Source organism: Budorcas taxicolor, chromosome 18, assembly GCF_023091745.1.
Source record: "Budorcas taxicolor isolate Tak-1 chromosome 18, Takin1.1, whole genome shotgun sequence".
NCBI lineage: Eukaryota > Metazoa > Chordata > Mammalia > Artiodactyla > Bovidae > Budorcas > Budorcas taxicolor.
The window spans coordinates 32,200,359-32,272,447 of NC_068927.1; positions in this window are offsets into that span (position 1 = coordinate 32,200,359).

Consider the following 72,089-nt stretch of genomic DNA (forward strand, 5'->3'; position numbering starts at 1 on the left):
CATCAACTAACCACCAGTAGCACCCCATGCAGGACACCTCATCTAAACAACAAACAAAACAAAAATGCAAACCCAATCATCAGCAGCCAGAGTACCACCTCACTCAGCCTTGTGCATCAGAGAAAAAACTCAGCACAAATCTCACCCTATATGAAACTCACAAACCACTGGACCAACATTTGGAGGGCAGAAACCAAAAGGAAGAAAGAATTCAACCTTCTTCAAGGAAAGAATTCAACTTTTCTTGAAGCCTGAGAAAGGAGACCTCAAACACAGTAACTTTAAAAAAATGAAAAGGCAGAGAAATACTGCACAAATGAGGGAGCAAACTGTAAACAAAGAAGTCCAAATAAATGAAGAAGAAATCGGAAAATTACCTGAAAAATAATTCAGAATAATGATAGTAAAGATGATCAAAAACTTTGAAAACAAAATGGAGAAATTCAAGAATCAATTAACAAAGACTCAGAAGAACTGAAGAATAAGCATACAGAGAGAAACAGCACAATTACTGAATTAAAAATACTCTAGAAGGAATCAAAAGCAAAATATCTGAAGCAGAATGAATCAGTGAGCTGGAAAATAAAATGGTGTAAATAACTTCTGAAGACCAGAATAAAGTAAAAAGAATGAAAACAGCTGAGGACAGTCTCAGAGACATCTGGGACCATATCAAATGCACCAACATTTGAATTATAGGGGTCTCAAAAGAAGAAGAGAGAAATAAAGGGTATGAGAAATTTTTTTGAAGAGATTATAGTTGAAAATTTCCCCAAAATGGAAAAGGAAATAGCCAATCAAGTCCAAGAGCCACAAAGAGTCCCATACATGATAAACCCAAGGAGAAACACACCAGTGTTAGTCATTCAGTCGGGTCTGACTCTTTGTGATCCCATGAACTGCAGCCCACCAGGCACCTCTGTCCATGAGATTCTCCAGGCGAGAATGCTGGAGTGGGTTGCCATTTCCTTCTCCAGGGGATCTTCCCCACCCAGGGATCAAACCTAGGTCTTCCACATTGCAGGCAGACTCCTTACCAACTGAGCCATCAGGAAAGCTTCCCTCGTGGCTCAGATGGTAAAAGCATCTGCTTGCAAAGAGTCAGACCCGACTGAGCGACTTCACTTCCCAGAAACACGCCAAGATACATACAAATCAAACTAACAAAGACTAAACACAAAAAAATAATACTAAAAGCAGCAAGGGAGAAGCAACAGATAACATGCAAGGGAAACCCCATATGCTTAACAGCTGATCTTGCAGCAGAAACTCTGCAGGACAGAAGAGAATGGCAGGATATATTTAAAGTATTGAAAGGGAAAAATCTACAACTAAGATTCCTGTGCCCGGCAAGAATCTCATTCAAAATTGGTGGAGAAATAAAAAGCTTTTCAGACTAGGAAAAGTTAAGAGAATTCAGTACCACCAAACCAGCTTTACAACAAATGTTAAACAGATTTATATAGTCAAGAAATACAACAGAAGAAGAAAGATCTGCAAAATCAATTCCAAACAATTAGAAGGTGGCAATAGGAACATATATATATATCAATAATTACTTTAAATGTAAATGGATTAAATGCTCCAACCAAAAGACACAGACTGCCTCAATGAATACAAAAACAAATCCCATATATATGCTGTCTATGAGAAACCTACTTCAGACCTCAAGACACTTATGAGTCCACCCTTCACATGAGGTGGCCAAAGTATTGGAGTTTCAGCTTCAACATCAGTCCTTCCAATGAATACCCAGGACTGATCTCATTTAGGATGGACTGATTGGATCTCCATGCAGTCCAAGGGACTCTCAAGAGTCTTCTCCAATACCACAGTTCAAAAGCATCAATTCTTCAGGGCTCAACTTTCTTTATAGTCCAACTCTCACATCCATACATGACCACTGGAAAAACCATAGCCTTGATTAGATGGACCTTTGATGGCAAAGTAATATCTCTGCTTGTTAATATGCTGTGTAGAGACTAGATATCAATTACAAGAAAAAAACTGTAACAAACCAAACAAATGGAGATTAAACAACACATTTCTAAATAACCAACAGGTTACTGAAGAAATCAAAAGGGAAATCAAAAAATTTCTAGAGACAAATGACAATGAGAACACAACTCAAAACCTATGGGATGTGGCAAAAGGAGTTCTAAGAGGGATGTTTATTGCAATACAATTCTATCACAATAAACAAGAAACACATCTAATAGACAACCTAACTTTGCACCTAAAGCAACTGGAAAAAGAAGAAGAAAAAATAAACCCAAAATTAGTAGAAGGAAAGAAATCATAAAGATCCAAGCAGAAATAAATGAAAAAGAAATGAAAGAAAGAATAGTAAAGATTGATAGAGCTAAAAGCTGGTTCTTTGAGAAGATAAACAAAATTGACAAACCCTTAGCCAGACTCATCAAGAGAAAAAGAGAGAATAATCAAATCAACAAATTTAGAAATGAAAAAGGAGAGGTTACAACAGACAATGCAGAAATACAAAGGATTATTATGAACAATTACATGGCAATGAAATGGATAACCTGGAAGAAATGGGCAGATTCTTACAAAAGTCTGATCTTCCAAGACTCAACCAGGGAGAAATAGAAATTTTGAATAATACAATTACAAGCACTGAAATTGAAGCTGTGATCAAATATCTCCCAAAAAACAAAAGCCCAAGACCAGATGGCTTCACAGGAAAAGTCTATCAAACATTTACAGAAGAGCTAATGCCTGTTCTTCCAAAACTCTTCCAAAAAATTGCAGAGGAAGGAATACCTCCAAATTCATTCTACAAGGCCACCATCACCTTAATACCAAAACCAGACAAAGACAACACACACAAAAAGAAAACTACAGGCCAATATCACTGATGAACACAGATGCAAAAATCCTCAACAAAATTTTAGCAAACAGAATTCAGCAACACATCAAAAAGCTCATACACCATGATTGAGTAGGGTTTATTCCAGGGATTCAAGGATTCTTTAGTATATGCAAATCAACCAATGTGATACACCATGTTAACAAACTGAAAGATAAAAACCATATGATAATCTCAATAGATGCAGAAAAAGCCTTTGCCAAAATTCAGCACCCATTTATGATTAAAGCTCTTCAAGAAATGGACATAGAAGGAACCTACCTCAACGTAGTAAAGGCCATATATGATAAGTCTATAGCAAACATTATTCTCAATCATGAAATACTGAAAACATTCCCCCTAAGATCAGGAACAAGACAAGGGTGCCCACTTTCCCCATTATTATTCAACATAGTTCTGGAAGTCAGCTACAGCAATCAGTGAAGAAAAAGAAATCCAGACTGGAAAAGAAGTGAAGCTCTCACTGTTTGCAGATGACATGATACTGTACATAGAAAACCCTAAAGATAGTATCAGAAAATTACTAGAGCCAATCAGTGAATTTAGCAAACTTACAGGATACAAAATCAATACACAGAAATCATTTGCATTTCTATATACTAACAATAAAAAATATGAAAGAGAAATTAAGGAATCAATCTCATTTACCATTGCAAGGAAAAGAATTAAATATCTAGGAATAAACTTATCTAAGGAGACGAAAGAACTGTACACAGAAAATTATAAGACACTAATGGAAGGACTGATGCTAAAGCTGAAACTCTGATACTTTGGCCACCTCAAGTGAAGAGTTGACTCATTGGAAAAGACCTTGATGCTGGGAGGGATTGGAAGCAGGAGAAGGGGATGACAGAGGATGAGATGGCTGGATGACATCACTGACTCGATGGGCATGAGTTTGAGTAAACTCCGGGAGTTGGTGATGGACAGGGAGGCCTGGCATGCTGTGATTCATGGGGTCACAAAGACTTGGACACGACTGAGCGACTGAATTGAACTGAATGAAAGAAATCAAAGATGACAAAACAGATGGAGAGATATTCCATATTCCTGGTAGGAAGTTCAAAATTGTAAAAATGAAATACTACCAAATGCAATCTATAGATTCAATGCGATCCCTATCAAATTACCAATGGCATTTTTCACAGAACTACAACAAGAGAATTCACAATTCATACAGAAACACCAAAGACCCCGAATAGCCAAAGCAGTCTTGAGAAAGAAGAATGGAGCTGGACGAATCAAGCTTCCTACTTCAGGTTATACTACAAAGCTACAGTCATCAAGATGCTATGTTACTGGAACAAAAACAGAAATATAGACCAATGGAACAAGACAAGAAGCCCAGAAATAAACCCATGCATCTATGGGTACCTTATTTTTGACAAAGGAGGCAAGAGTATACAATGGTCAAAGACAGCCTCTTCAATAAATAGTGCTGGGAAAACTGGACAGCAACATGTAAAAGAATGAAATTAGAACACTTCCTAACACCATACACAAAGATAAAGTCAAAATGGATTAAAGATCTAAATACAAGACCAGAAACTATAAAACTCTTAGAGGAAGACATAGGCAGAACATTCGATGACATAAATCAAAGCAAGATCCTCTATGACCCACCTCCTAGAGTAATGAAAATTAAAAAAAAAAAAAAGTAAACAAGTTGGACCTGACTAAACTTAAGAGCTTTTGCACAGCAAAGGAAACTATAAGCAAGGTGAAAAGACAACACTCAGAATGGGAGTAAATAATAGCAAATGAAACAACTGACAAATTAATAATTTACAAAATATACAAGCAGGTCAAACAACTCAATACCAGAAAACAAACAACCCAATCAAAAAGTGTGAAAGACCTAAACAGACATTTCTCCAAAGAAGACATACAGATGGCTAACACATGAAAAGATGCTCAACATCACTCATTATTAGAGAAATGCAAATCAAAACTACAATGAGATATCACCTCACACCAGTCAGAATAACCCTCACCAAAAAGTCTACAAACAATAAATGCTGGAGAGTGTGTGGAGAAAAGGGAACACTCTTGCACTTTGGGTGAGAAGGTAAATTGATACAGCCACTATGAAAGACGGTATGGAGATTCCTTCAAAAACTAGGAATAAAACCACCATATGACCCAGCAATGCCACTCCTAGGCATATCCCCCAAGGAAACGAAAATTGAAAGAGACACACGTATCCCATCGTTCATTGCAGCACTATTTACAATAGCTAGAACATGGAAGCAATCTAGATGTTCATCGACAGATGAATGGATAAAGAAGTTGTGGTATATATGCATGATGGAATATTACTCAGCCATAAAAAGGAACGATTTTGAGTCCGTTCTAATGAGGGGGATGAACCTAGAACTTATTATACAGGGTGAAGTGACTCAGAGAGTGAAAGATAAATACAATATTCTAACACATATATACAGAATGTAGAAATATGGTACTGAGAATTAATTTACAGGGCAACAATGGAGAAACAGATCCAGAGAGTAGACTTATGGACATGGAGAGATGGGGAGAGAGTGAGTTGTATGGAAAGAGTGACATGGAAACTACAATACCATATGTAAAATAAACAGCCAATGGGAATTTTCTGTACAGCTCAAGAAACTCAAACAGGGGCTCTGTATCCACCTAGAGGGGTGGGATGGGGAGGCAGATGGGAGGAAGTTTCTAAAGAGAGGGGATATATGCATACCTTTGGCTGATTCATGCTGAGGTTTGAGAGAAAAAAGCATAATTCTGTAAAGCAATTACCTTTCAATAAAAATAAATTAATTTTAAAAAAAAGCAAAGACATTACTTTGCCAACAAAGGTACATCTAGTGAAAGCTATGGTTTTTCCAGTAGTCATGTATGCATGTGGGAGTTGCACTAGAAAGAAAGCTGAGTGCTGAAGAACTGATGCTTTAAAACTGTGGTGTTGGAAAAAACTCTTGAGAGTCCCTTGGACTGCAAGGAGATCAAATTGGTCAATACTCAAGGAAATCAGTCCTGAATATTCATTGGAAGGACTGATGCTGAAACTGAAACTCCAATATTTTGGCCACCTGATGCAAAGAACTGACTCATTGAAAAATACCTTGATGCTGGGAAAGAGTGAAGGCAGGTGGAGAAGGGGATGACAGAGGGTGAGATGGTTTGATGGCATCACTGACTTGATGGACATGAATTTGAGCAAGTTCTGGGTGTTGGTGATGGACCGGGAAACCTGGTGTGCTGAAGTCCATGGGATTGCAAAGAGTCAGACACAATTGACTAACTGAACTTTAATCTTATTTAGATCTTTTGTTTTCTAGTTCAGTTCAGTTCAGTCGTTCCGTTCGACTCTTTGTGACCCCATGAACCACAGCATGCCAGGCTTCCCTGTCCATCACCAACTCCCGGAGTCCACCCAAACCCAGGTCTATCGAGTCGGTGATACCATCCAACCATCTCATTCTCTGTCGTCCCCTTCTCCTACTGCCCTCAATCTTTCCCAGCATCAGGGTCTTTTCCAATGAGTCAGCTATTCGCATCAGGTAGCCAAAGTATTGGATTTTCAGCTTCAGCATCAGTCCTTCCAAAGAACACCCAGGACTGATCTCCTTTAGGATGGACTGGTTGGATCTCCTTGCAGTCTAAGGGACTCTCAAGAGTCTTCTCCAACGCCACAGTTCAAAAGCATCAATTCTTCAGGGCTCAACTTTCTTCATAGTCCAACTCTCACATCCATACATGACCACTGGAAAAACCATAGCCTTGACTAGATGGACCTTTGTTGGCAAAGTAATGTCTCTACTTTTTAATATACTATATAGGTTGGTCATAACTTTCCTGCCAAGGAGTGTCTTTTAACTTCATGGCTGCAATCACCATCTGCAGTGATTTTGGAGCCCCCAAAAATAAAGTCTGACACTGTTTCCACTGTTTCCCCATCTATTTGCCATGAAGTGATGGGACTGGATGCTATGATCTTAGTTTTCTGAATGTTGAGCTTTAAGCCAAATTTTTCACTCTCCTCTTTCACTTTCATCAAGAGGCTCTTTACTTCTTCTCCACTCTCTGCCATAAGGGTGGTGTCATCTGCATATCTGAGGTTATTGATATTTCTCCTGGCAATCTTGATTCCAGCTTGTGTTTCCTCCAGCTTAGCATTTCTCATGATGTACTCTGCATAGAAGTTAAACAAGCAGGGTGACAATATATAGCCTTGACATCCTCCTTTTCCTATTTGGAACCAGTCTGTTGTTCCATGTCCAGTTCTAACTGTTGCTTCCTGACCTGCCTACAGATTTCTCAAGAGGCAGGTCAGGTGGTCTGGTATTCCCATCTCTTTCAGGATTTTCCACAGTTTATTGTGATCCACACAGTCAAAGGCTTTGGCATAGTCAATAAAGCAGAAATAGATGTTTCTCTGGAACTCTCTTGATTTTTCCATGATCCAGTGGATGCTGGCAATTTGATCTCTGGTTCCTCTGCCTTTTCTAAAACCAGCTTGGAAGTTCAGGGTTCACATATTGCTGAAGCCTGGCTTGGAGAATTTTGAGCATTACTTTACTAGCATGTGAGATGAGTGCAATTGCGCGGTAGTTTGAGCATTCTTTTGCATTGCCTTTCTTTGGGATTGGAATGAAAACTGACTTTTTCCAGTCCTGTGGCCACTGCTGAGTTTTCCAAATTTGCTGGCATATTGAGTGCAGCACAGCATCATCTTTCAGGATTTGAAATAGCTCAACTGGAATTCCAACACCTCCACTAGCTTGGTTCATAGTGATGCTTCCTAAGGCCCACTTGACTTCATATTCCTGGATGTCTGGCTCTAGGTGAGTGATCACACCATCTTGGTTACCTGGGTCTTGAAGATTTTTTTGCCACCTCTTCTTTATATCTTCTGCTTCTGTTAGTTCCCTAACATTTCTGTCCTTTATTGAGCCCATCTTTGCATGAAATGTTCCCTTGGTATCTCTAATTTTCTTGAAGAGATCGCTAGTCTTTCCCATTCTATTGTTTTCCTCTGTTTCTTTGCATTGATCACTGAGGAAGGCTTTCTTATCTCTCCTTGCTATTCTTAGGAACTCTGCATTCAAATGGGTATATCTTTCCTTTTCTCCTTTGCTTTTTGCTTCCTTTCTTTTCACAGCTATTTGTAAGGCCTCCTCAGACAGCTGTTTTGCTTTGTTGCATTTCTTTTTCTTGGGGATCATCTTGATTCCTGTCTCCTGTACAATGTCATGAACCTCCATCCATAGTTCATCAGGTACTCTGTCTATCAGATCTAGTACCTTAAATCTATTTCTCACTTCCACTGTATAGTCATAAGGGTTTTTATTTAGGTCATACTTGAATGGTCTAGTGGTTTTCTCCACTTTTTTCAATTTCAGTCTGAATTTGGCAAAAAGGAGTTCATGATCCAAGCCACAGTCAGCTCCCAGTCTTGTTTTTGTGGACTGTATAGAGCTTCTTCATCTTTGTAGCTGACCCTAAATCTAATGATAGAATAGTTCTTTATGAAATAAATACCAGAGCATCCTCAAAGAAAAGTATGAGAAAAGATTTACATGTAAGAATTGCAGAATTGTGTAGTAATATCAGAAAACAATGATTCATTTTTCTAGAACATATGGCCTCTGGATTCCAAGCTAGAAATGAGGCTACAAAAGTAGTTGTGGGTCAGGAAATGTCTTTCAAGTCTTGCTAAGGTGTTTAGACCCCAAGAAGAATGCTCTGTCATAAATAGACTCTAACCTGAATTTAGAATTAGAGTTCTGTTTCATATAATGGTGGAAGATTTCAAGGAGGCTGTAGAAACATCCTTATGATCCTGACATATGGCTTTATCATATCACTCAATCTAAAGGAGGATGTCTTTATTCTTTCTTCAAGTGCAGATATTCTGCAATTGTGCTTGCTTGCTAGAAGCTGACATGAGAGTTAATTGTTGTTTATATTTGATAGCAGTCCAAAAATCAATTTGATCTTACTGCCTCTGCTCTTGAGTGGCTACAGATAATGTGACACACAGGAAAATTCTAATTTAAGAAAGGCACCTGTCAGGATATTGAGCACCTTGCCCTAAGGATATCATCAACCCTGGAGATTTAGTCTCCTGATGTAATATGTCTAACTTGTCTCCTTTGCTGACTATGTTGACATGTAATGCATGGCAGAGAATAGAAACTGAAGGAAGTTGCAGAAATTTTTATGACTTATTGACAGTATATTCAGTGCTATACAAAACCAGGAAGAAAGATATTTTCAACTAGGACAGAATTGTGAACAATCATGAAAGGAAAGAATATGTTTGGACCATTGTGCTTCTTTTGAAATTGATTATATAAAGACATTCATAAGACTTCCTTCCTGGGAAATAAACTCTCTAGAGAATGTGACATAAGGAGAGAATGGCACTTTATATAGCAGAAACATGCCAGCCTGCTTCATTGACATAATACAACATCTTCTTTGCTTCATTGTTGTTTTTGAGAGACAAAACATAGGTGGCAAAAGTGGCTGGAGTTGCTTTAAGATGCTATAGATGGTGGCATTCTGGAAAAAAGCATATGGAATACTTATATTTATAAGTATATTTATGCTATAAAGAAAGTAGAAGAACAATATACCTGGAGAGAGGATGTTCCTCCAGGGATAGTCACAGTTACTACTGACTGAACTCTTTTGGTAGTTGCAGTTAACATTACTGAACATTCTGGTTCCTTGTCTACATATCCCACCAAATAGAAATTCTCTTTCAGTGTTTGGTTATTGCTGACAGGCTTTTGCAAAAGCCAAAGGAGGGGAAAGTTAATCATCTTTTTTCTTCTTGCTGTGTCTCAGAATACCTAACTCTTCTATATTAGGTTAATTTGAGTAATTCTTAACTCTTCATCCCTATGACCTTGACCGTGGCCATGAATGCCTTCTTTAAAACAGCTATGGAATATGTCTGATTTTCTTTTAAGTAGGTTAATAACCTTGAGCATTCCCAGACTCAGAAGCAGAGAGAAGATCATTCTAAATTTTAAATCCTTATGCTAAATAATTTTTAAGGATAAAAAACTTATAGTTCATTAAAATTGTGAACTATTTTCATAATAGCAATAGACAAAGCCATGAATATTAGTTGATATAGTTGAAATAAAGACAACTTCAGAGATATCCAAGAAAAGTATAGGCAAGTCTTTACTGAAATTTCACAAAATTGACCTTTGCCCATATTGACTAAATGATTAGCCTGACTTTTGTAAACTATAGAGATCCCAATTCTCAGATACTTATATCAGAAGAACAAGATTTTCTTTTTAAGTTTGTAATTTGTATTTTGATTGAGTGTCATACAGTGGATTTTACAGTTAATTCAATAACTCTGATGTGAATCATTCCAGTTTCAATCAGTACCACTGCCATGAATATCTCATATTCAAGTCTTATTTTAAGCATTCCTAGTATTGGCAACTTCTAGAATTATAGCTGGTTGTTAAGTTTTAAAACTTCACCTGACAGTCCCAGGAATCAGTTATTATTACTACAATACAGGGCAGGTGATATCAAGTGTGTGATTTCTTCACAAGCCATACACCATCATATCAAAATCTAGAGATACCATCAGAGAACAGCAGATAATGATAGGGCCATTACAGCAACCGAAGATTGATAAAGTCTAAAAAGTAAAGCTAGACATGTAGACTTTCTATAAGTCAGAACTGAGGGAAGAACCAGAAAACAGGAACTCTAGAAATAGCTTAAGTCAAGCTGAGGACAAAGCACAGTAAGTAGTAGAAGTTATTAGATTAGAAATCAATGTAGTTTGTCAAAAGTCAAGTGAACCATAAAGAGAGATAAACAGAAAAACATTGGAAGCAATAGGACCTTAAATCAGTCAAGTTCCAGGACTTTCCTGATAGTCCAGTGATTAAGACTTTACATTTCAATGCAGAGGATGTGGGTTCTATCCATGGCCAGGAAGCTAAGATCTCATATACTTTGTGGCAAAAAAAAAAAAAAAAAAAAGAAGAAAAATTGACTTAAAAGATCCACATCAAAAACCAACAAACAAACAGAAGAAAACAAACAAACAAAAAACCAGTCCAGTTCTGCCTTTGCCAGACTTTTATATGGATTCTAGTTGATGAAAGCCAGTGTCAGAGCTTGTACATTCAGTTCAGTTCAGTCGCTCAGTCGTGTCCAACTCTTTGTGACCCCATGAATTGCAGCACGCCAGGCCTCCCTGTACATCACCCACTCCCGGAGTTCACTCAGACTCACGTCCATCGAGTCAGTGAAGCCATCCAGCCATCTCATCCTCGGTTGTCCCCTTCTCCTCCTGCCCCCAATCCCTCCCAGGATCAGAGTCTTTTCCAATGAGTCAACTCTTCGCATGAGGTGGCCAAAGTACCAGCTGGTGGAGTTTCAGCTTTAGCATCATTCCTTCCAAAGAAATCCCAGGGCTGATCTCCTTCAGAATGGACGGGTTGGATCTCCTTACAGTCCAAGGGACTCTCAAGAGTCTTCTCCAACACCACAGTTCAAAAGTATCCATTCTTCACCGCTCAGCTTTCTTCACAGTCCAACTCTCACGTCCATACATGACCACTGGTACATAAGGATAGTTAAACTCTACTGGAAAGGTGGTAAGTTCATTGATAAGATTAGATAAGGAAGTATGAGCCTAGAGCTAAAGTTAAGTTCTAATGAAAAGACTGACATATTTTTCTTTGATGAGTCTTTATTTGAAAACTACTGCTATGTACCAGCAGTATTTTGGGGGATAAGTCATGGCAGTAATTTGCTTTTAGAAAGAGATTTTTGTGTGATCATATTTTTATTTTGGAATACTCAAGACCTATGATAGGGAATGAGTTTGTGATGCATCTGGGTAAAGAATGAGGCAATAATAGTATTGGCTAGAACTAATAAACGGAGAAGGCAATGGCACCCCACTCCAGTACTCTTGCCTGGAAAATCCCATGGATAGAGAAGCCTGGTAGGCTGCAGTAGATGGGGTCTCTGAGAGTTGGACACAACTGAGTGACTTCACTTTGGCTTTTCACTTTCATGCATTGGAGAAGGAAATGGCAACCCACTCCAGTGTTCTTGCCTGGAGAATCCCAGGGACTGTGGAGCCTGATGGGCTGCCATCTATGGGGTCACACAGAGTCGGACACGACTGAAGTGACTTAGCAGCAGCAGAACTAATAAGCCTTTAAATGAAGGCATGTCAGATGTGTGTGTGTGTGTGTGTGTATGTGTGTATGTGCATGTGTATATGTGTGCGTGAGAGTGGTTTGAGAATTATTATGGGGTTAAATTGATAAAATAGAGAGGAAAAAAAGAATTACATCATGTTTAAACTATCTAAAAACAGCTGAGAGTATAATAAGGGGCAAAAGAAGAGGTTGACTAACTTTCTTTTGTGTCAGAGGAGGAAGAGGAAGAGTTCCAAGCAGCTGAAGTTATAATGACTGAATTACCTGTCATCCTTTTTAAGTATCAGAAAGATGGACAAGCCAATCATGTTTGGACCATGTGATTAGCAGAACAACTCAGGCTTCAATAAATAATATTAGAGGCACAATGGTAAGAAATTTAGCATCAAAGAACAGAGTTTGAATCCAGAATCTTCTACCTTTTAATAAGTTAGTATTGATCATATTATTCTACCTCAATGAGATTTAATTTTCTTATCTAGAAAAAAATATTAGCACAGAACTCACAGAACCATATTATACCTGATACACCCAGCACTATTCCAAATTTTTTAAAAAACATATACAATTGTAGCATTAATTCTTTAAGGTAGGGACCCTTACTATTTCCACCTTAAAGATGAGAAATTTGAGATAACAAGGAAACATTAACCAAAGTCATAAAGTTGCTAAGTGGTAGCATTAGAAAATTAACCCCAGGAACAGATGCTCATAGAATGAAAATTCCTTTCCTTTTGCTTTGATGTGTGCTTCTCAAAGGCAGAGGAAGCAGGGGAAAGTTATGACCCAGAGAGATGTTATGGGGAGGGAGGTGGGAGGGGGGTTCATGTTTGGGAACGCATGTACACCTGTGGTGGATTCAAGTCAATGTATGGCAAAACCAACACAGTATTGTAAAGTAAAATAAAGTAAAATAATAATAATAATAATAATAATTTTTACATCACTTCAGAACATAATACCATATTTTTCATTGAGGAAATAGGAATGCCAATTTATGAGAAAACAAATAAAATATGGGAATTCCAATAGTTAGTCTATTACTAGTTCTTACCATTAAAAGTCTGTTTTTTTCTGAATATAAAAATCATATAAGTGAGTGACATGGTAAAACAGTATGTTTCACATTCACATTCCTACACAGACATCATAATTGGGCAGCCATATACAGACAAAAGTGCCTTTGTGGAAACTATTTTCCCCAAAGTACTGGAAAAAAAAAAAAACCTGCCAAACAAAATACTATATCTGGCTAACCTGCCCTTCAGAAATGAAGAAAAGAAATAGCCATTACCAGACAAACAAAGGTTGAGGGAGTTCATTACCACCAGAGCTGATTTTAAAAAATACGAAAAGGATTCTTCAAGTTGAAATGAATGGATGCTAAGTAACATGAAAACATATGAAAGTATAAAATCCAGAGGTAAAAATAATTACATAGTCAAGTTAAAGACACTTCAAACTATAACTGATATGTAAATCCCCTTTAACTCTAATATGAAAGTTGAGAGTATTTAAAATAATTATGACTACAATAATTTGTTAATGGATATATAATATAAAAATATGTAAAGTGTGGCATCAATAGTACAAAATGAGAGGGAGGAAGAAGTAAAAGGCTAAGTTTTGTATGCAGTTGAAGTTATAACTACTAGATGTTTTATGTAAGTCTAATGGTAGTCAAAAAGAAAAAACAAACTCAAATAGAATCACAAAATAATGAGAAAGAAATCAAGGCATAATGCAACAACAGCAAAACCATAAAATCAAAAGGAAGACATCAATAGAGGGAGAAAAGATCAAAGCAGCTACAAAATAGTGGAAATAATAAAATGGTAATATTAGGTCATCTACCATAATTATATTACATGTAATTAAGTCTAATTATCCAATAATAGACACAATGAATAATGGATTGAAAAAAATAACTATAACATTCTGCTGTTTACGAGAGATTCACTTTAGCTGAAGGACACACATAGGCTGAAAGCAAAGGTACAGAAACAGGCTCTCCATGTGAATGTAAACCAAAAGAGAGAAGTGGCTATACTCAGACAAAACAGATTTTCAGTCAAAATTTGCCACAATAGACAAAGAAGGTCAGTACATAATGATAAAGAGGTCAATTCATTAAGGGTACATGATAATTATAACCATATATGCACTCAATATTGGAGCACTTAAATATAGAAAGAAAATATTAACAGAATAGAAGGGACTAATATACAGAAACACTAATAGTGCCAATAGATGACAATTAATGGACAATTCAGAAAGAAAATCAATAAGGAAATGGCAAATTTGAATAACTCTATAACCAATTATGTATGTGACAGACATTTCTAGAACATTCTAACCAATGATAAAAGAATACACATTCTTAATCAGTGCACATGGAACATTCTCCAGGATAGGGCATATGTTAGGCCACAAATCAAGGCTTAACATATTAAAGAAGACAGAAATCATATCAAGTATCTTTTCTGAACATAACAGTATGAAAATATAGATCAATAACAGAAGGAACCCTGAAAAATTTACAAAGGTGAAATTAAGCAACATTTTGAACAATCAATGAGTTAAAGAAGAAATGAAAAGTATAATAAAATAATATAAAAGTATCTTGAGACAAATGGAAGTGAAGTCACAGAAAGCAAAAATTATGGGATACAGCAAAAAGAAAAATATTCTAAGAGGAAAGTTTATCTTGATAAATGCTTACACTAAAAAAAAAACTCAAATAATCAACTAACTTTACACATCAAGAAAATAGAGAAAAAGAAAACCATGCCCAAAGTTAGCAGAAGGAAGGAAATATTAAAAAAAAAAAGAAGAAGAAGAAGAAGAAGAAATAGCAAATAGATCAGTGAAGATAGCTGGCTTTTTGAAGAGATGAACAAAATTGGCAGATCATTATTTACATAAACCAAGCATAAGACAAAGAGGACTCTAATAAATAAAATTATAAATTAAAGAGGAGATATTACAACTGATACCACAAGAATACAAAGGATCAGAAAACACTACTATGAAGAATAATAAGCCAACAAAATGCATAACCTAGAAAAAATGGATAAATTCCTAGAAACATACAACCTACCAAGACTGAATCATGATGAAATAGAAAGTCAGAACAGGTCAATTTTGGTAGGAGATCGAAGCAGTAATCAAAAACTTCCAACAAAGAAAAGCCTGGGGCCAGATGGCTTCTTGAGTGAATTCAGCCAAATATTTAAAGAAGAATTAGTGCCAATCCTTCTCAAACTCCTCCAAAAAGAACTGAAGAGGAGGCAACAGTTTCAAAATGATTATACAAAGCAAGCTCCATCACCCTCATGATGAAGCCAGATAAGGGTATTACAGGAAAAAAAAAAAAAAATGCTGATCAATATCCCTGCAGAGGCCTGGCGTGCCGCAGTCCATGGGGTTGCAGTGTGTCGGACACGACTGAGTGACTGAACTGAACTGAACTGATCCCTGATGAACCTAGACAGAAAAACCCCCAACAAATACAGTAAATCAAATACAACAACACATTAAAAGTGTCCTATGCTATTGTTAAGTGGCATTTAATCCTGGGATATAAAGATGGTTCCATAAATACAAATCAAATAGTATGATAAACTACATTGACAGAATAAAGGATGGAAATGATATTAATATGTAAATAGATACAAAAACATTATAAACTTCACAGTAACTGTTTTTAAACTATATGACAGAACTATAGTAACCAGAATAGTATAGTACTGGCATTAAAAACAGAAGAGTAACCAACTAAACAGAAAAGAGAGCCCCAGAGTAAACCAGCACATGTATGGCCAACTAGTCTTTTACAAGAACAACAAAAACACATAATTAGGAAACATTTATTAAGTTATTACTAAATTTATTTGTCTCTTCTTTAAATGGTGTTGGAAAAATTGGATTATACATATAAAATAGAAGGAAACCAAATCTTTGTCTTAGCTCACAGACAAAAATTCACTCAAAATGGATTAAAGATTTAAGCTTAAGACCTAAAATTGTAAAAATTCTAGAAGAAAACATAGGAAAAATACTTCTTGACATTGTTCTAGGCAGTGATTTTTTTTTTAAAGAGATGACATTCAAAACACAGACAGCAAAAGCAAAAATTTAAAAATGGGACTTAAAAAACAAGCTACAGATGTGGAGAGCTAACTGTAAAGTTATACTTGATTTCTGACTGCACAGAGGCTTGGCAACTCCAATTTCTGTGTTGTTCAATGGTCAATTTTATATACAATTTTCATTTGTCAATTATACCTCAAAAAAGTAGAAAGAACAGAAAAAGAGTACAAAATCAAGAGTTTATCCCTGTAAAGTAAATAGTCATAGTGAGAGTCTATGACCAGTACTAGGAAAATAAATCATCTGACAACAGCTTGGACTTAGCCCAAAGTCCAAGAGATCAATGCTCTTCCATTAAGACCAGGTTGGTTATCAAAATATATGCATAGCAAGAGGTGTCTGTATATGAAAAATGCCTTTCTACTAACTAACACATGGAAAGCAACTCTAGCAGAATTTGTTTTGCATTACCATCACAAAGTAATGCATAAAATGAAGATCTTAATCATGGAAAACAATAATAGAAGCCTATTTAGGATTATAAAAATAATAAAAGTAATCTGATTTAAAAATGAAAATAAGAAGAATGATCTCTATTTAGTCACATTAATAAAAGCTCCTCAAGCCAGAAACTGTCAAATTTCAGGAGGTTAACCCAACAGAAGATGAGCTTTTAGTTACTTGAAGTCAAAATGAGAGTAGTAACATCAGTGACTGGTTCTCTTCCATTATGTAATTCTTGACTCATGCTTCTTGTTATCTCGTAGCTCAGCCATCTCTCAAGGGCTCTGAGTTCAGTGATGGGTCTTCTGCAAGTAGAAAGGGAAATGAGAAGATACGTCTCCTATCACTGGTGATGGTCTCGTGTCCTCCCCCACATGCAGGATGGAAGAAGAGAATAGATTTTTCCGGGACATCTGCATAGCTTCCCAAGGCTGAGATCATACTGAAAATTTTATCATCTTGAGTCATGAGAAAAGACTTATTCTTCTGAAGATGTGACAGGATTAACTATAGCATTCATATCTCTTCCAAAAAAAGGGCAGCAACAATTTTTTAAAGCACCTACTATGTACCTGATACTGTACTCAACATGGTGAAGAATACATAATACACAGGATATGGACAATCAACTAATAATGGTACATTACCAACAATAAGTGAAATAGTAACAGTTAGACCAAGATAAATGTAGTCAGTTTCAAATTCTGCGGTCAGGGCAAGTAAGGAACTAAGGCACTCCACAGAACTTGAAGCATAAATAGCATGTAGACGGGTATAGAAGAAGGAGAAAGAAATTCGACCATACAGGAGAAAGGGAAAACCATGAATCATAGTTCAGTGCTTCTAAAAATCACCATTGTTAATCATAATTGAAATACTTTATGATGTTTTCATATGTGACATTCTTTATAAATGAGAGAAGGCTTTTAGCCAATTGGTGATTTAAAAAAAAAAACTGAATTAATTAAAATTTACAAGATCTTTCCGAGAATTCCAAACACTGTATTTTACTCATTTATTTTGAAAAAGATTGGTCTAATTGGTACAATTTCATCATTTTATCCCATGGGGATAAAGAATGTTTTACTATGGTATAGTATTTATTTCAATGGCTTTTCAATTTTTGTATCCATTTCGTTTAATGTTTAGAAAGAACTTGATATCAAAGAAAACCATAGCACAAATCACAACTGTCAACTCATAGTTTTAGGCTTTAAATGACTAAGATAAATTACTCCATCATTGAATAAATCATTACTAATCATAATTTGTGTATGTTCTTGGACTGTGCAACTGAGACTGGCGGCGCTACAGCCTGCCCAGAACTAATTGCTATAAATGTGCCAGATGTTGTAAAAATCTGGACACATTTGTGATAAAGCCGAATGGTGCAAATTCGGTATGAAGCAAGAAGTGAATGATTTAAGGGTGTAATCTATATTTCTGACATTATAGGTCAAAGAAATATAGTAAGTATAGAGAGCCTTTATTAATATTGTAAAAGGTTATTTCCCTCTGTACTAAAAGCCATCTTTTTTTTCTTTTATGTCTTGATCCTAATAGATTGAGGTTTGGCTATAAATTTCTATGCTCCCACAAAGGGCATCAGTCTGTGGAAAAATAAGAAATCAAGGTTTAAATTAGAAAACTGTTCTTTTTATTTCAGGTATTAACAGAGACCTCTGCATTGTTATACACAAAAATGCATAATAAACTAGAATGTTTCTATTCTTTAAGAGTCCTAAGTCTGTTACAACAGAAATAGTACATTAGGACAAAGGGAAAAAAAAAAAACAAACCACGATGCTTTGGCACTTTCTGATTCACTTAGATTTGAGCTGCATATCCCTACATTAAATAATAAGCAAACATTACTTAGAGGTTATGGGTATCAATATTTCCATTTTCTGAGCATTGTTATGGTAATAAAGCCTTTTAGTCAAGGAAAATATGAAGTCATAAAACTTAATGCTCTATTTGAGGAGCAATTATAGCAAATTATAAGCAACTTGGTTGTACAGAACTGCTATGAATAAAATTTTAAAGTGTAATAATATACTGTAAGCATTTATATAGCTGTTGCTATCCATTTATTTTAAGTGTCAGTCTTTCTAAAAATAATTACCAAAAAAAAGCTGGATTTCTGAAATAATTATCATATTGATTACTTAGAAGGGTAGGCTTCAAATGAATTTTAGATTAAGAATTTTCAATAGAGTTTGGGTATAAAATACCATATATTCTGTTCCATCTCATTTAATGCATAGAGAATTTGTGGCATGCTTCATAGTAATATTGTGGGTATACGTTGTATGTGTGTGCATTTACTTTCAAAAGACAATTGTATATTTGCTATTAACCTTTTTTGACTAAATATTGCAGACACTACAGAATTTTAAGCATTTTACTAACAATATTCTCCAAATTAAAATCAATAGGCTACCTATTAAATGACTAGATTCTTGTATATACAAGCTATTATATGTAGCTTATAAAATTTACCTCAATGGGCATTTTCCTAGGTATGCTTTCATCAAACCATAAAATGCTCAAACCAATAAGTAACCAAACATACACATATATTACACAATACACAAATTAGTCATAGACCATAAATAATCGATTCTCATCTGTATATTAAAACCACTTCCTAAGCTTAATACTGATTCAGTAATTTGAAAAATATTTAAGTTTAATTGTCATTTAATTATTTTCATGCTATTTTTGCTGCACATAATATTAAAGAACTTCAATATCATTGCAAACTTTAATTACACAGTAATATTCATAATGTATTAGAGATATAATATGTTTGTTTCCCTACTAGTCTTTTTTAAAAGATATTTTCTCTTTTCTTCTATTCATATAGATTATCTAGGATGATTTACAGTTAAGAATGAGATATGTTGGTTAATCATTCCTTTTACTTGATTTAAAAGATCAAGTGCTAAAAGCACAGCTGTGAGACAATATCTTTGCAATATGAAAATTTAAAAATTATAATGTACTTAAATGTACAGGGAATCATTCTAAATCTCTAGAGTATTCTATAGGGTCTTTGGTATTCTAAAATGCATATAAAAACATCTTTGTTGGTTGCAGAAATGTACGAATGAAATACAAGAATGTACTAGGCTATAACATAGACATATAACTGAGTGTTTGCCTTAGTATTTGTTATCGCCTTCTCTGAGATATCTCAAGACAATAGACATTGTTAAAATTGTAGGTCTAAGTAATAAGTTCATTCGTATAACTTGACATACTGGCAAACTCTGGTCAGCTCAGAGATAGGCACTAATGGTCCTGTCCCCCCTAATAGTCTGCTTGTGACTTAATTCATTTCACTTAAAAATGAAAAAAGAGAAGTTGAATCTGCATTTACGGAGTACTGTCTCTGAACTGGGGCTTCCCTCGTGGCTCAAATGGTAAAGAATTCACATGCAATACAGAAGACCTGGGTTCAATCCCTGGGTCAGAAATAATCCCCTGGAGAAAGGAATGCCTACCCACTTCAGTATTCTTGCCTGGGAAACCCCATGAACAGAGGAGGCTGGTGGACTACGGTCTATGAGAGAATACAGTCTCTGAGTAGCATTCTCTCTTGAGATGGGATAAGAGTCAGGGCTATGAAACCCAGAGACACAAAATACCCAACATAGTGTTAGAGAAAAAAAAAATAATAAATAGATTAAACTTTTATTCAGGAAGCAGGCATACCCCTCTGCCCCATACACACACAAAGAAAAACAAAACCGAGCAGTCTTTACAAATGAGAACTGGGAAAATGCTTCTATTTTTTTTTTTTTTTTGGCATTATATATTGATATTTATTTATTTTTGTTTGTGTGTGTTTTTATTTTTTTTAATTTTATTTTTACTTTATTTTACTTTACAATACTGTATTTGTTTTGCCATACTTTTATATTCAGGTTTAAGTCTCCAGGAGGTATGTTTTATTTTCCTTTCATTTGTCTGTTAATAGATAGCTAAGAAATTAAATTTTGTTTTCTCAATTACTACTTTTTTTACTATAAGTTATTTTTAGTAGGTTTCTTCAAGTTGCAATCACAAGTCCCTGACATAGGAAGAAAAAGACCAAAAATAATATGAACTAAGACTATAGAATTCTAAGATTTTTATTAAGTTGAAATTTTAAACACGTTCAAAGAACTACTAATCATATATCCATAGCTGCAAAGTATGGATATGGACTTCCCTGAAATATGCTTCCTGTCCTATGAACCTGTGGTCTAGGTACCTGAAGGCATTTAAGAATTCTTCAGAAAGCATTCAGGGCTTCCCTGGTAGCTCAGCTGGTAAAGAATCTGCCTGCAATGCAGGAGGCCTGGGTTTGATCCCTGGGGTGGGGAGGTCACCGGGAGGTAGGAACAGGCTACCCACTCCAGCAGTCCATGGTGCAGAGAGTCAAGCACAACTGAGCGACTGTCACTTTCACAGAAAGAATTCATTCTTGGGCGCTCTATTCCAGCAATATATAATACACTGTGGGCTTGCCCTTTAGGCAACTAATTTTTTCTTCATAGATTCAATATTTTCTAGAGTAAGTCTTTTAGTGCTCAGCACTCACAAGTTCAATTAAGATAGTGAAGAATTTCATACCTTAATAATTAAAGGAAGTAACAAAGAAAAACTAGCAGGTACAAAAAGAGGCAGCAGTGAGTGTGAGAGAAAGAGCAAACAAGGATCGAGACCCAAGAAAAGGAGGAGAGAAGATCACAAGGGAAGAGCAGTGGAGTTTCACCCATCCACTTCTCCAAACACTTGAGGAGGAACTGCCATATTTTTGAGTCAGTCTCCATAGCAACTAGGCCCTTGTTCACTAAGTACATTTATTCTAGAAGTTTCTGTACCCTGCCCACCCCCAGTTGAATGAGTTCTAAGGGATGAAAATAAACAGCCCTTCAGATCCCCGCTCCTTCACCCCCAGCTCCACCCCCCACTCATCCCCAGGACTTTATTCTGTTGCTCAGGCATTTTATATTTTCTCTAAAAATCTCTAACCAACCAAGATTCTTCATATGAATCATCTTGTTTTTCTAGGAAAACCAATATGTAAAGAGTTCAGTTATTGAGAAATAGTATAGAAAACTAATTCTGTCTTAACTATGAAATGATTATTTTACATAAGACTTTCAGAGTTACTTTTTATATTGTTGTGTAAAGTGTGTGGAATTGCCTTTTATGAGAATATATCATAAGATTGTGATTAATTCAGAAAAGCTTCTTACATTGAACTCTTTCATACTATTCTCTTTAGATAGGGCACATAACCAAAGGTCCACTAAATTAATTAAAAATAAACCAAAACCTAAACAAAAGTAGCATCCAGTGGTCTAGACTGTCAATTGAAAAAAGGATCCATCTGGTTTCCTGTTTCATAGCATATCTCCTAAATCCTCTCAGTGCACACATTCTTACTCATCTCCTAAGGCAACTGTACACATTTTATTAGGCAGACAAGTGTTATTAAATGTCTATGTTGATGAATGTGCCAGGTCACACATTTCTAGTTTGTAAGGATAAAGTTTTCACACATCAGTACTATACCAACCAAATCAGGTATTTCAGTCTCGATGTCTTCTGTAAAATGGGGACAATTAATTACCTAGTAGGGCACTATAAAGATTTAAAGTATATGGGAGTACTTTCCAAGTATAGGTAATACTCAATTAATACTTATTAATATAGATAAGCATTCAGTTAAGAGTAACTCTTGTCATTTTTATAGCATATTGTTTCATTTTCATCCATCATATCTGGGTCATTGAGACAGGGATACATTTAGTTAGCAATATCTGAGACAAAATACGACTAAGTCATAACCGACTTCTTCCGGATGACTTCGATATCCAGCTAATCATTTGGGTTCTTGAGTCATCTTTAAGCCCTTCGAGTTCAGATTTTCAGCTTCTGGTGAAACCATGAATGAACCTTTGCTGGTATGTGACGCTACCTCCTTAACCCTGATCAAAGTTTGTCACTTCATTACGTGTTTTGGCCACCAAACTAGAATGCTCTTAAATTCTTCTTTATCTTTGCATGGGAACCCACTAGAATTGTGCACATGGTTTTACTGTCTACCTTAAGAGACCTACTAAATAGTGAATGGGCGTGTTTCTTCCATGGAAAGTAATTATTTAATTTTTTGTTGCCTAGAGATAGAAATGGGGAAGAGAAATGAAGATACTGAATCTAAAATGTGCTAAAGCATCCTAAGATGCTAGTTTTCTATTAGTCTGTCATCTTGACATGACAACACTTACTGGTTATTAACCTGAAGAGACAGGCATTTAAATCTTAAAGATCACAATGGAGGAATATACACTATTTTGAGGTCGTTATATTTCATTTCTAGCCCTTCTTTTGCTTCTTACTTATAACAGGACCAGATTATAATGGCTAAGGTTAATGAGACAATTAACTTTATACATGATACCAATCACAAAGATTGTTTTACTGTAATTAACCATGGTGACTTCTAGCAGAGTTCTTTGTACTCATAAATATAATTTTTTTCAGGAGTTTTTCAAGGCTTAGGGAATTATTTTGAAAGTTTCAAAACATATTAAGAAGCCAGATGTAGAAATATTTAATTAAGTTTGGCTATGGAAAATGCAATAAGCATGAATCATGTGAAATGCAAGCTTGCGGTAGTCAGCAGTATATCAGTTTCAAAATAGATAGATATAGGCATTCATGTGAGAGCTTTTAGTGGGTTTCTCAAACCTCCCGTTTGACCTTTTCTTAAGTCTGGTTTTCAAATGTGCTTGTTTTCTGACTGATGTATTCAAAATGCTCCTTTTCTGCTGACAGTGTCCAATTTTGTTGTTTTATGGGGATGCAGCTTGAGAAATCTGCAGACATGACCAGCAGCTTGTGTACAAAAATGGATTTCAGAAATTGAAGAGCTGTAATGTTTCTGGTGTTTTCTCCTCTCACAGTGAAGCTTGTCAGCAACTCATGCAAATGCATCTCGTAATTTTCCAGACTCAGACCTTTAAAGGTATATGCACTGGTTAAGATTTCACTTGCTTTGGTGGGACTTCTCCTTTTTACATATCCCTGGGATTTTAAGTGACTTCCTTCAGGTGCTCAAAGAGAGTAAAGAATCACTTTGACAGAGTAATAGGACATCAAGTGGAGCCAAACAATTGCTTAGCTGAAAAACAAGGTTTTTGTTTTTTCTTTTTACCTTTAAACATCTTTAGAGGTTCTTATTTCTATCATGCTCTCTGTCAGTGTTGAACAAAGCAATAAATAATTCGCTTTCCTATAATCGTATGAAATTCCCTATTTCATTTAATGTTTTTGGAGAATTTCAGTCCTTTCTTCTTTCTCTTTATTTTTTCCTACAATGACACAATGACACACCTCTGTACACTAGTGTCCTAATTAGTTTATTTCCTGACATAATTTTAATTAGCTTTAGGATATGTCTGGCTGAGTTTTCCTCATTGACAATTGCTCTTGTTTTTAAGAAAGAAAATAGTGAGATTTATGTTACAACCTCATTTACTTTTCAAAATCCCCCTATATCATGCACAAAAAGAGAGTGTTTTCATTTTCAGTAACAGGAGGCAGAGGTTACAGTAAAACTGTGGATTTCTTCCCTGATCAGGCCCTTTTTGACATCTGGACCCTGGATGGCAGTCTAAAAGTGTTTGTGGACAGAGGCAATCACTCATTGCATCCCCGTCAGAACTGGGAATTCCTAGCAAAGTCTGCCCACCGAAGCAATACCCACATGGATGGCCTAGAGGGAGCTGAGCTTGTTTTTTGGTTTGTTTGGCTTTTGTTTTTTTAATGCAGGAATATAACCCTATGAAGATTTTCTTTTATTATTTTACATGCCTTTTCTACTGTAGTTTTCCTGTTCTCCTAAATTGGAAACATAGCTTTCATTCTATTCAGCAATTATTGAATTTCCCTGGTGGTTTACTGTATATGAATCATTTGTAAGATGCTGAACATTCAATATATCCACAGACTCATTCCCAAATTACCTGAAAGATATAAAGTAGTAGTCTGGGATTCAAAATCTGTGGTAAAAACCCCTTTCCTCTCTTTTATCAGCTGCTAAATTCCTATTTGAATCAGTTATTGAAAACTGACATGCAATCTCTAGCTCCCACCTCTGTTTTTTAAGCACAGAATGGTTACAGTTGAAATAATGGAATCAGAAATATTTGGTCTGTCATCTCTAACTGAGATAACTATACTCACTTTTAAAAATGTAATGTAACTAGTATATTAACTCTTTGCAACCCCATGGACTTTACAGTCCATGGAATTCTCCAGGCCAGAATACTGGAGTGGGTAGCCCTTCCCTCCTCCAAAGGATCTTCCCAACCTAGGGATTGAAACCAGGTCTCCTGCATTGCAGGCAAATTCTTTACCAACTGAGCCACAAGGGAAGCCCCGAGTATATTAACAACAATAAATTCTGACATGGTTTCTATCTGCTCCTTCAATTTCTGATTCTGAATTCCAAACTCTTGATTTGAGCCAAATCAAGGGCCAGAATAAACAAGCATGCCTCAGGAATTTTCAAACACCAACTATTTGAAATATAATTTTATTTGCCATAAGGAAAGAATACCACATTGTAAAGCAGTAGTGGTATTCTGGATGAACAAAGACACTAGTGATGAGAGATTTAATGCTGTGTTTCAGGAAAAGATATTTATTTTTCACAGAAAGCTATTAAATAATTTAATAAACAACTAATGCTTAAAAACACAGGTGCCAAATGAAGCTTGGCTCTATTCTCAGACTTGCCTTTTGTTACCTATGTGATCACAGAAAAGTTACTTAATCTCTAGGCTCCAGTTGCATCATTTAAGCAATAGGTATGATTATAGCATCTACTTAAATATGGCTGTAAGAATTAAAGAAGTGAAAGCATACAAAAAAATTCGTATAGTGTGTTAACAAAATGACCCCTTATAGATATTACTATTTGTATTATCACCATCATTGTTGTTAAGGCATTCAGATTTGGCTAAAGTTGGATTTGTATGGGATTGTATCAACCTGATTGTGTTCCATTTGTTTGAATTACACTTTTTCGTCCATGGCATTACACTGCTGCTAAGTCACTTCAGTCGTGTCCAACTCTGTGTGACCCCGTAGACAGCAGCCCACCAGGCTCCCCCATCCCTGGGATTCTCCAGGCAAGAACACTGGAGTGGGTTGCCATTTCTTTCTCCAATGAAGGAAAGTGAAAAATGAAAGGGAAGTCGCTCAGTGGTGTCCGATTCTTCGAGACCCCATAGACTGCAGCCTACCAGGCTCCCCCATCCCTGGGATTCTCCAGGCAAGAACACTGGAGTGGGTTGCCATTTCCTTCTCCAATGAAGGAAAGTGAAAAGTGAAAGGGAAGTCACTCAGTCGTGTCCGACTCTTCGAGACCCCATAGACTGCAGCCTACCAAGCTCCTCTGTCCATGGGATTTCCCAGGCAAGAGTACTGGAGTGGGGTGCCATCGCTTTCTCCGATGGCATTATTGAGGGTCACTTTTTGACTTTTTGTTATAGAAGGAACTTTTTACAGGTGTCTTGATTATTTTGATTGACTCACGATCATGACACAAAGGAGAGTTCCTGTAGTTGTCAGTCATTGAACAATGCCAGTCAGTCATCTTTCTCATATCTTAAATCTTAAAATAAAAAAAAATGAACTTTTCTCTTTCAGGGTTCTGTGAAATTCATTTGACATCTCAAAAGCTGACAAAATTTGTCTTTTCTTCCCTCTCCATTTCAAACATAAAATTAATGACTTTGCAGCCAAACTGATAAGAGCACTATCATTTAATGTATCAGATGAAATAAGGGAGGAGGGGGTGGGAGTGGGGACAGGGGCACTTGTGGATTCTCAGGCTCCTAAATAGCAAAGCTCTTAATATCTGGCTTTACCTTGTCAAGAATTTCAGTGCCTCAAGCTGGAATACTGACACACCTCAAGGTAGATCTCACATGTTCTCACATAATCAAAAGCACTTGGTGCCATAATGTGTAAATGAGATTGACACCCAAGAGCTGCCCCTGTGAAAATGTCCTGCAGACAGACTGTCCAGCAGACTGATGAGCCCTGTCCCTGATGATGATGTGGCTGTCCCCAGCCTGCTGCTGAAGGCAGTCCTCTCCAAGGTCACTCAGCAGTGTATTTTGCTTCTCATGTATTTACTGTTTACTGTAGCTTTTAAGCACAGACCAATTATAGTTACCTGGAATGCTCGTGTCTTTCTAAGGTTACCTAACAGAAGCCGCTAAATATCCTTTTGCAAAGCCAAGGGAAGATGGGCGAATCTTACAAGTAAGGAATCTATTTGAAACCAGATTCGGGGTTGTCTTTGTTTTCCTGCCTCAAGGCACCATTAAAGAGGGAAAATCATCGTGGATTGTCCTCCTTATTCTCCTCTCCTCTTTCTTTCTCCCCTTCCCTTATCTCTCCTCTTTTCTTCTTTGCTGAAATTATTAATGACTTTAAGTGAGATTCTGTATGTGAAAACACCTAGCATGCAAAATACACTGAATGAATAACTAATAAACTGTCCTAAAGAAAAGCTCAATTCACATGTCACTATGTACTCTGATCAATTAGTTCTCACTGTAGAAATTCTTCTCAGTTTTACACATACATATTTTTTCCTTCTTTATTTTCCTTTTCTGATAACTGCTTTTCCATATACAAAATTGGACATGGTTATAGTGGAATGTTCAGAAAAATTACATCACTTTCCTGAGGATATCAGGATATACAAAGTGGGCTGAATAGCTAATGTTGCTAAAAAACAAAACAATGAGGGCTTAACCATCAGTTCAGTTCAGTCGCTCAGTCGTGTCCAACACTTTTTGAGCCCATGAATCGCAGCACGCCAGGCCTCCCTGTCCATACCAACTCCCAGAGTTCACTCAGACTCATGTCCATCGAGTCAGTGATGCCATCCAGCCATTTCATCCTCGGTCGTCCCCTTCTCCTCCTGCCCCCAATCCCTCCCAGCATCAGAGTCTTTTCCAATGAGTCAACTCTTCGCATGAGGTGGCCAAAGTACTGGAGTTTCAGCTTCAGCATCATTCCTTCCAAAGAAATCCCAGGGTTGATCTCTTTCAGAATGGACTGGTTGGATCTCCTTGCAGTCCAAGGGACTCTCAAAAGTCTTCTCCAACACCACAGTTCAAAAGCATCAATTCTTCAGCGCTCAGCCTTCTTCACAGTCCAACTCTCACATCCATACATGACCACAGGAAAAACCATAGCCTTGACTAGATGGACCTTAGTCGGCAAAGTAATGTCTCTGCTTTTGAATATGCTGTCTAGGTTGGCCATAACTTTTCTTCCAAGGAGTAAGCGTCTTTTAATTTCATGGCTACAGTCACCATCTGCAGTGATTTTGGAGCCCCCCAAAATCAAGTCTGACACTGTTTCCACTGTTTCCCCATCTATTTCCCATGAAGTGATGGGACCAGATGCCATGATCTTTGTGTTCTGAATGTTGAGCTTTAGGTCAACTTTTTCACTCTCCACTTTCACTTTCATCAAGAGGCTTTTAAGTTCCTCTTCACTTTCTGCCATAAGGGTGGTGTCATCTGCATATCTGAGGTCATTGATATTTCTGCCGGCAATCTTGATTCCAGCTTGTGTTTCTTCCAGTCCAGCTCATCTGCAAAATCACCTCACTCATAAAGGAGTTGTTTGCCTTTTATAAATCTCTACTTGATTTTAAAAATATATTTAGCAGGTTTGTATGGTTGTACAGGGAGAACAGCTTATACTTTGGGAATGAATAACCTGGATTTGAATTCCAACCACATCTACCATATATTAGATATATAACCTTGAAAATGTTAACCTCTCTTGCATATTTTTTTCTTTTAGAACATATAGAAAATATACCCAGCCCACAAAATTAATGTGATATATTTGAGTGTGTATGCTGCTGCTAAGTCGCTTCAGTTGTGTCTGACTCTGTGCAACCCCATAGATGGCAGCCCACCAGGCTCTGCCGTCCCTGGGACTCTCCAGGCAAGAATACTGGTGTGGGTTGCCATTTCTTTCTCCAATGCATGAAAGTGAAAGTGAAGTCGCTCAGTCATGTCCAACTCTTTGCGACCCCATGGACTGCAGCCCACCAGGCTCCTCCATCCATGGGATTTTCCAGGCAAGAGTACTGGAGTGGGTTCCCATTGCCTTCTCTGTGTATGAAAGTGAAGTTGCTCAGTCGTGTCTGACTCTGCAACCCTGTGAACTGTAGCCTACCAGGCTCCTCCGTCCTTGGGATCCTCCAGGCAAGAATACTGGAGTGGGTTGCCATTTCCTTCTCCAGGGGAACTTCTTGCCCCATGGATCGAACCCAGGTCTCCCGCATTGCAGGCAGACACTTTAACCTCTGAGTCACCACGGATGCCCCTCTCTGTGTATATATGCTCATATTTATGATGATTTTAATGAACACAAACATGTAGTCTTGGAGCCTCTATTTGAAATCAGATACCTAACTACCTAGAACATTTATATCCCATATGACATTTTGCTGCCTCAAAAAAGTACAAATAGAGTTAGAATGACAATGATATTACTATTTTTAGATGTGCGTTTATATATTTAAGTGTTTCTGTTTGCATATTTCCTCTGTGATATGATTTTCACTTCTGGATTGTTAGTGAAAAATATATGACATCATGTTGAACTCCATTCAATTATCAAAATGTGTATTTTGAGGAATATCACAATTTCAGTATTGCAGTGGAGAAAAATAAAGTATCTAGAATAAATAAGTTATATACTTCTATACAAGAAGTGTGACAAGATTTCCCACTTGATTTGTTTGTACAAGAAAGGAAGATTGTTTTACTGTGTAAAGTCAATACCATACATTTCTAGTAGGGTCATACTATATGTTGGGTTGATTTCTTCAATATTGGTAAAGGTGCTGTGCATGCATGACTGCTCAGTCACGTCCAATTTTGTGAGGCCGCAGACCGTAGCCCACCAGATTCCTCTGTTCGTGGAGTTTTCTAGCCAAGAATACTAGAGTGGATTGCCATTTCTACTCCAGGGGGATCTTCCAACCTAGGGATTGAATTCCCATCTCCTGCACTGGCAGGCAGGTTCTTTACCATTGTGCCACCTGGGTAGGCCAGTGAAGGTTATCAGATGTGGAATAAACTGGTACTTGGGTTTGATCACCAGCTTAATATACTTAAGTATTTGGCAGAGAATCAGCTTGAAAGAGTTGACTATGATTAGACAGAGAAGGAAGCAGAAATAAGAGACTGAACAATTGGAAGAAACTAAGCGTGTATAAGGTGAATCTTATAAGCAGGTGAACCATCACACAGAGCTTCCACATACATGTCAGACACAAAATATCACACTCCACCTCAGCCCAAAAGCAGCTCCCGAACACTTCTCAATGCAGCCTTCCAGGAAGCAGGAATTTTCAACACCTACTATGCCTCTAGATAAAATTTACCTAGCACCACGATTCTCCAGCATGTGGCCTTCCTGTAGGTCATTACACTGATAAGGGAATGGAAAGAATATAGTGCTTTGGGTAAGTGAGCTGAAGGTTTGGTCCCATACGATTTCCCTTGGAAAATTCACCTCAAACTTTTAAACTTGGTATTGCGCTCCTTCCCACAAAGGGTTGTTGGAGAGATCATATAAGACAGTTCATGTGAATATGCTCTCTAAATTCTAAATGCCAGCAGGTTCTCTTGAAAGAATTAAAATTCACATTTCCAGCTCTTATTTTCAGGGATTCTGGTTTGTTATGCCTGAGGTAGGGCTGTAAATTTTCATTTTAGGATTTTCCTAGCTGATTCCAGTGAGCAGCCTGAGAATGCACCACCTCAAGACTTTGCATGCAGATATGAAGATAAACTATGATGATAATAAATATCAAGATCATAGGATGATGGTGATGGGCATGCCAAAAGTGGAAGACACCTTAATGTGAATTTGGACCAAAGTTCTCTAGATATAAGTACATTTCTAATCAAATTAAATTTTTAAAAAGCTTTACCTGTATAGAAATAACCATCTGTCTTTGAACTTACATTCCCTTGCATAATTCAAATTCCTTCAGTGCTTGAGGGTAAGGGCTTGGACATCCAGAGATGAAAGACAGAATCTTGTAGGTAAAATTACTCCAACAAAGGCTACATCAATGCCAACGGAATAGCTGTGCTACATGTCTGCCCCAATACCCTGCCACACCTCCTTTGAACTTAGCTGAAAATCAGGTCCTGACATTGAAATAGCACAGAGATCTTGAATGAGATTCATAATTGTTTTTTCACTCCTGATGAACAGGTTGAGGACAGGAGAAAAAAAACTAACTCTGGTCTCACAGACATACTCTCATTTTCATCCCATTATTGCTATCCTTATGCAAAATGCATCATCTTTGAAGTCTGAACTTACTCATCTATGAAAGGAAGAGAAAACCATGATTTTGGAAGGTTGTTGAGAAATTAAAGATGAAAAAGTATTTGCATGTTTCTGTATAATACCTTACCTTGATCCTAGTATGAGTATTTGTTGAACTAATGTCAGGACTTTTTCTTTCCACTTGTTAATTGCATAGGAGTAAGACAAAGAAAGCATTAGTACTTACTGAAAGATGATGCTATTGAGTATAGTAACAGCAGGATGACTTTGGAGTTGGCTGATCTGTTGGCCACATTTGAGTCTCATGTTGGGGCACACGGTTTCTTCCAAAGAATGTCCCCTGGTACATGCAGAGGTCATGGGAACATTCAAACTGTGTTTTGGTTTTCTTTTTCTTTTTCTCATGGGAAGTCAAAACATGGGGGCAGATGGTCATCCAGAAGTCACATCATTTTACTTTTGAGAAATGAGGTGAAGAGAGGTGCTTAAAAGTGAGAAATAAATAGGAAGTTCTCAAGAGGTCCTCTTGGACATTAGTGCAAGTATATCTTGACTTTATTGGGGAAAGTGGTCCCAGATTCCAATATAACAATTTCCGAACACTGTGATTCACTTCAAGCCAATTACCCTTGCCATTGGTATCACCCCTCACTTTTCAAGAAAGTGATCTACTGTTCTTTCTCTTTTAAATTCTAGCTAGTGTGAAGCAAGGACTGTTTTCTGCCTTACATTATGATTCCAGTAATTCTAATATGTTCTCTGCAGGCTTCTGTTCACTCAGTGTGTCCATAATCTTATCAAACTTACCAGGCAACCCTCTACAATCATCTCCAGCCACAACTTACACTTGAGGAACTAAATAAGTTTTCAGTTCAGTTTATTTCAGTCACTCAGTCATGTCCGACTCTTTGCAACCCCATGGACTGCAGGACGCCAGGCCTCCCTGTCCATCTCCAACTCCCGGAGTCTACTCAAACTCATGTCCATTGAGTAGGTGATACCATCCAACCATCTCTTCTTCTGTCATCCCCTTCTCCTCCTGCCTTCAACCTTTCGCAGAATTGAGGTCTTTTCAAATGAGTCAGCTCTTCGCATCACGTAGCCAAAGTATTGGAGTTTCAGTATCAACATTAGTCTTTCCAATGAACATTCAGGACTGATTCCTTTAGGATGGACTGGTGGGATACCCATGCAGTCCAAGGGACTCTTAAGAGTCTTCTCCAACACCACAGTTCAAAAGCATCAATTCTTCAGGGCTCAGCTTTCTTTATAGTTCAACTCTCATATCCATACACTGGAAAAGCCATAGCCTTGACTAGAGGAAAATTTGCTGCAATGTAATGTCTCTGCTTTTTAATATGCTGTCTCAGTTCAGTTCAGTTCAGTCACTCAGTCGTGTCCAACTCTTTGTGATCCCATGAATTGCAGCACACCAGGCCTCCCTGTCCATCACCAACTCCTGGAGTTCACTCAAACTCATGTCCATCAGGTCGGTGATGCCATCAAGCCAACTCACCTTCTGTCATCCCCTTCTCCTTCTGCCCCCAATCCCTCCAAGCATTAGAGTCTTTTCCAATGAGTCAACCCTTCAAATGAGGTGGCCAAAGTATTGGATTTTCAGCTTCAGCATCAGTCCTTCAAATGAACACTCAGGACTGATCTCCTTTAGAATGGACTGGTTGGATCTCCTTGCAGTTCAAGGGACTCTCAAGAGTCTTCTTCAACATCACAGTTCGAAAGCATCAATTCTTCAGCACTCAGCTTTCTTCACAGTCCAACTCTCACATCCATACATGACTACTGGAAAAACCATAGCCTTGACTAGATGGACCTTTGTTGGCAAAGTAATGTCTCTGCTTTTCAATATGCTATCTAGATTGATCATAACATTCCTTCCAGGGAATAAGTATCTTTTAATTTCATGGCTGCAATCACCATCTGCAGTCTAGGTTGGTCATAACTTTCCAGCAAAGGAGTAAGCATCTTTTAATTCCATGGCTGCAGTCACCATCTACAGTGATTTTGGAGTCCAAAAAAATAAACTTTGACTGTTTCTCCATCTATTTGCCATGAAGTGACGGGACTGGATGCCATGATCTTAGTTTTCTGAATGTTGAGTTTTAATCCAACTTTTTCACTCCTCTTTCACTTTCATAAGGGTGGTGTCATCTGCATATCTGAGATTATTGATATTTCTCCCAGCAATCTTGATTCCAGCTTGTGCTTCATCCAGCCCAGTGTTTCTCATGATGTACTCTTCATATAAGTTAAAAAACACGGTTACAATATATAGCCTTGACATACTCCTTTTCCTATTTGGAACCAGCCTGTTGTTCCATGTCCAGTTCTAACTATTGCTTCCTGACCTGCATACAGGTTTCTCAAGAGGCAGGTCAGGTGGTCTGGTATTCCCATCTCTTTCAGAATTTTCCAAAGTTTATCGTGATCCACACAGTCAAAGGCTTTGGCATAGTCAATATAGCAGAAATAGATCTTTTTTTCTGGAACTCTCTTGCATTTTCGATGATCCAGCAGATGTTGGCAATTTGATCTCTGGTTCCACTGCCTTTTCTAAAACCTAAGTAGTTTGCCAAAGACTTATCACAATTCACACTCTCACACATTTAGGTCCTCACAGTTGTGTTTCACCTACTGTGAATGAAATTCCAATTATTTTCTTGTCAGTAAACATCTATTTATTGGTGTCACATTCTATTATTATGCCTGATTTGAAACATTTCAATTCCATTCAGATTCCGTTAGTCATCAGATTTGTGTATGTGTGTTTCCATAGCAATTTCCCTGACCCATAGTTTTATCAGCACTTCATTGGATTTAATTGCCCTCTAACATACATGTTCTTTTCACCATACTTTAAGTATATAGAGCTCTAGAGCTGTGTGTTATGCATCTGTATACCCCTTGACCGTAGCTCTGTGCTTGGTGCAGAGCAGATCACCAGCTTATATTTGCTGAATGAATACAGAGATAATTGTGAATGGGATCAAGGAAGTCTGAACCACAATGGGGCTCTAGAGACTGTCCATAATCCAGAGTGCAAATGGGTCTCTGAGTCAGAGCCAGAAATAGCATTGGCTTTGATTCGTGTGTGTGTGTGTGTGTGTGTTTTTAAGAGGCAGCCTGCGCCTTGCATTTAAAGCCCTTTGGCTGCATAGCAATTTGCATGGCTCTCCAGATGTGATGGAACTTCTGAACTGAAAGCCAGCAGCCTGGCTGTAGGACACCTCACAGCTTTCTATCAAGCAAACAGAGGATAACTCTCTTTGCAACATTCTCAGGGAGGTCTTGATTGTTCCTGCAAAATCAGTTTGTATATGCAAATCAAAAATGATAGTAAAATAAATAATTTTTTTAAAATGAAAATAAAATAATGTGACAGAACTCTATTAAAAACCCAGAAGTTCATGTGGAGGGCTGAATGGCACCATATGGTTTCCGGTTCTGTACCTAGACCCAATGGGGTGCTCTATGAAAGTCATTTAGGTGATGGCCTGTTGTGCCCGGTTATAGAAAGGCATATGGTATATTATCCCACATCTTTGCCTCTCTCGAAGTTCTGTTTTTTGGTACAAAGGAGCCTTCAGCAGGAATTTCTTGTTATAGTTCTGTTTAGCTGTTTTCTTTACTATTCACATCTGAAGAATTAAAGCTGAGATGCTTGACTCAATTAGTTTTTATGACAAATACAGTTTTAAAATGAAAAGAAAAAAAAACAGCGGTTTTTGAGGACTTAGGGGTTTGCAATTGTAACTGAATATTTCTGATGAGGATTTACCTCACATCCTGCCATTAGGGAAAGGGTGTGGCAAATAGAAAGAGACACAGATCATGTTGAGTAGGAAAGAAATAATCTAGCCATAGAGTGGACAATTTCTGTGCATTTAGCCCTATTATACGAATGCTGTGTAATTAATCTAACTATAATTTGCTCTCACACTATGTTGAATTAGACTGATTTTTTTCTCATGTCATTTATCACCTTCTGTAGAATTTCTTCCACTTGTATGTAAACTCTACAAGAAAAGGTATTTGTGTAGGTTTTAATCAATAAATTATCTCATGCACCTAGGAAACTGTCATATACCATAATCGATGCTTGATAAATATTTGTGGAATAAATAAGTTGTCTTTACTTTGCAAGATGAAGAAACTGATCATCATAAAGGTTAGATTACCACAACCATGCTACAGAGCAAGGTAGCCATGAAATTTTAACCTTCATATGTAATTGCCAAGACATTCTTTACCTTAGCATGTTGGAACATATGGAAAATATCTGGTTTGCTTCCAAGTACATAACTTACTAGCTTTTTTATCTAGGGGAGTAACCTATTCTTTTGGAATCTGCAAAATGAAGAAATATAAGCAGATAAAATTGCCATTTTGCTATAGATTATATACAGAGATGGGCATAATTATGCAAACACACTATATATATACTTTTATTCACTTAATATTTATAACAACTCTAAAATGTAGATAAGTTAGGTATAATTATGTCCATTCACATATGTATCTATAAATCTACATGCTTAAAAAACATAAAAAACAAATGAATTAATGAGTGTAAGACTCAATGTACTTGATTACCATACAGTTATGGAATCTGAATTGTTTACTGAATTGTTTTGGTTTCAGTCTGTCAAATCCCTGTCTCTGACACATATTAAAAATATAAACTTGAACTTAATTGAGTTAAGTTAAAGAAGTTCATGATGGAGTCTCCTTCATACAGGTGATGATAGGTTTAAAAAAAAAGTTAAATTGCTTAGCACTGTACATGAAATGCAGTAAATATGCCATAATATTTATCCTTTTTTATTCTATGTGACTCAGTTGTTGTTCTTTTTTTAAAAAACATATAACAGCCCTCATTTCAGAATCAGTGTGACTGACTAAATCCATATGAATAGTGGTCTAATTCTACCTTTGGTTTTATATTAACTTATAATTATCATTTATGCTGCTGGTAGACCAACCTATTCTGTTTACCAGTTGTTAGATAATTTTTATATTTTTCCATTTGATTGGAATTCCAGGCAGTAAGGACATGTTTGGGAAATTTTCAGTCATCAAAATAAAATCTATTTTCATACTGAAGCAATACTCAAAAAATGACAAATGATAAGAACAATAGATAATTGTCAAGTATCAATATTTATCCATAAGTTGAAATAAAAGCTTCTGGTTATGTTTTATGGACACATTTTGCTGACACAATTTATTTTCTTTCCTTTTAAATGAAAATCTATGTAATTTGGTATATGTGCATGTGTTGTATAATTTAAAAATATTTTTATATAAACCTTTTACCTTCGTTTTCTTCAATCTAACAGAAGTAATGGTCAGCTTTGAAAAAAAATTACCTGCCAAAGGGAAGCAAAAATGCTGAGCATGTTGAAATGCAGACAGTGTTGTTAAATGTACTTGTGTCTGTCTTTTTTAACTTGAAAAAAAAAGTAATTTTTAATGAAAGCTGAATAAACCTAAATATGTCCCCAATGTTAAGTTCTTAGTAGGTCTTAAATGTTCTAAAAATGGCCTCTAAGTGACATTTTTGCCCCACTTGTCAATTTTTTCTTTAGATGGTTTCAGCGGTTTAAGAGTTGAGATAGTGCTGCTAGGCACTTTTCAGAAAGTTTGAAGATTTTAACGTCTCTGCTTTGCTGTTTTATTTCATCCTCAGGATTTCTAAAAGAATGAGACAGGAAAGATGTGGTTTGACCATTTGAATCGAGAAACACACTGAGGATACTTATGATCAGAAAGAATACTGTATACTAATAACAACATACAATGTTTACAAAATACCCATATATTAACATTTATCAAGTGGTTAAATAGAAATTTGAATTTACAAGAAGTTAGCATCCTACAAATGGAAGCATAGTTTTTGTGACACTGTGATGCATGAACCACCAAAACCTTTCATCACTGTAGGCAGAGAACCAAATGTTGGCTGCTCCATGGGTGAAATCTTGGCAATTAGTTGTAGCTGCAAATGCATAATTGCAGGTGCACCCCAGCCAGTTAGTCAACAATTTGTTAATGTTTGATGCACACCACACCAAGTACTTTAGCAATTAGAGACCTGGTATAACAATTAATTAAGGTCCTAAATTAAGTCAAGTAAGAAATGTCATTACACTCAAAGATTCAAAAACTAAATGTTGCTAAAGAAAATTTAATGGAGACTCCAACAAAAGTAACTTCTCAATCAACACATGTGTGTTAGTCACCCACTCATGTCCAAATTCTTTGTGACCCCATGGACTGTAGCCCACCAGGCTCCTCTGTCCATGGAATTTTCCAGGTAAGGCTACTGGACTGGGTAGCCATTTCTTTCTCCAGGGGATCATCTCAAACCAGGGATTGAAACTGGGTCTTAGATTCTTTACCATCTGAATCACCAGGGAAGTCCATTAACACATAGGGAACTTTGTGAACAGGTGACCTATTTTGCAAATTTTATCAATCGAGTTAAATATATGTTGTAAAAATTTTCTGAGTTAGCACCATCATGAATCCTTGAAATAAAGAGAAATTCTTGATCACCTAGAGGAATATCAGGCTCAATCCTTACAATCTGTTGTCATCTATAAATTAAGGAGTTTCTCAGTTTCTCACACTTACCCCATCCAACAACACAAAACCGTAATGCTCTTTGGGTGACCTTAGCAAACATTGTTCTCTGCATTTTTAAAGCAGAGTAGTTAGGAATACACTGAATCTAGAGGAAAGTTTACTTCCCTGAAAGTTACCTTCTACACCATGCCAACCCTTCTGTCTTATAAGATTGCAAAACAATGTCCCTTCACTGGGTTTCCTAATTCCTCAGTGATCTGCCCACTTTCAAACAGGATCTCTGCATTCCACTTCTACCACCCAGTCAGAGAGGTGTCCAGCTACATTTGAAGGCATTTCCTTCTATGTTCTGCATAGTACAGCACTGGAACAGCAGACCTTTCTCTTACACACACTGTCTCCCATAGAGTGACCTCACTGGGCTCAAGCGTGCTTACTGCCAGGAGCATGAATGGAGAAGGACAAAGGTAACTGTGAACAGGAAACATGCATGCAAAATCATGGTGCATCTTCAGAAATAGCCTCCATAATTAAGCAAACAAAAAATTGTCATAGCTGGTGATAAATTCCATTCCATCTCCTGAGCCATTATTGGGGGGTAAGATGCTAAGATCATAGGGTCTTATGATCCAGGATCTCTTTTAAATACCAAGGGTTTAGCAAAGACCTAGAATGAAATTGCCTATGAATCAAAAAGAAATAATGAAGAAATCACAGAGTAACAGATTGTTCTGGTCACCTCACCTTCAACCTATTGTTGATGGAGGGATTTCCACACTCGAGTTATGGGGATGGCTGAGCATATGGCACCTGACACTGGAGAGATGAGAGAAACAACAGCTTATTAGCCACATACATTCACAGTCAGTGGGAGAGGGACTCTGAACCATGCAAGGGCCGTGTGGAGGCTGCCCTCTGGAACAGAGTAAGCAATCAGGGACTGTAGGAGATAGCTCTGTAGTTACAGAGGGTGAGGTGAATCCCAGTTCTTGGGAGATGATGTAATTGGCTTGTTTGAATAATTCCACAGGCTGGCAGGGAACTGAAGCCCATTAGGCAGGGACAAGCAGCACTCTGCCTAGTCCTCTGAGAAAGACAGTTGTTTAGCAAGGGGACCTTATTCACAGGAACATAGTGGATAGAGGAGCTTGAGGCTATGATATTTGAGGCTGTCAGATTTTAACAGATATCAAAGAAGCAATTTATACTGAATCCTAGTTCTAAGCCTTACACTATACAGATAGTTTGTATATATAAGCCTTAGAGTATACAGATAGCAACTGTGTCAGTACAAAAGAACAATCATAAAACTTCTATTCACAGTAGGGACTGTGACAATATCAGATGAGTTAGTGGGTCAGAGCAGGATGCTTTTAACTTCTTGAATCATCTCTAAAGCTTTGCAGTTGTAAAATGGTCATGTTTGGGACTTTGTGACTGAAAACTGAACTTCTGTGTTTACTATGTTCTAAGAGGACTGAGTGAAGTGAAGAAAGCGAAAGTCACTTAGTTGTGTCTGACTCTTTGTGACTGCAAGGACTATACTGTCCATGGGATTCTCCAGGCCAGAATGCTGGAATGGGTAGCTGTGCCCTTCTCCGGGGGATGTTCCCAACCCAGGGATAAGTAAAGAATGGTTGAATCCACACTAGAATGACTAGTGAGCCTCACTTTGCACTTTGGAGAGTTTAATTTAGATTTCTCATCAGATAACCTGTTTCATGTGTCTTACTTCCTTTATTTTTATGATGGCGGTAGAACTTGTGTGCTGCCATTCCATTGACATTAAAATTGTGTTTCCATTGGCACTATAATGGCTCAGGCATTGACACAGTAATGGCTCCTGTGGGGCCATTATAAGACTATGTCTATGAAAGGATATGAGATACCTCACTGACAATGTAACAGCTCCTATACTTGCAAAGAGGTGGCAATGGCTTCTCTGGGGCTTCTGCTAGGGCATTGAAGGCACAAGTGGTACCTGTACTGCAGCAGAACTTGCACTGACACTTCTGTAAACTTTTTTTTCAAATGCTTGCACCTAAGTCTTACCTCCAGATATTGATTTACTTGGTCTACAGTTGAGCTAAGTTTCCTGTAGTTATTTTGTTTGTTTTGTGTGTGCCTGTGTGTGTGATAAAAATAGGCCCTAGACATGAAGCTGAATGCAAAACAGACAAAAGGCAAGAATAAGAGAAAATAGATACTGAATCATCCGTGAAATGAAAGTTTCAAGAAAGTCTCAATGAGGTTAAAGATGGTCATAATAGAAACACTAACCAGTGCTTCTCAAATTTAATATGCATACAAATTACCCAAGGATATTGTTAAAATGCAGACTCTGATTCATGACCTCTGGGTGTGACCTGATATTCTGCTATATTTCAAATAGCAAGGCAGCAGAAAATATATACTTGAAAGAAGAAGGGTGTGACTAGGAAACCTAAGGTTTGAATTAGCAGTTTAAAGGTAAAGTGGTTTCAGGTTATGGCAATTTTCAAATATGACCTTAAGTGAGAAAAATGAGTAGGACTTAATACAATATGAAGACACATTTTTCACTTTCAGAAATCCTAAATGAGAAGTTTTCAACACTGTAAAATGGAAACATTTCCTCCCATTTAGTTTTTGCTTCTAGTCTCTTGGGCAACAGAAGGTGGTTGGGGTGAATTAATGTGCTTAGAAACATCTAGCCCAGAAGTATGCTATTGGAGCCCAGACTGTGGTTTGCATACATGTTTGTCCATTCTTGCATTTGAACATGGACAATCCTAATTCTTGCCTCATAGCATTTATGTTAAGAAGGTACAATCTGTTTGTAGGACATATACTAACTTTAAAACGCACTCCAATATACATTAGGTACAGGAAAATACTGTTTAATTCCCCTTATATGAGGTACCTAGAATTCGTTGCGGTTGTTCAGCTGCTCAGTTGTGTCTGATTCTTTGCGACCTCATGGACTGCAGCACGCCAGTCTTCCCTGTCCATCACCAACTCCCTGAGCTTCCTCAGACTCATTTCCATTGAGTTGGTGATACCATCCAACCATCTTGTCCTGTTGGCCCTTCTCCTCCTGCCTTCAATCTTTCCCAGCATCAGGGTCTTTCCTAATGAATGAGCTCTTCGCATCAGGTGGCCAAAGTACTGGAGCTTCAGCTTCAGCATCAGTCTTTCCAAAGAATATCCAGGATTGATTTCCTTTAGGATTGACTACTTGGATCTCCTTGCAGTCCAAGGGACTCTCAAGAGTCTTCTCCAACACCACAGTTCAAAAGCATCAGTTCTTCAGTACTCAGCCTTCTTTATGGTCCAACTCTCACATCCATACATGACTACTGGAAATGCCATAGCTTTGATTATATGACCTTTGTTGGCAAAATAATGTCTCTGCTTTTTAATGTGCTGTCTAGGTATGCCACAGCATTTCTTCCAAGGAGCAAGTGTCTTTTAATTTCATGGCTGCACTCACCATCTGCAGTGATTTTGGAGCCCAAGAAAATAAAGTCTCTCACTGTTTCCAGTGTTTTCCCACCTATTTGAGATGAAGTGATGGGACCAGATTCCATGATCTTAGTTTTTTGAATGTTGAGTTTTAGCATTAGTACTAATAACATTAGTACCTAGAATAGTCAAATTCATAAAGTCAGATAGTACATTGGTAGATGCCAGAGGCTATGGAGGTTGGGAGGGAAGGTGGGGAGTTAGTGTTAATGGGGACAGAGTTTCAGTTTAGGAAGGTGAAAAATTCAGGAGATGGATGATGGTTGAGAGTTACCTGACAATGTGATGTACTTAATGCCACTGAACTATACAGTTATATGTGGTTAAAATACTGCACTTAATGAGACTTTTACCACAATAAAAAATTAATTTAAAAAAGACTAAGATGTCATAGAAAACAAAAGGTATATTGCTTGGCCAAAAATATGTGTTCAACAAAACCTTTCTTCTGCTTACTTCCTTTGTTCACTGATCTTTTTTATATACGGGAAGCAGAGGTCACCCAGACCTCCTGAATTTTCATTCAGAATGGTGACTAAATGTAAATGAGCCTAAGGTTCCAGATGTTGATATGAATTGGTATCTGCAGTTGCAGAACAACGCACACTTACCACCTAAATTATAACAACAATTACAGCCGTTGACAGGCAGTTTGGTGAAATCATTGTGTAATAATTTCTATTATTTACAGTTGAGTGGTCGTTAGAAAATGATAAAGAGAAGAGCTCTGTTTGTTAAACAAAGCAGAGCTTTATTTCATTCTCCATGCAAACTAGCAAGCTAAAATAAAATACCCTGCAAGATTTGGTTTTTAAATAAATTCTGAATGCAATGTATGTTGAAATTCTTCAATATATTTCCCAGTAATAAATAAATGATATATTTATTTAAAATTACAAAGATCTCTATATGTTGACCTACTCTCTTCAACAATTTTCATCCAAAGTTCAACATACTTTTCCATGTGAAAATGAACAAGAAATGTTCACTTACTGATTAGACACTGTAGACTTGATGTCTAGATACCAAGTATATCGTGGTCAACTCGTCATGGGTCTTCTCTAGATAACACAGGCTTATACATTAAAAGACTTAGCAAGACCTATTTGGGAGTCCAATATGGGACTTTCATTAAGGATAATTGAAGTGGAGACAAATGCTTTCTCTAAACCATTTTACTATAATAATTTTGAAGCTACTTAATGGAACCTACAGGAGCTAATTTTTTTAATCTTTAAATATATATTGGGCTTTCCTTAAGGAAATTCCTTTCAATTTTATGATTAAATGGTGGGAATTGAGACAGATGTGAATCTGAATAGTTGTTGTGCTCCTTACTAACTATTTAGCCTTGAAAGATCAAGGGATATTACCTCATAGTGACACTCATGAAAAGAGATATATTTGTAACAAATTAAAAGATAATATTATTAGGATATAAAAGTACTTATGAAAGTAGAACAAAAAAACAGAATTCTTAAATTATCAATAGTGGTGGAAAGAGGGGCAAGGAAGACAGAAAATGTATAAAGGTGAAATTTATTGTTCAGGAACTCAGTCACGTCCGACTCTTTGCGACCCCATGGACTAAAGCACACCAGGTGAAATAAGCCTGGCTAACTCACAATCAGAAAAAAAAGTTCAATTTTACTTTTTTATTCAAAACTGTTGTTCAGTTCAGTCACTCAGTCGTGTTGACTCTTTGTGACCCCATGAATCGCAGCACGCCAGGCCTCCCTGTCCATCACCAATTCCCGGAGTTCACTCAGACTCATGTCCATCGAGTCAGTGATGCCATCCAGCCATCTCATCCTCTCTCGTCCCCTTCTCCTCCTGCCCCAATCCCTCCCAGCATCAGAGTCTTTTCCAATGAGCCAACTCTTCGCATGAGGTGGCCAAAGTACTGGAGTTTCAGCTTTAGCATCATTCCTTCCAAAGAAATCCCAGGGCCGATATCCTTCAGAATGGACTGGTTGGATCTCCTTGCAGTCCAAGGGACTCTCAAGAGTCTTCTCCAACACCACAGTTCAAAAGCATCAATTCTTCGGCACTCTGCCTTCTTCACAGTCCAACTCTCACATCCATACATGACTACTGGAAAAACCATAGCCTTGACTAGACGGACCTCAGTCGGTACAGTAATGTCTCTGCTTTTGAATATACTATCTAGGTTGGTCATAACTTTTCTTCCAAGGAGTAAGCATCTTTTAATTTCATGGCTGCAATCACCATCTGCAGTGATTTTGGAGCCCAAAAAGATAAAGTCTGACACTGTTTTCAATGTTTCCCCATCTATTTCCCATGAAGTGATGGGACCGGATGCCATGATCTTCATTATCTGAATGTTGAACTTTAGGCCAACTTTTTCACTCTCCACTTTCACTTTCATCAAGAGGCTTTTTAGTTCCTCTTCACTTTCTGCCATAACGTTGGTGTCATCTGCATATCTGAGGTTATTGATATTTCTCCTGGCAATCTTGATTCCAGCTCATGTTTCTTCCAGTCCAGCGTTTCTCATGATGTACTCTGCATAGACGTTAAATAAGCAGGGTGACAATATACAGCCTTGATGTACTCCTAATATATGCCACATATTATAGATATCTTGGGTCCAATGAAGAAATAAACATGATTATTTTCATCAAACATGACAACCTCTTGTAAAACATAAATGCATAAGTAATTGTAATTTCAAAGATTTTAGGCAAGGGATACATTTATGGAGTTATAGATACAATTCAAACCTCACTTGGCTGAACCAGTAATTTTGTAATAATTACAAGACTGGTGGTGTACTCTAGAACAGGTGCTCCCCTAGGATGGGTCTTTGCTTCCTAAGCATCATATGACTGCTCAAGGCTTCACTCTGCCTTTTAGATGCATCAGGTTACCTCCCAAGTCCCCCAAGCTATTCCAAGCTATTCCAAAACCTAGGAAACGTACAGAGAATCACTTCTCTGCTACACACTAATACAGCTGATCTGGAAATAGAAGTCCTCTTCCACTTTTAAAAATGAAGGGACTTCCCTGGTGGTCCAGTGGCTAAGATTTCATACTGCCAATGCAGGAGTGCTGGGTTTGATCCCTGATCAGAAAACTAGATCCCACAAGTTGCAACTAAGCGTTCATATGCTGCAACTAAAGATTCTGCATGCCACAATGAAGATCAAAAATCCTGTGTCCTGCAACTAAGACCCAGCATAGCCAAACAAATAAATCAAAATGGATATATTCAGAGTGGGAAAAAACAGCAAAGATATAAAATACAAAGCTGGAGAGTAAGAGAGAGAGAAACTATCAATATCAAAAGTAAGGCTACAGGGGTTGAAGTGTTTGTTACTCAGATAAGAATATTGGAAATACTATTATTTTTCTTCCCATGATCATTTCAGCAAGTTGGAATACTTGGAGTGAAGGCAAATGGGCATTGAGGAACTGATATGCCTGTGGTCTTAAGTCAAATATCTTCCCTGACACTTGGACTTCTCACTTGTAAAATGGGGTAAATAATCTTTATGTTTTCTCTTGCAGAGACTATGTGTTAAATCATGATAATGATGCCCAGAAGCAAATTAGATGGTTATCACCTCTCTTAAGGGAAAGGAAAAGGGAAGTCGCTCAGGTGTGTCCACCTCTTCGTGACCTCTCTTAAGTTATGCCTTAATAAGCACTTATATCCTGTGGGAGCATATTTTAAGTTGCTCTGGGATTTGCACCGTTACAGTAAGTTAGAATAGATGTTTCTGCAGTATGTAATAACTGACTAACACCCAGGTTGCTCCATTGTATGTTTCAGTCTCTAAGTCTTCACACTACTTTGTATCATGATATCAAAATTGGCACATTTTTGCAGGAGAAAAAAATTAACTCTAAGGATTTGGTAAAGAAGCCCCTTTTAGTGAAAGAAATGCATTTCTCAGCTAAGAATTAACTTTAAATATAAGCAAAAGGGAAACAAAATTGTCTTAACAAATAATTCCTAGGAATCTACTGTGTTTTCAAAATTGTTTTTTAGAATTATATAACCATTACAAGATAAAAACAAGAAACACTTTACTTGCCTGATATCAGTTGATCTGTACCTTTCTTTGTTTTTAATCTCTATTTTACAGAAAGAATAAGAAGAGGATGACATGACTAGAATGTGGCAGAAACATTCATATCCAGACTTTAGTCTCACTCCACTTCTAAAAAGTAAAATCCTCATGCTTTAAGCAGACATAAGTGCAGATCTTTCACTTTTTTTTCTGTATTTTATATGTTGAAGCAGATAGTATATGCTTCAATAAAGTATTAAAAAGTTTGGATAATATTTTTAAATCTTAAATGGTCATATATTAACTCAATTATATAATCAATTGCTCACACTCTTCCTCAAGGAATGGCAACCTACTCCATTATTGTTGCCTGGAGAATCCCATGTTCAGAGGAACCTGACAATCCATGGTGTCACAAAGAGTCAGACATGATTGAGCAACTAACACTTTCACATTCCTATAACAAGTTTGTTGCAGTTGCAGCTAAAATGGACAAACAATCTTATACCATGTGTTTTCCAAATAATGCAATGCCTTCTGCTTTTCCCCATGTAGCTGCATAGTCTTTACTCCTATCATTAGAATTTATGCAATAAATCTTTCAAAAGATGTGCTTTAATTTGCTCAACTCATCCTCTCTTCCTGTACTTTAATGTTGCTGTTCATGATTTCAAAATAATTTAAATATACATGTCACAAATAAAGCACAGGCTAGAATCTTGGAAAAGACAATAATAAATCAAAGGGAATGAAAGTTGACATTGCTTCTGAGAAATTATTTTAAAATTTCATCCCAAATTGAACAAAATAGCTTACAATTTTGGCCTTCCCTGGTCACTCAGATAAGGATCCACCTGTTTGCAGGAGACCTGGATTTGATGTTGGGTCATGAAGAGCCCCCATAGAAGAAACTGGCAACCCACTCCAGCATTCTTGCCTAGAGAATTCCATGGACAGAGGAACATGGTGGGCTACAGTCCATGGGGTCACAAAGGGTCAGACACAACTGAGTGACTAACACTTTCACTTTCACTTATAATTTTGCCAGTAACATTTGTAAATCTCTTTTTAGGTAATAACAGTAGTACAATAGCAAAGTTAGAAGTTTAATATAATAATAATCGTATTATTTCTCAAGGTTTCTGTGGGTGAGAATTTTAAGAAGAGCTTGACTGGAACGTTTTGGCTGAACTTTCCTATATAGTTGAAGTCCGATTGTGGCTGGAGCTGAAACAGCAAAGAAGTCATGATAGCTGGGCCTGATCGAGCATTTCTTTTTCTTCTTAGGCATCTTTATAGCTTGGGCTTCCTCACAACATGGTAGCCTCAAGGCAGTCCGCCTGCTTACAGTGCAGCTGCAGGCTCCAATATTGAGTATTCCAGCAAGCAGTGAATAGACTCCAAGCCAAACAGGGTTATATGTACACACACTACTGATACAAATGAGTTACAAGCCTGCCCAAATACAAAGGAAGGAGAAGAAGCAGGTCTACCTCTTGATGAGAGTGTATCAGAGATCTGGAAGAGCATGTGGAGTCCAAGATGTTATTAAAACTTTGCCCCTAAAGGTCACTGGTATCAATCAGGAGAGAATAAATACTGTTTTAATATACATACTATTTTAAAATGCTTTAAGGTGCTCAGATTGGAAAACATTTTTAACAAATGAAATTCAGCAGTTGTCTTTTAATGAAAGAGCATTGTTCCAATTCTAATGAAAACCCCAAGAAATCTCAAATCATTACCTCTAAAAAGTGAATGAATCCCTTGCTTGTCACATCTGTTTGTTGTTGCTTGTCGTTTAGTCACTAAATTGTGTCCAACTCTCTTGTGACCCATGGACTGTGGCCTGTCAGGTTCCTCTGTCCATGGAACTTCCCAGGCAAGAATATGGGAGAGGGTTGTCATTTCTTTCTCCAAGGGATCTCTCTGACCCAGGGATTGAACCCATGTCTCCTGAATTGGCCAGTGGATTTTTTACTACTGAGCCACCAGGGAAGCTCAGTTTATTCTAAGTGAGTAAATTTATACGGGAAGAACAAACAAGAAACCACCATACACTGACTCTAAAGTGGTTTGGCCTTGAAGTGATCCAAGCTAGCTCAGATTATGGTTTCATCACATGGCTCGATTCCAGTACCTTTCTATAATAGGTATACAGGAAGAGCGGAATTCTAAATGTTGCTGGGTACCAGTGCAGGAGATATAGGCAACACGGGTTTGATCCGTGGGTTGGAAAGTTCCCTTGGAGAAGGAAATGACAACCCACTCCAGTATTCTTGCCTGGAAAATTCCATGGACAGAGGAGCCTGGCGGGCTACAAGCCATGGAATTGCAAAAGAGTTGGACACAACTTAGTGACTAAGCACACACACACACACACACACACACACACACACACACACACACACACACACTCGTCTATCACAGATGAGGTGGATTATTTTTCAATCTCATGAAATAAAAGTAATAATTTTCTATAATAAAGGTGTTCATAATCCAGTGTTATAAATATAACAATATTTTCTAATATTACTTTATACTTTTTAATTTGTATGAAACTATGCTGTTTTGGATTTATGACTCAACAAATATTCACTTTTCTTTCCTTCTACAGTAAGCAAGGTTTACTATCCTGACCCATTAATTTCAAAGATAGGAAATGACTTGGGTTTGATCTCTGGGTCAGGAAGATCCCCCAGAGAAGGAAACGGCAATCCAATTCAGTACTCCTGCCTGGGAAATCCCATGGACAAGAGAGCCTGGCAGGCTACAGTCCATGGAGTCACAAAGAGTCAGACATGACTGAGAAACTAGTACTTATTTACTTACTTAGATTTCTAAAACCAGCCTGCAGTGTGAAGTAGCTCTACTCCTCTGAGTCCCTCTTAGAGAAGCCAAACATCACTGACCTGCAGAGTAATGAATATAATGCAAATGTGTGTTTTTATAGGCCACTGGGTATGGGGTCATTGGAGAAGGAAATGGCAACCCACTCCAGTGTTCTTGCCTGGAGAATCCCAGGGACGGGGGAGCCTGGTGGGCCATCTATGGGGTCGCACAGAGTCAGACACGACTGAAGTGACTTAGCAGCAGCAGCAGCAGCAGCAGCAGTAATACAGTTAGTTTATATCAGTAGTCAATTAATACAACATCCAGACCTGAGCATCATTTTTGCTATTGTCCACAGATGCCATTTTCCCCTATCAACATAACTGACTCCATTTATTAATTAAACAAACATCAGGGATGTACAATGAAGGAGGAAAATCGACATGGACAGTGTTGCAGTTTTTATGGCCACTTTTTGTATTTACCAAAAGAGGGATAAAGATGCACAATCTTCCCATTAAAAAGCTATGTCAGTGTGCCAGTTGGCTGAAAGCCATGATTTAAGGGCATAGTAATGAATGAGGCAGAAGTAAATGGCCACCATCTGGGTAAAGCTCAAGTGAGCTTGTTTGGACAAGGCTCCAGGGTCAAGTAAATGAAGCGGACTTTAATTTCAAGATGCAGCTGTGAGTGAATAATTCTCTACCCCTGCAAGACACTGCAGGTGTGGGAAGTTGGCAATATGTTTTCAAATTGGGTGGGATGCAGTTGTGTCTTGAAGGCGCTGGCAGTTGTCATGTCTGAAGAACCATGTGAAGTGGCCCCTGGGCAAGCATCAAGAAATGGGGAGGTATTATTAGAGCTTGCTTGAACCGAAAGAAACAGCATGGGGGTTACACTAGAAAGGTGTGTTTCTGCAGGACTTATTAGAACATGCTGATTTCCTTTTCCTCTGAAACCTGGATTACAAAGAGTGATACTTTATTGAAACGCCTGAATTGCTAGGGTTTTGTTGCTAAGTGCTTAAATTGGTGGAGAAAACATAGCTAAACATAAGGATCCTGGTGATTAATGTTTCCCTCTTGGGCAATTGGGCTCTATGCATTCTGAAACAACTTAGGTTGCTAGAATAAACTGAATAATTTTAAAAAGGAGGCAGACATTGTGTTAAAAAAAAAGAATCAAGAGGGAAAAATTGGGTCCAGGACCACCCTATGCTAGAATTCATATCTGGAGCATTGACTTTGTGATTTCTGATTGTGTCCTACTGTGTGGTCCAGGCAGACTAATAATCTGCTCAAGAAGAAAAAAAAAAAAAGCAGTAAATGGCTTAAAAGGAAACATCTGTGTCCCCCACATAGTCCATGTACACAACAGTGGCTAACTAGACTGCACATGGGGGATAGATAATAAATGATTAATACATAGCAGCTAATAATGTGATTTACCACACTCCAAATTTCAGGAAATTATTTCTAAAATTTGACAATATAGATAAAGTAAGCACTCAGTGAGGAATAATGCATTTCTTTTGTCTAAGGCAGGAGATGTCTTTCTATGAGACTAGGTGGGATGGGGGCTGTTGATAAAGGGCAGTCCTCCCTGAAATCCTTGAGTAGGAGGGATCAGGGAGCTGCCAGGTCAGCTACAAAATTTTTAGGAAGCAAGAGCAAAGCTACACAGTTTGTCTACAACCCAGGCAGATGAGGCACACAGGAGAAGGGTGACAAATACTTATCAAGCAAAAATATTTTATATCAGTTCAGTTCAGCTGCTCCATCGTGTCCGACTCTTTGTGACCCCATGAACTGCAGCACGCCAGGCCTCCCTGTCCATCACCAACTCCCGGAGTTCACTCAGACTCACGTCCATCAAGTCAGTGATGTCATCGAGCCATCTCATCGTCGGTCGTCCCCTTCTCTTCCTGCCCCCAATCCCTCCCAGCATCAGAGTCTTTTCCAATGAGTCAACTCTTCGCTGGAGTACTGGAGTTTCAGCTTCAGCATCATTCCTTCCAAAGAAATCCCAGGGCTAATCTCCTTCAGAATGGACTGGTTGGATCTCCTTGCAGTCCAAGGGACTCTCAGGAGTCTTCTCCAACACCACAGTTCAAAAGTATCAATTCAATTCTTACATGATAGTATACATGATAGAATGCCATTCTCCCATATCATCCCACCCTCTCCCTCTCCCTCTGAGTCCAAAAGTCCGTTATAGACAGCTGCGTCTTTTTTCCTGTCTTGCATACAGGGTCGTCATTGCCATCTTTCTAAATTCCATATATATGTGTTAGCATACTGTATTGGTGTTTTTCTTCCTGGCTTACTTCACTCTGTATAATCGGCTCCAGTTTCGTCCATCTCATCAGAACTGATTCAAATGAATTCTTTTTAACGGCTGAGTAATACTCCATTGTGTATATGTACCACAGCTTTCTTATCCATTCATCTGCTGATGGACATCTAGGTTGTTTCCATGTCCTGGCTATTATAAACAGTGGCTGGTGCATGGGGATGACCCACAGAGATGTTATGGGGAGGGAGGTGGGAGGGGGGTTCATGTTTGGGAACACATGTAAGAATTAAAGATTTTAAAATTAAAAAATAAATAAATAAATAAAAAATTAAAAAATAAAAAAAATAAAAAATAAAAAAGAGATAAGAAGGAGATGGGGGCTTTGTGCAGACTCTGCAGTAGACAGAGATTTCACTCCCCTTTGCTATACGATAACATGTATGCACCTGCGCTGTGCTGAAAAGGCTTATTCATGCAGTCTGGAATTCTGCCTAGGGGGCTTTGTATAATAAACGGCAAATAGTTTTTTGCCCAGTTCTGTTCCTCTGGCAAAAAAAAAAACAAAACACAAAAGTATCAATTCTTCAGCCCTCAGCCTTCTTCACAGTTCAACTCTCACATCCATACATGACCATTGGAAAAACCATAGCCTTGACTAGACGGACCTTAGTCGGCAAAGTAATGTCTCTGCTTTTGAATATGCTATCTAGGTTGGTCATAACTTTTCTTCGAAGGAGTAAGCGTCTTTTAATTTCATGGCTGCAGTCACCATATTTGATATAGGAACACATGAAGGCCTGAACATACAATTTAAATAAATGAGATTACATTAATAAGCATTCCACATACGTCCAAGCATGTCTTGGTGAAACCTTTCTCCCTACCCTGCTGGTACTGTCTGCCTCCCTCAGAGCATCTGGCACTGGATTAGGGTTTTGTGTGGAGCTATGTCTTGATCTCTGGAATCAGAGTTCCTACCAGGCAGGAGTCATGTTTCATTCTTCTCTGCCTTCGCAATGATTTAGCACAATGCTTTGCTATACTGTATGTACTTAGGGCATGCTTGTGGATTTGAAGGGAATGAAACATATTAGTACTTAATGACATTAAACAAGATTCACAGAGTTATCATATTAGAGATCAACAGTCATGGCAGCCAATGTGACCACTGATAGGGAGAAAGAAGTCCATGTTGGTGCTTTGTATCTGTGCAAATTGGTTTAATCTCTTCTGGAAAAATTGGCAATGCATATTATGACATACTGGGGTGTCACGTGTGGTAAAGAATGTCTCAGTGGTAAAGAATCTGCCTGACAATGGAGGAGAGGCAGGAGACATGGGTTTGATCATCACATCAGGAATATCCCCTGGAGTAGAAAATGCAACCCACTCCAGTATTCTTGCCTAGAAAATTCCATGGACAGAGGAGCCTCTTGGGCTACAGTCCTTGGGATCGCAGAATAGGACATGACTGAGTAACTGAGCACCCATGCTTTATGATGTATCAAAATAGGCAGATCCACTAGCCTAGTAATACTGTTTCTTGGAGCATATCCTAAGGAAATCATCCAAAGAAGAAAAAAAATTGTGCAAAAAAGTAGCTACTGAGTATACCTTCCAAAAGTAGAAGTATGAATTAATTGCATTACTTTAATTGGGGAGGTTCAGTTCAGTTCAGTTCAATTCAGTCACTCAGTCATGTCCGACTCTTTGCGACCCCATGAATCACAGCATGCCAGGCCTCCCTGTCCAAACCAACTCCCGGAGTTCACTCAGACTCACGTCCATCGAGTCAGTGATGCCATCCAGCCATCTCATCCTCTGTCGTCCCCTTCTCCTCCTGCCCCCAATCCCTCCCAGCATCAGAATCTTTTCCAATGAGTCAACTCTTCACATGAGGTGGCCAAAGTACTGGAGTTTCAGCTTTAGCATCATTCCTTCCAAAGAAATCCCAGGACTGACCTCCTTCAGAATGGACTGGTTGGATCTCCTTGCAGTCCAAGGGACTCTCAAGAGTCTTCTCCAACACCACAGTTCAAAAGCATCAATTCTTCAGCGCTCAGTCTTCTTCACAGTCCAACTCTCACATCCATACATGACTACTGGAAAAACCATAGCCTTGACCAGACGGACCTTAGTCAGCAATGTCTCTGCTTTTGAATATGCTGCCTAGGTTGGTCATAACTTTTCTTCCAAGGAGTAAGCATCTTTTAATTTCATGGCTGCAGTCACCATCTGCAGTGATTTTGGAGTGCAAAAAAAAGTCTGACACTGTTTCCACTGTTTCCCCATCTATTTCCCATGAAGTGATGGGACCAGATGTCATGATCTTCATTTTCTGAATGTTGAGATTTAAGGCAACTTTTTCACTCTCCTCTATCACTTTCATCAAGAGGCTTTTTAGTTCTTCTTCACTTTCTGCCATAACGTTGGTGTCATCTGCATATCTGAGGTTACTGCTATTTCTCCCAGCAATTGATTCCAGCTTGTGTTTCTTAGAAGCATTAAAAACAAATAGCGAAGTATGTACAAACCATGGGAAATATTTGAATTATACTATGAAATAAAAAACCATGAGTTAAATAGTGTGCATGCTTTAATTATGCACAATTGTGAAGTACATAATGAAGGCAGTATGTTACAGGAAAAATTGAAGTATTTTATTGACAAAATTTTTGCTATGATTTCCAAATTGTATGAAACCTACAGTTTCACTATGATAAAAATAATTCAATATAAATTAAAATATATTTTGTATTTTCCACATAATACTAAGCAGTCTGCTAACTCTGGTGTTTCTGTCCTGAAGTAGCTTACTCTATAATAAGAAATTGATACATGTCAAAATGATACAACATATTAATTACTATGTACTATAGTTTTGCACAGGTGCAGCTTAGGGGTGGGGTCAGGATGGATTCTAAAGATAGGTAGAAGGATGGAGGTGATAAATAGAATGAAATCGCCAAAGAGATAGCAAATGAACTAAGTCTAAAAAGATAAATAATTTTTCAAGGCAGACAGAAGTTAGGGGTTATGTTCCAGGCAGAGAAACTACAGTTTGGAGGCAGAGATATAATAATGAATTCAAGTAGAGTGTGGAAGATGCTATGGCAATGCTATGGCAGGAATAAGTCTTGGGTTGCAGAGTTAATCTTAGAGATAATGTGAAGTCAGTGAAGTGCTCTGAAAGGGGGGATGCTCTATATTCCTTTATGAGTTGGTCATTCAGGTGTGGCCACAAGAGGAGGGGCTCAGGTACAAAGTTTACTATCCTCACAGGTGCTGAACACAGGAGGCACACACCACGCCACGTAGGGACACATGGAGAAGATTCCTGAGCGTCTTTAGGAAGCAGAAAACAGGGCCTCGGAAAAGGCTTTGGATGAATTTTTTTTTTTTCTTCTTACTGAAATTTTGTGGGAAAGGCAAGGGAAGAAAAGGTAAACTGTTTAGGACTGGCTAAATTTGAACAGTCTCAGCAAGACAGGAGGTCCCTAACTGCCAGGTACCTGGCTCTGTGATGACTAAGGCAGAAGCATTGCCTCTATCTGGGGTGTGTGGGCCAGAGAGAAGGGGTAAGACTCTGCACTGGTTAATCTGCATATCAAAGACATTCTAGAATGGGTTCTTTGCTCTGAGAACTGACTTGCCCAGGGAGAGACAATCTCTACTCAGCCAAAAAGGTTTAGACATCAAAACATCATAATATGCAGAAAATTAAATATTTATAATACAGAGAATAAATAGATTTAGACAAAAAAAGAAGACATATTCTTCTAATTTATTGATAAACAATGGATCTGTGTTCCTGTTCTCAAATTTCTTTGTATGACATCATCATTGACTCTGTACCTAAGACTCAAATGACACTGGCACTTGTTTAATGTCACTAAAAGAAATAGTTTCCGCCTTCTCTTTTAAAGTAAAATATATTTTTTCATGTTTTAAAAGTAATCCTGGATGTAAAGGAAATTGTTATTTTTAACAGAAAAGAAAGGGGGTAATATATAGTTCCAACAGACTGTACTTTGTATTTAACATCTGCATTTGGATGTCAATTACACGAGCCAATCATTTAACAATACAGTAAAAATCAGTCTCAATGAATAATGATTTTTAAAAACATGGACTCTAGGAGAAATGGTCTGAGCTTTGCCCTACTGAGTCCAAGGGTTCAAATAACATAAAATATAAGTTGAGAATGTATCCTCAGGGAATTAAACCAACATTGTTGTATTCTACTGACATTATTTCATATCTTCTTCAAACAACACACAGAGAAAACATTTAAGCTCTCATTTTCCATAGGGGAAAGCTGCATTTCAGAGGGGGTAAACTTTCTGAATTGTACTCTAATCTTAAACTATCAATACAAAAAACACTCCAGTGCGTATGTGCCTTGAATATCAAGAGTATATTAATGTCACTGTCATTGGAGATGCACACACAATTCAGATCATTGAATGAACAAAGAAATTATGAGGCACATGTACTGCTCCAGAATCTAGGGAAAAGCAGATGGATCAAACCTATGCTCGGGATCTCCCCCACTGGTCCAGTGGTAAAGAATCTGCCTTCCAGTTCAGGGGACATGGGTTGGATCCCTCTTCGGGGAACTAAGATCTCCCACATGCTGCAGAGCAATTAAAGCCCACATGTTACAACTAGGGAAGACTGCATGCTTCAAGGAAGACCCGGCACAGCAAAAATGAAAAGACAGAAAGAAAATTATTTTAAAAAAAAAACTGTGCTTGTAGACTTCTTGGTCTAATGAAGTGACTGATATGTAAATAAATGGTTGAAATATCTTGATAAGGATAACTGAAATAATGTCATACCAGCTTTGATACAATTATTTGTGATGGACCAATACTGTCCAGATAAGAGAGTCGTGATTTCTGCTTGAAGGATGGGGAGAGATCAGAACACATTTGAAGAGGAAGTCTTACCCAACCAGATTCATCCATAGTCTCTTTAATATCAATTAGCACTGCTGATATATATGGCCTTAATGAGTACCATGCACTTAGCCTATTTCTATTTGTCAGCATTAGTCAAGTGAAAACATCACCTTCTATGATGAAAAGGTGGTCCCTTTACTGAGTGAGATTAGTTCATATGAGCTGACAATCCGTCACTCTGCATCCATTTTAGGAATGACTAGAAATTATTCTGCTGGGAGAAGCCTGGATGAAGAATTGGTTTGGGGATGCTGGTGCCTGCCCCTCACAACCAGGCATCCCTTTTCAAATCTGGGTTGCCATAACAACCAGATAGCACTTTTGGTCCTAAACACAACAGACTCCTTTATAGTGATGATTATTATTAGTCAGTTTGCACTCCAGGAAGAAATTTGATTTACTTTCCCTGAGGAAACCCACCATATGACATGCAAAATGTCAGAGAGAATAATACAAACTGGAAGTATGGACGTACTATGAAATAAAGCATGTGTGGGAAAATATACTTTGTGAACCCTTTTATATTTTTAAATGAAAAGTTGTCAGATTATTCAGCCTGAAGGGTGATGTTAACTGTGTCATGCTTGTGAGCTACATAATAGTTATTATGAAGGCAGCGCTTGTAGATTATCTATCATAGGGTATTTGATAAAATATGACACCTGAAAACTTTGAATGTGCATGAGTTTTTGACACTATTCTGTAGGCCTAGAGATTGAACATGAGAATATATTAAAAATGAGGTGTTTTCTGTAGTACACCAGTCAGAATGAAACATATACTTCCATTCCTTTGCAACAATTTAAGAATGGGAGAAAGCAATTTCACTCCCAGAAAACAAGTGATCACAGTAACTATGAATAAGGTATCCTGTCCCAACTGTGCTGCTTATGAAAAGTACAATTTAAGCAGTTTCCTTTGCACTCAAACTTAGCCAAACCATTATTTTAACCTTTAATGAGATCTGACCTTCCAGACAACTCAGTAGAAGAAAACTTTTGGGATCTCTTGTGTGCAAAAAAATTGCATCTGCAGTACAAGCCAACTATTTCTTTGTAGCATGTTTATCAGTAATGTGCCCCTGCCCAGCAAAATTGTGTCCTTGAACCAGGGATATAAAATGATACTATTAAGGAGCTGAGCCAAGTCTGGTCAAAGAAAGCCATTTATTTTCACTGACCCAGCTGGTCAAGTGAATTTAGGTTCAGCAGCTTGGCTCACTTGAGAATCAAGCACTGCCATCATGCCTGTAATTACAGAATGAAAGTGATTTCCAGAAATGAACGTTGAAAAGGAAACAGACTTTCCCTGGCAATGTTATACTTCAGGACAGGATAGTTGGCAAGGTGAATAGGAGACATGTATTTTCATGTGCTTCATATACTAAAAACACTGTATTTGTATCCATCAGATTTTTACATAACGAACTACCCCCACACATTGACATGATGAACATTAATTATTTATCCAAAAATTCATGAATTGACTAGGGGATTCAGTTCCCTGGTGGCTCAGATGGTAAAGAATCTGTCTGCAATGCCAGAAACCCAGGTTCGGTCCCTGGATTCAGAAGATCCCCTGGCAAAGGGAATAGCTACCCACTCCAGCATTCTTGCCTGGAGAATCCCATGGAAAGAGGAGCCTGGTGGGGCTACAGTCCCTGGGGTCACAGAGTCGAACACAACTGACTGACTAACAGTATACTTTCATTTTCTTCTAGTCTGAGCTAGCTGATCTGGGGCTGGATAATCTAAAACTGTTGTGCTTAAATATCTGGGGCTTCAACTGGAACTGCTTGGATGGCTAAGATGGATGGACCCTTTCTCCATGTGGTTTATCATCTAGCAGGAAGGCCGACTAGACTTTCTTCATATGGTCTTTGAAGGGTTCCCAGCATTAAGACTGGGCAAGCTCCAATGCAGAACAATTTCCAACTTCTGCCTAAATCATATTTACTACTACTACACTGGCAGATACAAGTCATATCACCAAGTCAAAGTTGGAAGGATGGAAATACACAACTTCTTGATGAGTGGTCCAGGGAAGAATCTGTGACCTTTTAAAATATGTATATCAGCCTTCTTGGAGAAGGAAATGGCAACCCACTCCAGTATTCTTGCCTGGAAAATCCCATGAATGGAGGAACCTGGTAGGCTACAGTCCATGGGGGCAAAGAGTTGGACATGACTGAGTGACTTCACTTTCACTTTTCACTTTCACCATACTTGAGGATTACAAAATTACTGATGTGTTTTAAGCACATCTTACTTTAGAGTTCCATATGATTTTTTTTTCTTATAAAGAAGGTAAACGTTTCCAAATGCATTTAAAGGTGAAAACAGTAGCAACAAGTTAATCAAAGTTAGACACATAATTATAGCTGCTTCTATAAAATCTCAATTCATGATTTGAAACTTGTACAACTGAGTAGTAGAATTAATTGGGTTTACCTTCTCTTTATTTGGTTTTATTGTTCTCTGTGACATAAAATATTTCTATGGTTTGATCTATGTCTACCCCAAACGGCTGTTTGGGCAGGCTGTGAAAATATTTAAAACGAAAAATTCTCTTGCCTCAATCTGAGAATATCAACAAATATTTACTATTCTTTTCATCAAGCTATTGTACTCATAAGAGATTTAAGAGTATATATTAGGAGGTGGTAGGATTTTTTTAAAAGGTCACCTAGTGTTTAAGTCATCTATTCTGTATTTAAAAATCACCCTAAATTTACTAGTTCAAAACAACAATCATTTGCTGTTTCTTTGATTCAGGAGATAAAAACGATTCAACTACAAAGTTCCAGGTCAGACTCTTTGATGAGATTGTGTTTAGAATATGGTAGGGCTTGATTCATTTCATACTGTTCGTGGGGTTCTCAAGGCAAAAATACTGAAGTGGCTTGCCATTCCCTTCTCCAGTGGACCACATTCTGTCAGACCTCTCCACCATGACCCGCCCTCTTAGGTTGCCCCGCAAGCATGGCTTGGTTTCATTGAGTTAGACAAGGCTGTGGTCCTAGTGTGATTAGATTGACTGGTTTTCTGTGAGTATGGTTTCAGTGTGTCTGCTCTCTGATACCCTCTTGCAACACCTACTGTCTTACTTGGGTTTCTCTTACCTTGGGCGTGGGGTATCTCTTCACCACTGCTCCAGCAAAGCACAGCTGCTGCTCCTTACGTTGGACGAGGGGTATCTCCTTACCGCCGCTGTTCCTGACCTTCAACATGGGATAGCTCCTCCAGGCCCTCCTGAGCCTGCCTGCACAGCCACCACTTCTGGGTTTTTCCTGTGGTCATGTATGGATGTGAGAGTTGGACTGTGAAGAAGGCTGAGCGCCGAGGAATTGATGCTTTTGAACTGTGGTGTTGGAGAAGACTCTTGAGAGTCCCTTGGACTGCAAGGAGATCCAACCAGTCCATTCTGAAGGAGATCAACCCTGGGATTTCTTTGGAAGGAATGTTGCTAAAGCTGAAACTCCAGTACTTTGGCCACCTCATGAGAAGAGTTGACTCATTGGAAAAGACTCTGATGCTGGGAAGGATTGGGGTCAGGAGGAGAAGGGGACGAGAGAGGATGAGATGGCTGGATGGCATCACGGACACGATGGACGTCAGTCAGAGTGAACTCCGGGAGATGGTGATGGACAGGGAGGCCTGGCGTGCTGCGATTCATGGGGTTGCAAAGAGTCGGACATGACTGAGCGACTGAACTGAACTGAACAGAACTGGATTCATTTCAAAAAGTATTCATCTGACACGTCTGGAACCTGCACTAGGAAAATTAAGCAGCTGGGAGCAAAAACAACTTTGGGTCCTCCAGCATTTCTCTTTCTCTGTGTGGTTTCTTTATAGACTCTCTCCAGCATGGAGAAGGCAATGGCACCCCGCTCCAGTACTCTTGCCTGGAAAATCCCATGGACGGAGGAGCCTGGTAGGCTGCAGTCCATGGGGTCGCTAAGAGTCAGATACGACTGGGCGACTTCACTTTGACTTTTCACTTTCATGCATTGGAGAAGGAAATGGCAACCCACTCCAGTGTTCTTGCCTGGAGAATCCCAGGGATAGGGAGCCTGGTGGGCTGCCGTCTATGTGGTCCACAGAGTCGGACACGACTGAAGCGACTTAGCAGTAGCAGCAGCCAGCATAGTACCATTGGAGTGGCTAGATTTCTTATAGGAAAGTTCAGGGATCCAAAGGGATATGTCCCAATAGAGAGACAGATGGAAAGTACATCATCTCTTCTAATCTAACGTTGCCATTGTCACAGCATCACTTTCTGTATGTTCTATTAGAAAGGCAGTTGCAGAAGTCCAACCAATTTTAAGGGACAAGGACATAGACTCCAAACCTTGATGGGGGAGTGACATGGTTCTGGAAGGGCATTTTAAACTGAAAATTTTAGTCAATTTTGGTAAAATATGACCTAACACATCTAGGGAAACTTTAAAATTTGCAGCATGAATCTTCAATATTATCCATTTTAACTTTCCTTGCACAAAGTTCTGGTAATGTTATTATGCAGTTTCACTTTTCTGGAGCATTTCAAGGTTACCCTTGAAGTTTGTAAACTTTTGTTTACTTCACTTTCAGTCAAAAGAAGAGCCCTAAAAGGGTCTAAGTACAGGTACCGTATCTGGTAAATAATCCTAGAAAGCAGAAGGGAGGGATCGCAGGTAGATTGGAAAAGAGGTAAAACCAGTGCAAAGATGCATGACCACTTCGGTAGGTGACTAACGCTTTCAAACTTCCCAGAACATTCTGAGAAGACTTATGGACTCCATGTCAGAGTTGTGCATTTAGATGACTAAAAGATGGAACATGTATCCATTGGCATTGGTGAAATGTGATTCCAGGTCATTAGTTCCCCTGCATTTCCAGCTTTCTCTTATATGAGTGTCTAATGCATCCCACAAAGGGCATTCAGAGAAATGCCAGAATAGAAAATGAGAGATGTGTGAAGCAGGTTTGCAGTGAAGTACTTTGGGCTGCACTCAAACTGAACTGGTGGAAGACTGCTCAGAATCAGTCATGGCAGGAAGAGGTAAGGCTGAGATAGTTTATAATCGTGCATGAGAAATATATGATACACATTTATTCAAGCTAAAGAGAATCAAATGCTGAGGATTTATTTTGTGCTGGCTATCATTCCGAGCACTAGGGTACAGAGATTCAAAGGTACACATAATTGATCATTGGCATAGTCTAGTTTGAAATCTCCATGTCAACAAATCATCACAGCACAACAAAATAGGTGCTACAAGAGAAGGGTACAATGTGTTATTGGTGCCCAGGAGAAACGGAAAGCAACAGTATCAAAGAAGAGCATGTAGACCAGAAAAGCTTTTGTGAAGTGTTGATGATGGACTAAATTTTCAACAAAAAGAAAGATTTCTCTAAATGGGAAATAGGAATAAAAGGGGCAAACACTTCAAGAGAACAGTAAAATAGGAACAAGTCATGGAGATTACATGTGAAACAGCAATTTCTGAAATTCCAATAAACCTCGACACATTTTATGTATGAGTAAATTGAGACAGTGCAATTAGTCATTTGGTTAGGGTTGATATCCCTTTTTGTTTTACAGTTCAGATGAAAATTCAGAAATCCTATGTGCTCACCCAGCTTTTTTTTTTTTCTATTCTGTTACCAATTAGTAATTTTCAATCATTTATTTAAAAACAAATATATCACAGCCCTTGCCACTTATTTTTCCTTTCCACTAGTGCTTAGGTTCATTAATAAACTGAGTCAACCTTGTTTTTGGTTTCCTTCTTACTGGAGGAATTAGAAAAATTAATCAAAATTTACAGTAAACACTTTTTAAAGTGATCACTTAGAAAATAAATTCTCTCTATGTAGAAGCATGGAACACAGTTAAATTTTTAATTTAGAAAGTTTGTGTAAACCAGGTTGTAAAAACCCTGGATAAATTAGTGAACTTAGACACATCCAAATTGATGCTTCTAGCACAGGGGTTGGAAGGTACCAAGATGACAAAATCAAGAGAGCTTGGTAGAGACCAGAGCTGGAGAATAGCAGTTGCCATGTAAGGACAAAGGTGTGGGAGGAAGAAATTGGCTTCTGAAGCAGTCAACACTTTAGGAAAAACCATGGAGGATAGTTTTCACAAGTATCTTGAGTATTTCACAAATATTTCTCAAGTATCTTAAGCAAGTATGTCAGAGAAAGGGCATGTTAAAGTTTTAGAAATAGATTCTTTCATTGTCTGATATTGCTTGGCAATTTTCCAGGGAGTCAGCTACTGCTGAGTCAAATGTGCTTTCTTTCCTAACCCTTCTTCCTTCTCCTTTTTTGGGTTAATGGATAGTTCACCTCTACAAGGGGCTCTGGAATGGACATGGGGCAGACTGCAGACCTTTTTTTTTTGTTCTGAGCTGCAAGTCTAGAGAGGCATTTCAAAACACTGGGGTCACTGTAACCAGATTAAAAGCCCAGATGAATCATTACTTTTCTGGGAGTGAGGCATAAGGGGGAGTCTTTCAGCAACTTTAATCTTTTTAAAACATTTATGATCCTTGGAAAAGGAAAGACTGCTAAGCAGGGAAGGGCTTTTGACTCAGGTACTGCAGAAGTAGGACTTTGGTGGTTATTAGTGACTTTGTTATGTAACAGAAGGGAAGAAAGGAGGAACAACCTGAACTATGCTGTTAAGTATAAAAGGGTATTCAATGATCCATGAAGCACATGAATGCAGCTAGAGAATTACTGCTTTTTGGGGTGCAGTAGAACAGCAATGATGAAGACAGAATCAACATGAAAATGTGCTTATCTCTTCTGGATCTCCTTGGTGAAGTTTGTTTTCTGTTATTCTGAAGTAAGGAGCAACTCATCTCAATCCACAAAGCCATAAACTAACATCAAATTGGAGAATCAAAGTGTGCTCAGTTCCCTGTAGCACAGTACACCTGTTCTGAGCTTCTACGGTGCCGATGCAAAAGTATGAGTGACTAGTATATGTCTTCCAGGCACTTTGCTTGAGACTGAGATTAAAATAAAGAACAATGTGTGACACAGTCCCTACACTTGCATAACTGACTATCTATTATATGAGGCCTGAATTTTTCATTCAAAACAGTGTGTTGAGAAAACCAGTCAGACTTGTCTAGAAGAATTTAGAGAAATGAGGATGATACTACTTCATATTGAAGGTAAGTTATAGGCTTAAAGTGCGTGCTTAGTTTGTCCACATAAGTTAAGTTAGGAAGGGCATCTAAGACAGAAAAAAGAGCATGAACTGATGCATGGAGCCAGGAAAGAGACTGGAATATACGGGGTCTGTCAGTGTTGCAAGTGATACAACACTGAGACTTTAGAATATATGGTAGGACGGCGGTTCCCAGCCTTCTTGCCACCAGGGACTGGCTTTGTGGAGGACAATTTTTCCATGGCCTGGGGTCGGGGGAGATGGTTTCAGGATGATTCAAGCACATTACACTTACTGTGCATTTTGTTTCTATTTTTATTAATTCAGCTCCCCCTCAGATCATGAGGCATTAGATCCTCAAGGTTGGGGACCCCAGGGGTAGGATATAGGAGGGGTCAAAATGTGAAAGACTTGCTGGCTCTCCCAAAATCTTGGATTTCAGGATTCTAATCTATAAATTCTGTGTGTCCAAGTTTTGCATTTTGGATGTGCCAATTCAGTCTTCATGTCTAGGGAAAGGAGGAATAATTAGAAATCTCCTATAATGATCCAGGTGAACGATTAGGATATGATATAAGGAAGTAAAGTGAATGGCTTTTAGACGTATGTAAGAGGATGACTTGCCAATATGTAGTAGCTGATTTAATTTAAAAGATGAAGGATAGCTGAATGCCTGCCCAGGACTACGCCTGTGACGAGGACATTAAGAGAACACTAGAGTCTGCATGGCTGGCAAGACACGGCAGCCAGACCAGAGGATCAATCACAGAGCAGCAGTAGTTGCTAGCATGGCAATGTGGCAACAGCTAAGAACCAAATTTGATGATGTCAAAGAGTACCTGCATAGAAAGATGGTAACTAAGGGCTAGACAGGCCATATGATCTCTTCAGGCCATATTAACTTCCTATCCCAAACCCACAAAATATGTCCAGCTATTCTGAGACATTTGAGGGGATAAAACAACACATACAAATAAAACCCCAAATTGGCTTTCTTGATCTAGAAATGACCTTAAGTGTCTGCTTCCTGATAGAAAAGGAGCAAAAATATTTTAAGCTAACTTAAAATTACAAATTAGTGTCTCCCACAGTGTCCAAAAAAATGAGTTTCAGGTTATTAAATTTAGGAAACTAAACAGTGAATCACTGTTATTTCAGAACTCTGGGCAAGACATTACCAGGAGAGAGAAGGGGCATTGAGGTGCATCCTCTGTGTGTTTCAGGTTTGACCATCTTCAGTGTTTGACTTATTCTGACCCGCAGAATCAGAATCAATATGGAGAGTCTTCAAAAGTGCAGTTTTCCAGGCCCCAACCTTTAGCAAAGCATTCACTATTTCTGACAATGGGTCAGAGTTTCCTGCCTTTAAACTTGCTTCATTGTGAGTCTTAAGCTCACCTGAGATTAGAACTACTGAAGCTACTCTTCACACGCCCAAAACAGCACCTGCAGGCATCACTTAAAACCCACAGGGCACTTGAACTTGAATCAAAGAATTGCTGCAGGCTGTCCTTTCTTCGTCCACATGAATGTCCTCATGAATCATCTCTCTTACCTCCCTGGACAAATCTCCTATTCCCTCTTTCTCCTCTCATGTAACTCAGTTTTATTTTGGTAACTAAACTTTCTTTCTTTGCCTCATTCTCACCTGGCAATCCTGGAACAGTTCCATGAGTGAAAAACAACATATGCTAAGATTATGGCAGAGCACAGCCTTCTCAAACCCCCTTAATATGTCCTTCTTGCTTTTGTAAATCAAAGAAGAAATTGTCCTTTTAATATAACATTTGTATGATATGACTGGATACACAAGCATCAATTTAAAATGGGATTACAATTCCTATACTATAAAAGTAGCATATGAATAGGAGGAAATATTTGGCTTCCAGTCTTAACCAGACTGTGAGAGGACACAATGACCAGTTATGTGACCTTCAGGATGAACTTGGGTTCTCTAGTATTTGATTTACTTATCTTTAAAGATGGACTAACTCAGGATTTCTTGACTTTGACACTATTGGAATTTGGAGCCAGGAAAGTCTTTATAAAGTGAGGGGCAGGTAGAAGGTGTTCTCTTTATTGTAAGAAGTTTTGATAACCAAAATCATCTCCAGGCATTGCCAAATATCCCCTGGGGAGAGGGTAGGGTGCGGAAAATTGTCCCCAGTACAGAGCCAAACACTTATTAAAGGTACCCATTCCACAAACTCCTTGAGATATCGAATGAGATAATGTGTTAATTGCATGTGCTATTAAATTCTAACAGTTTGGGTACTTTCCTAATGGTCCAGTGGCTAAGACTCCATGCTCCCAATGCAGGGGGCCTGGTTTTGATCCCTGGCCAGGGAACTAGAGTCCACAGGCTACGAGTAAGAGTTTGCATTACATGCTGCAACTAACAGTTTGCATGCCACAACTAAATATTCCATGTGCTGCAACTAAAGACCTGGCACAGCCAAATAAACAAATTAAAATAAGTACATTAAAAAATGTTTTAATCTGAATTTTCATAATCTGGGAGTTAGTTTTAAGATGTTCAAGAATTTGATCCTGTTTAAAACTAGCTGTTTATATAGCTCAAGCTATTTAATCATTATAAGAGATATTGGTAATAATGATATTTAAGGATGCAGATCAAAGAGCTACCCAAATGTGAATTTAAGCACACTATGACCTTTGCCAATGTGATGCGCAGAGAGGGCAAACCAAAGACTTGCACTATCCTGAGTGATATCCCAGCACTCATCTGAGAAGGATGCAGTTGATCAAATATTTTATACTTTTACAAATGCATATCCTTCAGAATCAGGCACTAGTCAGCTTTTATGGTTCAACAATAGGAACAGATTTTAAATGAGCAGTCTTGTAATATTACTCAGTAAAACAAATGCTGGAAGTCTGTGCTTTTAAACTTGTCATTCCCATTTTAAAATACTGCAGCTGAAATAGCTAAGCGACTTGAACAAAACCAAAATCCTATAAGGAGTTTATTTCAAGAAAGATTATATTTTAGTTTCCATCCACTTATTTTTATAAATTACTCTTCCCTTCTAAACTCATTAGTTTCTCCATCTCTCTCCTTTTCTTCCATCCCTCCTTCTCTCTCTCTCTTTGTGGCCTTTAACCCATGCTCATATTTTTTGCAGCTGCCTTTTTGCAGCTGTATGTCTGTGAAGAAGTTACCATATGAAATCTCAGATTATTCATCTACAATGTGCAGACTTTAGAGTCTTCACTGAAATATAGTTGTGAGGGCTGAATGTGAAACAAACAATATTTATACTGAATAAAACATTATATATTTTTAAAATGTTAATTTCTTTCCTTCTCTCATTCTTTTTTCTCCTGGTTTCTAAACTTGTAAGAATAACTTGCCTGTTTTTTTCTCCATGTAAATGAGAAGGTACCTTTTCATAATTTATCTGTAGCTCTCTTTCCTAGATTCACCTAAGAGTTATGCTGCTCTGAAGGTAGGGAGACTTATCCATTGCAAAAGAAATCTATAACAATATGGATTGGAATTTCCACCGAGGAAAAATTATTTTAATCCATGCTTAGGGCAGCAATGCCTCACAGTTAGTCAGGCTTCTCTAGCAACAGAACCTGAGATAGAGACTTCTATCAGAGCACTCTGGTGGGAAGTGTGGTTTCACAGACCAGGAGGAAATGTAGCCAGAAGGAGGGAAAGAGAATCCGATAAACTTCCTGGGGAGCAAAATTCATTTGAGGACCCTCTTTTCTCTTGATGGGTGGTGTATAGAAGCTCCTTTTCCCCTTTGATGGAAGTTTTACACAATGCTATTGTGTTCATTAGCACACGTATAAGTACCAAAGAGGGTCCTGCGACATTACACAGTGCAGCAACAACACAGATGTTAAGACACCTACATGAACTTGATTGGAGACCCTGGCACTGCTCACTTTAACAACAGCTGGCATGAGAAAGAGGTGAGACCAGGAGAATCTTTGATGTGCGTAAGTAGTGTTCATCACAGTGTCGATGTCAAGACTTACTTGTCAATATATCAGTACAACCTGTAGATGCTATGGTTCTAACATATGGAGTGCTATGGGGTACTCTGGGATTAATGCAGTAACCAAGAGAGAGATAGCTTTTGGTCTGTCTTACAATCTAGGAAAAGGCAATAGCTAATATTCAGTGCTAATGGGGTTTGACAATGGCAGCTCAGCATTCTTCATTCTGTTGCCGATCACTGTGCAAACAGATCATAAATATCAAAATATAATTATTATTTACAGTAGGTGTTTCTTGGGGCATCACCTTGGAAAAGAAATAGTAGGTACAAAATTGGGTAGAAAAAGAAGCCTAAGAAGCAATAATCAGGGGAAAGCGGAAAGCCATACCAAGCACTGGACGCTTTTGTAGCTTGGTTCTAGCTGACGTCTGACTGGAGATTCAGAAATCTTTTTCCATATGTAAGTTTTTCCTTCTGCTAGTAGTCACTTTTTTTTTTTTTTTTTTTTGAGATTACCTCATGTCCTATGCCTGATTCACAGTTTTGTATGGTTTATCACTATAAGAATCACTTCAGCCTAAGCCTGGAGACTCCTGTCCACAACTAGAAAGCTTCTTGCAGGTGGTCATTTACGGTCACTTTGCACAGTGATCCCCGCACTAGCTGTTCACTACTTGGCCTGCCGCATCCGCACCATGTGTTATGAACCTGGTCATTTTTCTCTACTGTCTGGTTAGAGAAACAGCTTTCTTGACTGTGCTGGTTATAGTACTGAGATTCTGTAAATGTTCACCTACCTTGCCTCTCCTTCTGCAGTTTCAATTACTTTCAGAATGATGGTAATGCAAGCCAAAACTGATAGTGAGTTTACTTTGAATTAGGCCTTACATATGCCTTGTCTCGTTAATTCTTCACAACTAAAATAGGCCAGGTACCAGGTACATACCATCATTTCCATTATTCCTCTGAGGAGTAAAGTGACATAGATAAAATGACTAATCACTGGACCCAGCCAGAACACATCAGGCTAGGATTTGTTTGTTGTGTTAACCCAAGGGCCATATTGCCACTTACATGGATTTTTACTTCCTGAGTAACTAGTGGAATTATGTTTTAACATAGGCCTGGGAATGTTTTCCCAGATTATAAAGCCATATTTTACCTCTCTTTCTCCCTTTACATTGTTGAAACAACCCCAAGAGGATTAGAGTAATATTCTATCCACTTCCACTAGTCCATCTCCTCCATAACTTATCGCTTATTTAACTATTATGCTGCTTTGCACATGGCCAAATGTGATGTGAGAAAAGATTATTGAACACTTGGAGATAAAATAATGGGTTGATTACTTGTTCTTTCAGGGCCATGGTAGGTATGTTTTAACAGCCTTGTACAAGGATTGTTCAATTTCCTAGAAAAACATACTTTCATTTGACTTATCTGCTTGTTACTTGATTAGAGTTCAGATACTATAAAGTTACGTGTTAATTTATAGATATCCATGTAGAAGAAAAAACAACCCAAATATAATAATGTTTTTCCCCAAAGGACCAGAAGTAGCTTTGCATTTAACTTATTTGTGTTAATTTATTGTAACATATTTTTATTTTTCTTAAATATTTTTGCTGAACTTGTAGATAAACTTTTTCCTTAAATTCTGTGAGAGCCTTCTTTGCTATTTTACTAGTCACTTCATTAATTAGTGAGTTGAATAAAATATCTGAAATGTGTTCATTTCAATATGTATAATAACCATATCCATTTTTTTAAACCTTTGGAAAACTCAACCTTAGCACTGGTTACTTTAGCATTTCTTTTTCATTTATTTGTTTAGGCAGATAATCATTCATGTTTACAAGCATTTTTTTTTAGTCTTGTGCTTGGTTTTGTAATACCAGACTTGAATGTTTAGAATATACCAGTGAACAAAACAGAGTTAAGTCTCAGCTTCCATTGAGCCAAGAGTGCTCATATGACCTGGAAGATGATATAAAAAATGTGATGATAGTCATTTTTTTTTCATCTTTTTAAAAGAATTTTTTATTGGATTACAAGTTTAGAGTTGTGGGTCTCAACATTGACTAAATATCACCTTGGAAACTTAGTAAACTTAATAATCATGTTATTTTGGGGTAACACCATAAGAATTCTGGTTCTATAAGTCTTTTATGGGAGTCAATTATCTTTACCTTAATATGCATCTTAGGCAATTCTGATGCACTTGGTCTTAGGAAATGTATTTTGAGAAAAAAAAATCTGGATTTTCACATATTTGAACATTTGCATTCCTCTATTCTGTTCGAAAGCAAATTATCAAATCACAACAAGAAAAGGAAGGAACAGAAGTAAAGAAAAGGGAGAAGGGAGGGAAGGAAGTCAGTCATGCCAGGGAATATGAATTCAAGGATCTTGTCTTTGTTTTTTTCTCCCAAATATTTAGAAATATAACCTTGGGTAAGTTATATTTCATCTCATCTCTGGGCTTCAGCTATGTCATTCTTAATGAGCAGATTGGGCTAATGTTTATTCTAATTTTAAATTCTAGGGACAAGGTAAAAATTTAAACATAGAAATATCATTTCATGATCCAATATTCATTATGCATAAGTTAATTTATTAATATTAGAGTTCATTAGTGAATACCAGAATTAATTAAAGCAACAGAGATTATGAACTTGTACCAAATTTTGTTTGGTTTTGTAAGACACGCAACAAATCAGATCATCTACCAGTTAACATTTTGTTGCTGATCTTTCTTGCAGTACTGCCTAATGAAAAACAGCTAATTAATATGCTTCTAATAATTTACTGAACCATATCCCTGGCACTTAAAAGCAGCACTCACAAATAGCTGGAACCATGAGGCATGGGCATGCCTGTGACTTCCAATCTTCAGGGAAGATTGTGAATTACATATAGCGTCTAATGAATTATTTATAATGGTAAGAAATGAGCTGAAACATGCATACCAGCCATGGGGAAGAGTGAACTGTGATAGCACTTGAAGCAATGGGCAGAATCTGGCTGCCAAGCCTACATTTTACTTTGGAGTTATTTGTAAGCAATTTGTGGCTTATTCAGGTTTCAGTCTTTTATAAAAAGAAATTAAGATAGCCCTTTTCAATTTCCTCTGGGTCTGTGATGGTCACTATTTTTTGGAAAAGAATACCATTTTGTACAATGTTCTCCACTTATTTTATCCATCGTGTATCTTCATCTCAATATATATTTGATGTGATTCATTCCTGAATTGACAAATGGGAAACTATAACATGTTTGTGTTAGAACTCTGGATAAAAATTTTTGAGCATAATTGTTATTTTTTACCCTATACAGTTATATACAAAGCATATCTAAAATAGAAAATATCATATCTATTGTAAACTCTTCCTTTAGATCAAACACACACTGAGGACAGAAACTAAGATTCACTTTTGTGTTCTCCCATAATACCTTGCACTTGCTCTTTTCTGCAGTGCACACATTATCCAGAAAATTTACTGAACACATTGAGAAGATATGCCTGGTGCTTATCTAAACAATAAAGATACAGAGGTACATAGGCAGAAGAAATTACTCCTTTGGTGCAGTTATTATTCTGGGGGCACAGAGTAAATGTTTGCTGAATAGCAGGAACAATTCTATTAATAACAAAAGATTTCAGCTCTATCCTGAGAACTAAAGGAAACTCCAAATGTCTTATTCCTTTCAAAGTCCTTAGGATATGACTAAATACTCATTCTTTTGTTCATAACAAATATTTTCTTAAGTGCATTTACCCATTCTCATACCTATTTTAAAAATAAATCTAAAACATTCTTCAAATATGTATCTGTGCATGTATCTATGTATATGCAAGTATTCTACTGCGAGGGCCCAGCCCACTGTGCCATGGGATGGGAACATAACTGAAAAATCAGTGAGATACAGCTCCTATTCTCAAAGTAGGGACATATATTTGGAAGATGTGATCCCAGAAGAGGAAATGGCAATATAATAGCCTAGGGGCAAAACCATAATAGGGAGCATAGCCAAGAAATTAGATTTCACTTTCAAAAGATTTCAATGTATCAGTCTTCAGCGGTCAGGGGCGATTGTAAAGCACCTTGTGAACCATACAAGAGCTACATGTTAGAGTAACTTGAGGGCCCTGCGTAATTTGCACAAGGGAATGACAAAATCACATTATTTTTGGAGAATTACTGGTATGTAACATTTCATGGTGGGCAGTAGGTGGGGAAGATAGAGGTAGAGTATCCAGTTAGTAGCCCATTTTAATTGTACCAGTGAGAGATGATGTTCACCAGCACAGGAAAAGTTCAGTGGAGAGAAATAGGGAGGTAGAGTCAGAGACAATTTTTTTTCTGATATGATAAAATATCCATAATATAAAATCAACCATTTTAACCATGTTTGGGTATATAGTTCAGTGGCATTAAGAAATTCAAATTGTTACACAACCATTGTGCTAAGTTGCTTCAGTCATGTCTGACTCCTTGTGACCCTATGGACTGTAGCCTACCAGGCTCCTCTATCCATGGAATTGCCAGGCAAGAATACTGAAGCAGATTGCCATGCCCTCTTCCAGGGGATCTTCCCAACCCAAGAACTGAGCCCACATCTCTTTCATCTCCTGCATTGGCAGGCAGGTTCTTTACCACTAGTGCCACCTGGGTGGCCTGTACAATTACCATCTGTTATCTCCAGAAAATTTTCATCTTCCCAAACTGAAACTCTGTATCCATTAAATCATAACTCCCTATTCTTGCTTCCCTCTGCTCTTGGCAACCATCATTCTACTTTCTGTCTGACTACTCTAGGAACCTCACATTACAGGAATCATATAGTTTTTATCTCTTGTGTCTGGTTTATTTCATTTAGCATAGCATGTTCAAGAACTACTCATCTTGTAACATGTGTCAGAATTTCATAAGCCAGAAAATATTTCTAAGTTTATTCAATAGGAATTAACTATTGATCCAATATGGAGATTGAAGAAGAAAAGAAAGAAAAAAAAATAAATAACTGCATGGCTTCAGAATCTAGGAGATAAATAGTGTCATTCAAAGAGCTAGGAAACCAGGGAGACAGAAGAGGCTGGTTTCAGAGCCAGAAGAGCTGTATCCAAATGTGTTAATAGCATAGATTGATTGTTATTCTATTTAATAGTCTCATCATCTTATATTATAGATACAGATATACTGTGATAGTTTCCAGAATTTGCTGGAATAAAAACACCGCCTATGGTTGCAGTTACACAAGACTTTTAGTATTTATCTCATTGTAGAATAAAATCTTTGCCTAAAACTCCTCTTTACATCTTTCTGCTAGCTGACATGGTCTCCTGATACATAACCTGGAATGGACTAGTCACTGCATATCATACCTTAGTCCAGAAGGCTTAGGAGAAGGCAAGCATGTGACCAAGGCAAGAGAAGTCAGGTTTTCCTCTGGGGCTTTTCTACTATTGCTGAGAAAAGCTGTCTTGACACATGAGTTCTAGATCTGGTTGTGTTCATTCCTGGCTTGTCCGCTGTCATGTTACATGCTGTCGGAAGGCCTGACCACCGTAGGACACAGCGTGAAACCTCAGCATGTCAGTA